The sequence below is a fragment of the Patiria miniata genome, unplaced genomic scaffold, assembly GCF_015706575.1.
Source record: "Patiria miniata isolate m_02_andy unplaced genomic scaffold, ASM1570657v1 HiC_scaffold_2, whole genome shotgun sequence".
Lineage (NCBI taxonomy): Eukaryota > Metazoa > Echinodermata > Asteroidea > Valvatida > Asterinidae > Patiria > Patiria miniata.
In genome coordinates this window covers 12455175-12516122 of record NW_024037058.1, presented here as the reverse complement: position 1 = coordinate 12516122, position 60948 = coordinate 12455175, and the positions used below count along the sequence as shown (strand labels likewise).

The 60948-nt window shown below is 40.6% G+C and overlaps 3 protein-coding genes across 3 annotated transcripts in view; 2 read left to right on the top strand and 1 right to left on the bottom strand.

Moving 5' to 3' along the window:
- Positions 1 to 2536: 2536 nt before the first annotated feature.
- Positions 2537 to 27185, bottom strand: LOC119726534 (transmembrane protein 26-like). Its single transcript, XM_038198261.1, has 3 exons — positions 26333 to 27185; positions 5398 to 5572; positions 2537 to 5032 (listed from the first exon to the last, which is right to left on the bottom strand). Exons 1-3 carry the CDS (start codon positions 26596 to 26598, stop codon positions 4052 to 4054), a joined length of 1422 nt encoding a protein of 473 aa, XP_038054189.1. The 5' UTR covers positions 26599 to 27185; the 3' UTR covers positions 2537 to 4051.
- Positions 27186 to 39993: 12808 nt separating this feature from the next.
- On the top strand, positions 39994 to 41079 carry LOC119726369 (5-hydroxytryptamine receptor 2B-like). The gene has a single exon (XM_038198024.1). The coding sequence runs from the start codon at positions 39994 to 39996 to the stop codon at positions 41077 to 41079; it is 1086 nt and encodes a 361-aa protein (XP_038053952.1).
- A 14255-nt stretch (positions 41080 to 55334) lies between these two features.
- The window catches only part of LOC119726531 (neuronal cell adhesion molecule-like), a 90870-nt gene continuing 85256 nt past the window's right edge, over positions 55335 to 60948 (top strand). Inside the window, exons 1-3 of the mRNA XM_038198260.1 lie at positions 55335 to 55429; positions 56902 to 57007; positions 59951 to 60123. Of these exons, the coding sequence (XP_038054188.1) occupies positions 55360 to 55429; positions 56902 to 57007; positions 59951 to 60123 (349 nt within the window). The 5' untranslated portion in view covers positions 55335 to 55359. The remainder of the gene's footprint in view (positions 55430 to 56901; positions 57008 to 59950; positions 60124 to 60948) is intronic.

The following is a 60948-nucleotide window of genomic DNA, read 5'->3' as shown; positions in this document are numbered from 1 at the left end:
AAGAATAGAAAAAGAGGCGCGAAGTCATATTACTGTTAATTTAATAAGGGCTGGGGTCAAATGTCACTGCCCAGCCTCGAAAAATGATAAATCGAGCATATGCTTGAAAAGTACGGGGATTTCGGGAAAAACAAATGTGCTTTTCCCCACTACAGGAAAAAATCCTGGCGACGCTCATGAAACCCACACACTGTAAAAACAAAGTTGGGTAAAGTAATGCTTGGCATTGTAGTTGGGCCAACATTGGTATGACGTTGCCTCGTTGGTGAATTCAGGTGAAAATTGACCAATTATTGGGAAGAATATGCCCCAGAGTGTCGGCAGTTGGTACGTTGATCAACATTTGGAAAAACACTAATCCACTTTCCCAACCTTTTCGGAAAGTCTTTACAACGGGAAGAAAAATATAGATCAACAACAAAATAACACCCCAAATAACCTCCCCCATTAAATCCATTTATTGCAATATAAGTTGAGTTGAGGTGTTCGTGCCTATATTTTTAATATATTTAAATGATGTCTTAAGTGGGCTGATCAACTTACGGTCTTGTTGCCTGATCCGCAAATCATAGGCGACGTCATGTCACTTGACGTGTGTGATGCAGCCACGTCAGGGAAACACTGCCTTTGTCAGAGAGCTATAATGGGACACTTTCTTAAATAATTATGATACTGGTCATGACCGTTTTTTTCCCAAGATGCAAGCTAACCCAGCTTCAATTTAATTGAATTCAAAAAATTCAGGATCGACATTGTGACAGGCATGGGCCTGTACTGTTCAAGTGTTAATTACAACGAGTTTACATCCGAAAATATCTGAACCATTGCCAACACCAATGGTAATATCCGAATGGTAACGATAGAGGGAGCTAGATCACAACAGTGTTTTGTTGACTATTCGCAATCCAAGTAACATTGGTGTATGCAGTGGGTGTATGCATGGTTTTCATGTCAACATCGTTTATCACTCAGCATTCGGATAGCTCAATACAATTACATACAACAGATTGGGTAAAGCAAGATATATTTCTTTTTTTTAATTAACTGAAGGCCATCTGCCGTTCAATTCATTTGTCAATGTTTTCTGCATCACCAGAAATGCTGAACGGATGGGAAATTATTCAATAACGTTACACTTGGGTTTTAACGCCAGACAATTCATCTTTCCTTTTTTTTGTAAAAGGTGACCGATTGTCAACCTGAAATTTCAAAATGTCTAAGCTTTACTACACAATGTTTTCACACTAACGTTGGCATAAATGATAAAACGAGACTTTATTATGTAAACAATGCTCTTAGTAATTTTAAGAGATAATAATGAAATTCTTTTTTTTTTGTTGAAGTCGAGTACTTTTATCCGATTATCAAGTACTGTCGAATACCAAGGTATCGATTTCCACTCAAATCTGGGTACTTTGACCTTTGGGGATGAGTAAAAGTACCCGATTCTATAAAGTGCTTGGACATAGAAGTACAAGTTTTGTGAAGCAGAGTCCGAGTACTTGGACCTCTGAATACAAGTACGAGTACTTGGAAGTCCGAGTACAATGAGTACGAGTACGTGATCCCTGAGTACGAGAACTGCAAAACTTGCAAAGGGCATTCTCTGTGATCCCTGAACCCATACCGAATCATACATGAAACTGACATTATCGTATTCAGCTGACCTTAAAAGTTAGAAACAGGCCACTTTTCACAAGACATATGCAGGGAACGGCGGCACACACGACTCAGACACCGAAATCACGCGCACACCGAATGCACCGCTGCCGCACAGTGACGTGTACCTAACTGGCCCAAGTTTGCGGATCGACCATTTACGAACAAAAATTTGCTACATGTATAGGAGGTACGTCCAGAATGAGTCACCCTATGAAATTGGCCATTCGCGGGCGATCGTCTGGTTCCGATCTCACGCAGACGCCGGTCACGCATTGTACATGTGGAGTATGTAGTCTGAGCATAAAGTCAAACACAACGAAGATCCATCCTCTACATGTGCACATCCCGGAATCATTCAGTAAGTATTGATACAATTCTAAAACGCACGTGAACACGTGAGTCTTTAGGTAAATTATTTTATTTCGTTCAAAACTAAATTAATCGTATTTCCCGAGACCCTATAATCCAGTACGAGTACTTTGATGAACGAGTACGATATCAAGTAGTCGTGTCCAAGGACTTTCGCTTCTCTAGTACGAGTACCGTGAATTCGAGTCCGAGTATTTTTATACTCAAGTGCGAGTGCGAGTACGAGTACTCTAAATACAAAGAAAGTACTTGAGCATGGGCGTCGCCAGGATTTTTTCTAGGGGGGGGGGCAAAAAAATTTTTGGCCAAAAAATGCTTGTATTTCTCAACACATTCTCGATTTATCAGTTTTAGAGGGGGCAGGGACATTTTGCCCCCCCCCAACTCACATACTCATTAAATTTACACCACTTTGTCTTCGCGCCTCTTTTTTTTTTTTTTTTTCTGGGGGGGGGGGGGGGCAATTGTGCCCCCCCTTGCCCCCCCCCCCCCCTCGCGACGCCCATGTACTTGAGTTGTACTTGACTACGAGAACCGAGGGCAAGTACAACAACACTGGTTGCTACAATATCATAAAATGCTACACAATTACCAAAGTACAGATTCACAAAAAGAGGAACGATTTTCCCCCAAGATCTTTACATGAGGTAAACCTTACTGTCCGAGAGCGGAAGTTATTTAGTTTTAGCACAATCCCACAAAGTTCACAATAAACCAACTTGCTCTCTACATAAAATAACGCATTATTAAATCCTACAATACCAGCCCCATCCACAAAAGCTAGTGTTTATCGCCGAAGTATCACTTAGACAGGATGATTGGGTGTCAACCTTCCATCGAGGCGTTATTGTATTTTATTTATTTATTTATTTATTTCGTTTTATTTTATCAGGGTAGCCCCATCAGTTGTCAATGAACTGTTCTCCCTGGGGGCCCTAAATTACATAAAAACATGATAACATGATATAATAACGGGAAAAAAAGAACCAACACACACAATGAAAATCATAATGAAAACATTACCATAAAATAACCCCAGGAATTAAAACCCCACAAAATTAAAACCATTGATTAAAACAGACGATATAGTTAAAAAGATTTAAAATGGAACATTAATCCTGAATAAAAAAAAAGACATTAGCTTGTTAAATATTAGAGAGTGAACTATCGATTGTCCCTAGTCCATAAGAAGGCAACTGTTCTTAAAATACAAACCATATATACAACCCACACCACTTCCCATGAACCATAAACAAATCCCCATACATCTGTAACTATCATCTATTTATTTGCCCAGCACAGCGTTTTAAAGGACGCGAGATCATTTGCCAGTTTTACATTGGGTGCCAAGTTGTTCCAAGCCTGTGTCCCAAACAAAATAAAAAGATTTTTAGCAGCAGGACATTCAATTTGCATTATAATCATGACGTCTCTTCAACTGTATTTATGGGTGATTAAATCTTTAGGATTGGCTAGGTATCATTTAAAATGCTTAAATTATTGTATGCGAAGATCACATGTGAAAGGCTTTATTGTTGTATCTGCCCTCTCCCAATTTCGTCTCTCGGTGTAATAGCTACAACAAAAATGCACTACTAGGTCTACTTTAAAATCACATGGAGGACTAATTGTTTCTACAATTATTTTCAATGATGATAAAAACCAACGATGATAATCTCTGGAAAATTCGGCAAGGTGTCTAGGAATCAGCAATGACTGATCAGGTATCGAGGTGTAACTAAAAGATTATTGCTAGTGGTACACATTTTATCTTGTGTCAAGACTTGAAAAAGAAGCACTTAACACAAGCACATAAGGCATGACTACGACTGACATAATAATCAGATATCACTACAACCATCAAGAACTGATTTGTAACAAAAAAACGCACACACCCTCGACATAAATAATGCACAATGAGAATGCACTTGGTATTCGTGGTTCACCCGACGCAGTTCCATCTTATGAATAGATATTCATGGTGTTCAAGATTCATTTTCGAAAAATGTTCCCGATATAATTAGATGTCATCAAAAGTCACTATCCGAGCTGGAGATGGCGGGTATTTTCGGACTAAAGGTTCGGTGCTGCTACCGTCTCCAACAGAGTCGTAAAGGTGATTGGTCGGCTCATCTGCGACGCGAGGCACGCTGCGGGGCTCCGTTGTATGTCTTGGCCTTACGTTCTTGGTCTTCTTCATGAGTGGTGGTAGCTGGGGGACGTCCAGGGAGAAATAACCTGCTTCGGCATCTGCTCCGAATGAAGGCGGTGAGGAGGGCGCCTTTTCTGAGATGGTCGGGAGCAGTGGTAGACTCTGCCCTGGAGGTGCGTCGTGGATGTCATGTACCTCCAAGTGCCTGGATCGAGGTTTTCTTGGGCGGTGTGTAGGGGATGTGCTCCCCCGATCCCTCCGGGAGTGATATCGGATTATAGTCTGCACCAGGACCTGCGGATGGTAGCCAGGCTTCTCGATGTAGATGACGAAGAGACGGTAGAACTGGAGCAGCATGACCAGCATGTTCTTGCAGGTGAAGAAGATCATCATCTGGTTGATGGCGTTGAGCTTGATTAGGATGTAGAGCCTCATGGCCAGGAAAGGCCCGTCCTGCATAATGATGGTAGTCATTAGGCCCCAGACTTCGGTCTCGCAGCACATCAGGGTCACCTTGGGCTTGTCATCGTCGATGCCGGCCATGCGGGGCTTCCGGGCCTTTGTAGCCGTGAGCCCCAGGGTGAACTGCAGCAGGCTCCAGGTCCAGATAGCCAAGATCCAGAACACCATCTCGTAGTCGCACCGTACCTCCTCCATTTTCAGGCCCTCGGTGGAGAACTCCAAGATATCGGCGGCAATACCGATGTAGACCAGAAGGAGTTGTGAGAGCTGGTCTCGTGTAAGGGAACCTTTTGGAAGTAGCCATCTCCCTACGATGAGAACAAACAGGAGCGTCTGCTGAAGGGCCAGGGACCACAGGTGTGATGGTAGGTAGAGTGGAATCTCTATCTGTTCGAAAAAAGGGATACAAAGAGACGGTTTTGTTCAAAAACAGTTCTACATGACATGTTTATGGTGTAAATCCAGGACACACACACTTGCAACATCATCGATGAATTGAGAACAGGAACCAAATCATGGACGACCTCGATTAGAAAAAGTGTACAAAACCAATAAGAGCTGTTTCAAAAAGGTTAGGTTAAGAGTAGTATAAACAAAGGAAAGGGGACGAGGAACTGATGCAGCTGTAAAACTGGAGCTGCTGCCTAAAATGGCCATAGAAGTTTCCATTTAAACAAATTATGATGCAAGGGCACTTTAATAGCGCCCTCTTTTGGCACTTGTTTGAACTAAAGGCACAAGGCAATACTCACTCCGGGTATTAAGCCGCCAAGAGCACTTCCGTTGGTGTAGATGGAGTCTGATTCCAGACAGACGTCCAGGCCTGTCGCCAGCGACAGCTCGACACGCTCCTCCATGAGTTGCAGCTCCAATATCCAAATTGCTGGCACAGTAGAAGCCAGGTAGACCATGACACTAGGACAAAACCTAGAGAATAGAGAGCAACGACACAAGTGAAACACCAAAATGAGTGAATGTTTTCCTGACAATAATAATAATAATAATAATAGGGGTTGGTATTTACAAAGCGCACGTATCCACCAGGACTGGTGCTCAAGGCGCAACATCATCATTACCCCTCCTCATAGGGCCCGTAAAACATTTCAAATACCATCTTGGAGAGTATACAACTCGATGCAGCCTGTTAGACACAAGGAAGCTAATTCAATCACAAAAACCATCTCTGCCCTCACAGGTACCCAATACTCCTGGGTGGAGAGAAGCAATGAGTGACAAAGTGCATTGCCCAAGGGCACACGCACCAAGACTTATTGAAGCAATTTCTAAAGAACTTATCACAAGGAGACACTGTTACGACTACACGTTCTCAGTACAGCAACTGAAATTTATTGAAGTAATTGAGGAAATTTATTTCAATCTGAAAATCAAATGTCGTAAATTTTTTTTTTTTGAATTGTAGACACATGTAAATCTAAGCAATATTCAGGGATTCATGTTGCATGGCTGTAATACGGATTGCGTCGTTATATACCCGGCCCCTATTTTCTCAAATATATGGTTGATTAAGTTCAGTTGACAGTGGTGGTGTATGATTTTAACTAAGCTGAAAACCTTTTCTAATGCATAACAAAAGGACATTATAATGTTTTTGTAATATTCACTCAAACATCAATTGCGAGACGGTGATAGGTGAAGCAGCGTTATTAGCACAAACATGGGATTAATTACGATTCAGGCTCAACTCTAGATTGGTGACTTGGAAAGTCCCTCGAAAGAGAACAAAATCTAAGACTATAACCTCCATTAAATTGAACTCAATTTATAATAACCATACGACTTGAAACAAAAAGTAATGTTTCCTATCCTCTTTTGTGAAATGTTTGGAACTGATTTACCACTTAACCTTTTTTTTATTGAAAGATATTCAAAATCATTGAAAGTCATTTTAACTACTACCTTTAAAAACAAAAGGGATTCTTTAACTGAGCCCGCCGCTATGGACGCAGCGCGTGCATATATTTCGGCAGTGTCACGTCTACTTCAGTTCTCATGTAATCCATCTCCCGGTATACCTAAATGGCCCAGAGGCAATGATGTAGGTCTCTAAAGTTAACGATTGTGCAGAATGAAATGACTCAGGCCCCACCACAGAGTGACGGCTAACATTAATGATGCTTTCCGACAGCTTGGAACATTGCACATTCCTTATTATTCGCGCGTATCTGTCACGTTGGCCGTGAATTTCAGGCAATGAATTGCTGTATAGACGCAAGCGCGCCCCACAGGGAACGCCCAACTGCACGAATCACGCCTAATCACTCAATAACGAGAACTTCAAAGTGACTCGAATTGAAACTGTCATATGCCAACGACTTATAGCTGATCATGCAGCGGCTTTATTGGGTTCTTTTCCGTTCGTATTGTGCCCAGAGAGATTTCATTTGAGCTCGGATGCTGCAGACGATTCTGCAAATGAAAACGCATACATCCTTTAATTGATTAAATTTCTCCTTGAATTGACCTCCATCTCACGAGTTTAACCCAAACTATTTTTTTTTTAATGTTTGTGTGTGTTTGACTTCAATAAATGCGTGATGTACTTTTCTTTATTATAAGGAACGTTTACGTGATTAATCCCATTTAAAATGTGCGTGATTAACAACATTCATAAATGTGGTTGAAGGAAAGCCGAAGAGGGTCAAAAGAAGCAAAGTACCGTATTCCAAAATAGATCGTCACTTTTGAATTTGTATACACCTGTCCACTTCAAGCTTTTGTTTCACATGATCCGCTTCGTGTAATTAAATTCCATGGCAGCCATCTGTCGCACCAAGCCTATCAGGAGGTTAAAAATATGAGTCCCTAACGAAACCAAAGAACCAACGAGTGACACGACAAGATTTCCATTCCATGGAATGCGGCCAAAATCGTTACTCACAGCAGTAAAGACCATTTTGCGTGCATATGGGCTACCTTCACTAAGGAAGCGAAATACCAGCTGATCACTAACCCATACGGCTTAAACAGCAGGCTCTGTCGTTCTTACGCTGCGGTTGCAAACACGGAGATCTAGATAACAAGATCTAGAAATCTCGTGTTACTCTTTGTCTACGCGGGCACCCGGGATGATTCAGTATCCAATTGCCTTAGAAAGAGAATCTTCTGGATGACAGTGTCTTCCAACCATGCATGAGGCAGCGGGCCTGGGGTACTTGGCGCCACTCGCGCACCGTAGGAGGATAATTCAGATTCTTGGAGGATGAACCATACATTAAGCGGTGTCTTCACGGAACATCTCTAAGGCGAATTGGACTAATGCGAAATGAAAGCAAATGACATGTGATGCGGGTGGGGGAAAAAAGACGACTTTAGTTTAGCCTCCAAGACATAATTCCGACGTGACTATTGATGTTCAGATTTCGAAATTAGAACCAAATGCTAGTATAATTTGAAAATGATTACATGAGATGGGACAACATACATCTTAAACCAGCGTTTCAAAAGTCATTCCAATACTGGTTTCGGCCTTCGTGCATGAGAACTGTTATAAGCCAATATATTATATTCCCTTTATATTCCCTTTACCAATGGAAATTAAAGAAAATCATTAACTGTTTTACTTTTGTCGTTTCATTTGAGGAAAGTTAATATAAATATTTTTCTTCATAGGCTTGAATAAACAGAAGCCAACCCCTCCCCCTCAAAAAAAGTCAGACTAACTTGCAACTTATATATGATTTTGTTTTTACATCTCATTATAAAGGCATATTTGACCATTTGCAATTATCCCAAAAGTATTAAGAAGCTTACTCCGATTAAAGCACAAACTGGTGTACTAAACATCCGTGGAGCTATTCCGCCTGGCTTGCTGTCATTAAAAGAAAACCAATAAATGATAGGTGATTTTAAAAAGATCGGCCAAATGGCTGATTTTTGGACATAAAGAGTGCTTTAGACGAAATCGCGTTTCGCGATCCAAAGGTTGTGCCTGTTTTTTCACTGTTTTCTCGAAACGTATAATATCCACTTAGCGGGATCTTCTTCAACAGGTTAGGTTATAAACAACCTTCTTTAGATTTCGAGTGATGTTATTGGAAACGAACAAAATGCATGAGACGCAACTGATCTTATAGCATATGCCTTTAACTAAGTACGAATCGATCTCGGAGGAAAGGGTTTACACCTCCAAACTGCTTTTAATTGAAATCGAAGAGCACATTGATCGGCTTTCGGTTGACACACAAAAGGTATCATGCCTGGCAAACAATAAACCGCACTTGTAAGGTTTATTGCCATACCGTGCAATGCGTCTGTAATATTGTACACGTTCCTATACCGATTGGGGTCAGGTGCACTTCTGGACTGAAACACAAGCGCCTTGAGGCACTAATTTTTGCCCCGTGTTGATTACTTTTATAATCAATTTTCAGGCCGAGAACACATCAAAGGTTTTTTACCAGCTTGCATTCAGCCGTTCACTTCTTCATGACACATGAGTTTATATTTATCATTTGTCTTCGTTTGGATTTTGATATGCATGTGCGTTCTAATTACGGAATCAGTATATTGAAGGTATGTTCTCTGTTTCCAAGGAATGAAATTTTACTCTATTACCAACTGGAAGGAGGATTATGAGTGAAAAAAGTACTCTGTCTGAATGAAAATGTTTGGGGCAAAAAAAAAAAAAGTAGGCCTACCGGAGTGAAAAAAAAGCTATTCGACGACTTGCCCTCAGTTGAAATTTGGTAGAGTAAATGAATTAACACACTTTGGAAAACCGTCGGCAGTTGCATAGGATGGATACATTTTGTATTGCAATAAAATGGTGCTTTAGTGCAACACAAAAAAGGGTGATTGACAACCGCCACACTTATTGATACTCCCAGCCATCAAAAGAGCAGCATCCAGACGGGAAAGGGTTGGACTTGGACTGGGCTTTCTTCCATTGCTACATGCCATACAAGACTTGTCTCTACGTTAAGCCAAAAACAACGCTAGCTTGACCGAGTTGCAATGCAAATCTTCACTTGTTGCCTGCGCCTACACAGCCCAAGCGTCTTATATTGAATATAACGTCCATCCAAGCGCGGTGTAGGTTTCTCGGGATCAATATTTGCCTTGAGCGCCCTATATCTCTCTAGCAGCACTATTGTTAATATGGCTACGCCAGTTTAAATAATTATTAGTAGGGTCGAGTAAAAGTATAGCCTTTGGCAAAATATGACGCGTTGTTAAATTGGTGGGACATACAGTTGAGGACGCCTTGTCAGTGAAAAGAAGCATCGTGGTTACAGTGGGAGCATCATATTTTTCACTTGTCAATCAGAATCTTTATCGTAATGTGCTGTCTGTGTGATAATTGAAATAATTACTGATTAGAGAATTGTGAATAGTAAGTGAAAGTTTGCTGTTGCCTGTCGAAGCCTGAATTCTCTTTTTTGAGTTGATGTGGGAAATGAACAGGTCTATATACGCATTTCAGATTTCAACAATAAATGGAGGGGACTAGCGTTTCAATCATAGCAGGGGAACCTCGTCAAGCTGTATCATGTGTCGTGTTTCTTGTACGGCAAGATCATTGCAATTGTGACATCGTTGAACTTCTTCCGGACTGGGATATAGGCGAACGAAGGGAGGTTATGGACAAGGAGAACATTGATTTTCTCCCCGCAGTTTCAAAATAAGTTTTCCCCCTCCCCCAACGTTTGGATCCCTACTACATGTGACATCATTATTTAAGATGCCAATAAAAAAAAAATTCAAAAGGAGTCGATTTAATGAAAAAAGTAATGTCAAATTACTACTTGATATTGCAATACTGACAATTGCGCACATGCAAGCTACAGCAACTTGAACTTGTTTCTGATGTAACAGAGCCATAATGTGATAGAGCACCATCACCGAGGAGATGTTTTGTGACTGTAATTCAGCGACAATCAAAGTACGAATTGCCTACTAATGCGTATCACAAGGAACTGAACTCGGTGAGGGCGCTCTAAGACCTGTCGTCAATGAGGGCGATATTTAAACACCCCACTAGCAATCAGGTATTGTCAATTACCGTAATGAGCCTGCGTCAGTTGGGAACGGAATGGTCCTCGGACTTAAAGCTATAGTCCATCATTTGCACATATCCAAAATGTAACTGACGAAATTTACTGTTGAAAATCATAGGACTAGACTCCGGCCTGTGAAATTATCTTTCTGGCAAGCTGTCGTTTTGAAGAAAACAATGAAAGAAGGCCATTTCGAACGATGCGTCTAAAGACGCATTCTGGGAAATTTCCGTGAGTAGTTTGTTTCCCCTCAAAATTAATATCCTCAAGATAACAAACTACCCATGTAGTTTAGCAACCTAACGACGCGAATGAGTGATTCTTTTGGTAACTTCAGCCTCGCTTTTGTTCCAACGTGTCGATTCATTGTATAGAGCGCATATTATTTGTTTTCTTACAAGAAAGGACGACCATGACATGAGTCTGAAGAGGCTAATGTGGTCTTTAGGCCCACATTTGGATGGGGCAATTTTTCAACTGGAGGTTCCCACAGAGGAAGCCGGCAGGACTCGGTAACACAACACGATTTCAATTAGACGGTGGAATTAGCCACGCTGTCCATGAACGTGAACACTTACTCGAATTGTAATGAGCAGGTAATGGTGGTACTGTTGCCTGGATACGAGCTACGTTTATTTTTGTACCATGATGTCATAAACAAGTAAAGGTAGAGAGTGTGAGAGAGAGTGAGAAAGCAGGTTTCATATTACACCTGGCATGAAGGTATTATGTCCCAAAGCTGATAGATTTAGGCCCGCTAGATTATTGGTTCTGCAGCCGACAGTCTTCCGACTTAATTGGTTATCTTGAATCGTAGGAAAATATGCAACTTCGATTTGCACTAGTTCTGGAATGGAAGAAAAGTTACAGGAAGAAGATTTGTTTTTATTCTGAAAGAAAATCCAGTGGCATGTTGGTCCTTGCTTGCTGTTTCTTAGAAAGTGTTTCAATGTTTAAACCGGGCTACATTGCCAAGTGAGGCAGTTGCGTGAGAAGTACAGCCAATAGGCAAACGAATGTGATGAGTTTACATGTGAACACGAAAGGGTATTAATATAATGGTAATCGAATATACAGGCTTATTTTTTATAGCGAGGAACACGGGCAAACATTATAGATGTGCACACAGTCATGAATTTCCATACCCCGAGGACGATGCTTTGTGTTCCCTTTGTCCCTGTAATACATGTACAACACTTTCTCATAGACTAAGTACATAGCCTTACGATTGAGGGCCGTTTTTAACAAAATACCCAACTCTCGAGGACTGAAAGGATCTTTGGTTCTCCCTTGGTGTGTTTATCCTCGATCGTAAAGCCATGCAACAGCACTACCAGTAGCAAAAATACAGAACATTCCCCGAAACAATCAAATCGAAAACCAGACGCTCGGGACTTCAAAACATCTTGAACAGACAGATTTCCCATCATCTGGCATAATACCTGTATATTCTCACTCAGCTTGGAGTCGTGTTCTCTACTATATTTAATTTATAGACAGTGACTAATGAGCAGTTCCCAAAGAGCACGATATATCAGTCACCGAAGATCAATTTCGCTCTCGGATCCGACAAATGAAACTGATGGCGATAACACTTGCCCTTACTATTCTCCATCACAGTATACGTCTCAAGGACGAAAACAAATCCTGATCACTTCGGTATCTAAAGTTACTTTGCAGCTTTGATTAATCTTTACTTGCTAAAAAGAAAGAAAGACGTTTTCCATTTCTAATATTTTCATGCTTCCTACTCATTTTCCATATCCGGCTTCATAGCTCCAACAAACAGTGTTAGCATTATTGCGGTTTTTTTTAGTGATTGTGAAATGGTCCCTCTTTCTTCTTAATTCCGTAGAGGGGTTTGATCAGTTTAAATTTACTTCAGTAATCGTAGTCAATCTTTGAGTTTTAATGACCCCAGCTTTGCGATTTTCTAAACGGAAATTCGAGTTCATGCCATGGGAATCAAACCGGATTTGTGCATTCATGGTGAGCTGCTCTAATCTTACGTACTCTTTGAACAAAAGAGGTCCTGAAGATGCAGGAAGCATGAACGCTTTGTTTCTAGGTTTCCCCCCTCTCTGGAAAACAGGTTAAGAGTAATTTTTGGGCTAGGTTTAGGCTACACTGTAAAAATGGTGCTTAGGATTTAAACACATTTCTAAACACTTATTCTGTACCCACTTTTTCCACACGTTTAGCATCATGACATGTTTAGATGTCCTTTTTCTGTGACACGCATTATCCGTTTATGTTCAATGAATAATATGTTCAGCATTTAAACACCTTCCTAAGCGCATTTAGATATACAATCCTAAGCACATGTCCAAAACGTAAACACGTTTAGTTTCACAACATTAAAAAGTGGTAACGTTTAGAATTGAAACACATTCCTAAACGTTTTAAACTCTAAACACGTTCTGATGTGTTTAAATGCTAAACAATATGTGTTGCAAAATGAAGAGGAACCTTTAAAGAAATCATATACAAAAAATTGGGTTGAAAGAGGGTTCACAGGGCAAGTAAAATGATTTTTTCTCCGGTGTTTCGTAACTACACGCATACAAAGGAATGTCCACAGTAGGTGGTATAAAGGTAAGGCGGCGTGTGGTTTTGCGTGTTGTCGTCGTTGTTGTTTTACTTAAAATTTCCCCGGAAAAAAATCAAACCCTGCCCTCATTCCAGGCAATTCATGATGCTTTTAACATCGCCAGCTTAACCCTAAAGGGGCCGGGTTATTTTGACCATCTCTCAGCCGGGGGGGGGGGCGGATTCCGCCCCCTCCCCCCCTAAGATCTCGGCCATCGAGTGACGAAAAATTTTGAAACTCGGCACATGCATAGAGCAACTCTTCCTAAACATACCCAAGAAATTTCATGACTATAGGTCAAAGGGTTTTGGAATTATGGCTAATTAATTATTCATATGTACGAATGGCAATTCTGCTCTGTGTACACGACGTATATGCGAAAATTCAGTTTTCACGGCGCTTAGCGCCGGACAATTTTTCGCTACGCGGCTACCCGTGGTCCGATTTTTATGTTTTTGGTATCAAAAGATGCGCGAAGCTCAAGGCTAAAAAGTCATAACAGCTCGGGTCGCGAAAATTTTTTTTTAGAGGCAATCACGGAAAATGTTGAGGGGGGGGGGGCGGATTCCGCCCCCCGCCCCTTTTAGGGTTAAAGGCGAGTCCAGCAATAAAAGTGGATATTTTGTTGTCTTATAGGAACGCAGCCCTTCACTTCAAAACCGCCTATATTTTGGCAATAGGATATGTAAAGTGAGCAGTCGACATTAAACTAAACACCGGAGTTAAAAGGCCGGGCCCATGCAATGTATTTTTTTTAACCCTAAAGGGGCCGGGGGACCCCCCCCCCGCCCCTCAACATTTTCCGCGATAGCCTCTAAAAAAATTTTTTTCGCGACCCGAGCTGTTATGACTTTTTGGCCTCGAGCTTTGCGAATCTTTTGATACCAAAAAACATAAAAATCGGACCATGGGTTGGCGCGTAGCAACGTCGTGTATACAGAGCAGAATTGCCATTCGTACATATGAATAATTAATTAGCCATAATTCTAAAACCCTTTGACCCATAGTCATGAAATTTCTTGGGTATGTTTAGGAAGAGTTGCTCTATGCATGTACTGAGTTTCAAAATTTTCATCACTCAATGGCCGAGATCTTAGGAGAGGGGGCGGAATCCGCTCCCCCCCCCCCCCCCCGGCTGAGAGATGGTAAAAATAACCCGGCCATTTTAGGGTTAATGCAATCCTTGAAAATGCATTTGTGTCCCATTTAACCTTATTTTTAATTTCCGTTTTGCCATTTTCAAGGGTATTTTGGTGCCTTTTTGGTTTTTATGTTAATGCAAATTTCCATGTTCATGAGCAAAACTGTGATGTCATTTCAGGAAAAACCTCCGTGTTACAGCTATCTCCACACAAAAAACTGCCAGAATTTTAGACATTTTGCTGTCGTACATTCTTTTCTTTGGTGGTACGTTGTTATGTCAGTACATGGCAGTAAGCCAATGAGCAAACTTTTTTTGACAAATGTTTTCGATGACATATTTTGGCTTCACAATTTGATCAGAAAACCCCTAAACTGAAGAGTGTCTTCCTGAAATGACATCGCATCAACAGCGCCCTCAGTTGCGCGGAAAAGCATGGACATTTTTTAATGTTTAAAGAAGTGCACTTTTCAATCAAATTAACCAAAAAGGGATGTGGAATAGTTTTCATATACTTAGAAAGTTGTACCAAATGTGTTCCTCAGAAAAATTCATCTCATGGATCCTTCACAAATATAAATTAAAAATAAACTATAAATAAATAAACAAAACTAACCATGTATGGAGTTCTAAAATAACGCCTATATTTTGTTCACTCACAAGCGAACATTAATCATGACTGACAATCCCACCGTAACAAATGACTCAGGCTTACAAGAAATGGCGTGAGGTCTCACTCGAATAAACGTGCAATATTTGGTCCGACATGCGAGATCTCACACTGAACGGGATGGCAAGATTGTAATGATGTGTAAAATCATGATAGCACATTGATGTAACCTGGCAGGCGTGACTGATTTGTGAAATTAGGTTCCAATCATAACGATTGTCATCGAGTGGTAATTTCAAAAGGTGAAGGAAAGTCAGTCAAACACCATACCATAACCTCCCATTCACTAAAACGCGCATGCGCCCTGATGGCCGGTACATGCTGCAAGAGTACATCTTCAATGCCCATAATAGATTACGGTCGAAAATCCCTCAACACGCATTCACATGTTCAAAATCGAAAGCTTTTATTATGAAATTAACTCAAACGACTTCGCATGTATTAGACCTTCAACACTTTCTCTTCCTACCTTTGGAAGGGGGCATCTTGCAATTACAGTAATTGTTTCATCGTGTTCTGAGCGATAGCCAATGAACGGGGTGAGCTCAGCCGTTTCGTCGGGCAAGAGAGTATCTAATAACAGCCCTTCGGTGTAACAATGATGGGACAGGAACTTTTGGACAGTTGTTGCTAGTCACACTCACATTTTAATGAAACAAAAGTGCAAGCTGATGACAAACAGATATGACTAAGCCTAACTGCATGCCGACTGCACCAGCAACCTTTTCACTCAATTCACGCATGCGAATTAGTGGCGTAATTAGGGGTGCGGGGCAATGGGGACAAGGGGTGGGGACGTGTGTACCGCTCGTGGCTTCTACTACCCCCTTGTACTTCCCATTACTCGGAGTTTAGAGAAGGCATAACACTTTCTTGTATTTCTTGAAACTTTGACCACACCCATTTCCCCCCCCCCCCTAGGAAAATGCTAAGCTGATGCGTATAAACAGTTCATAGACTTTACCTACATCATACCGTCATCGTTTTCACGAAGAGCCACATAATGTGGATTTTGAAGAAAACGTGTTTTCGAGATAATCGTAAAAGAAGTTTCTCCTATTTTAAAACTGCAAAAAAACCTACTTTGCAACAACTTTGTACAGTAAGGAAACTTTCACATGATTCTGTGAGAGTTGAATTTTTACGTGAATCAAGTAATTAGAAATAATACAGTAGTTAATTAGTGAAAATTAATTAGTAAAGATATGTGTCCCTTCGTGAAAAGGAAAATTCAACTTTCCTACATTTTGGCCTTTTCTGTTCAACGTATTTTTCCATAGGCACGCGTGTGTACGGATCTTTGTGAAAACGAAAATCTCAGTTGACCTACTTTAACGCCTTTCCATGCAATAGGTTTTGTACACGTTTAAATGTATGTGGTTCTTCGTGAAAACGCAAAATGCAATTATCGAGATTTCTGCCCCTTGCATCATTAATGTAATTTGGAAATTAATGACGTTGTGTAATTTTTGACATGTGTAATTGTTGACATAATGTAATTTTTGACATATGTGGCTCTTCGTGAAAAGTCATGTATCGAAACTCGACTTAATAAGCTGAATCATAATTCAATCACCACTCCACTGTTATAGCAATTAAATTTGTAGAGCTTTTACGAGGAAATAGACCAACTTTTCAAGGATGTCGAATTTTTGAACATGTCATCAAATGGATGTTAAGAAACCGGACACAGATGCCAAATATATGGGCTACGGCTGGTTTAGGTTTGTTCCAAGTCATTGATCGGGGGCAATGGAGGCATGTACATCTACATGTAAAAAATAATGTTACAAAGGTTACCAATATAAAATGGTGGGCAATTATACTGTGTTCTACCCAAAATTTAAGTAGGGAATTTACGTCAGCTGTTGTCTACTTCGACAGAACATTGAATGTTTAAATAGGCAGTTGACATATTGAACCACATTGGACAAGAAGTAGGCAACAGTCGCCCATTTTAATATACATTACTAAGCAATGGTTTTCCACAGTATCTTGTAACTTACTCATACCAAAACGAGTTCAAATACAATCAATTTCCTTATGAGATTCATTCAAAAAAGTATCTCCTTTTGCATTAGAAGATCGATTCCACGAATTTCCACGGAGTAAAGACTTACAGACGTTGTCCGCGTGAGTAAATCCCTGGCTGATCTTGGAAAGAGCCTCTCAGCGGAAGTGATCTAGCCAAATGATTATAAACGCCCTCTGAAGCGTGGCTGCCTGTAAAAACTAGTCCTAACCAGTGCGGAGAAAGAACAACAAACGCCAGGCATGATGTTCTGCATATGTGGTGAACAAAATTAAAACAGTCGTTATGAAAGCTGTTACCAGGCGTTAGACAAAATGCAATCATTTTCAAAAATTAAGTGCCAAAGATTGCGAGTTTCAAAGCTGTAGACAGGAGATTCTTAATTTGAAACTCTTAAACAACTTTAACAGTCAGGGGTCGGTAGCCGAGGCACGTGACTTGTATCTTTGCAAATGCCAGAATGCCGATAAAGACAATGTAAAAAAAAACAGGGCAGGAATGTTATCCATGTGGTAAAACGTGATCGTTGGGAATAATTATCAAGCCCACACAGAAGGAATGTTGAACATTTTTTATCTGCTTGTTTGAGCTGTGACGAACATGAAACATGTGCCGGTGTCATATGAAATTTGAACTCCTGTTTAATCTGGTCTCCTTTGCCTTAACTGGACTCCAACCCTCGTACGTGACCTGTCCCTAGCTATCCTGAGCGTGTTTGATTACTTCCCTGGCGCTTACCCGTGCAAGAGCGAGTGCGTTCGATAATTAAGTCTCACGTGAGTTCTCGCACTTACTTGTGTCTGGTCCAAATAACCGACCACTGATCTCTATTATACTGACAGTATAAAAGAGATCATTGTAACCGACCCGTTAAGCCGGTTACTTTGGTAAGTATCCCACAATACAATGCGAAAACATAGCGGCTAAATCTAACGCTGCGGCGGCGGGGGATTCAAAAGTGTCTCAGCTTCACTTCACACAAGTACGAGACGACGTGATGAAAATGAAGTTAATTTTGAACATATCCGGCACGGTACACAGTGGGCACCATGGCTCGCTTTCGACGGCTCTAATCCATTTGCAAAGGGGATTGAATCGCCACATGACCTCGAGTAACCCAAGATATATAGTTCGTTTATTGATACAGTTTGCGCATGTGCATTTATACCCAAGACAAAAGTTCGAGTAAACGCGAGGGAAGTAATCGAACACGCTGCAAAATTATGTTCACTGAGGCCTTCACCTAACAAGAAGGGAAAAGGCGGTTGAAAGAAGTTAAGGTGCACCGGGTCCTGCTGGTAATGAATGCTAACGGATAGCAGAATTTGTGTTGATTTGATTTTAATGCATTTGTTGTTTCCAATAATAACACCACTTAAAATCCAAAGAAGAAAGTTAAAAACCTAAAAACCGTCGAAGTTTCAGCACATGGATATGACACTTTCGAGAAAACAGTCAAAAACCATGCTCAACATTTTTATCATTAAAACACGATTTCAATATAACTCTGAAATTACCAATATTTTTTTCGATGAGTCTTCTAAATGACAGCAAGTCAGTCGGAATAAATTCAAAGGGTTGTTAGTACCAGTACGATCCTCATCCCAATAAGCATTATCTTTATAATAATTATGTGGGTGAAGTTTTAGATTAATGCAAATGAACCTAGTAGGGCTTTAATAGCATACTGCCGGTTCTGGTGGTAAAACACTGGCATATCTTTAGGGTTAAAAAGGGTTCTTCGCAAGTGCCTTTAATGTCTTTAAGAAGACGAAACGGTCATAATTTTGACCTGTTGCACAATATTACTCAAGTTACGCTGACTGATGACGTCATCACAGTGGAAAGCCCTTGTAGTGACGTTTCTTGCTTATTAACGCTTGTTTGATGTCAGTGAGTATCTCGCCGACCTGTATTTTTCTGAGTTAGACTACTATTCTCCAAATCATCAAACCAAATAGACCCTACGGTGATTTGATTTCTCTTCCGGAGCCACCGGAGCAAACAGGCAGGCGTTGGTTTGAACCGGAACAAACCGGTTCGGACGGATGGGCGGTATTTAGGCATCAACGGTTTGATTCGGAAAGAAATAAGAGAGTTATCCACCGCTCCTAGCAACAGACGTAATAACACAGATAATGTAACGCATATTAAAAGAACATTCCGAGACGAATGTTTCATGTTACACTGCACCGTTATTTCTGGGAGATGCAACCATGGGCGTAGAAAGGCATTGGCTTACATTCTGGGGTGTAGGTAGGCCTATATCCCCTGCCCATATGTATATATACTGAACAGAAATAAAAGAGACGGGGCTATTATGATGTTCTCCTGACCACGTCATACAAAAGTGAAGAAAATACAAAATAAAGGGACACCAAAGTTATTCTTACATTCCACATTAAGTAATGTTCAATGTTTGGGACACAAATTAATTAAACCTCCCAAATCCTTCAAAACCCACCAAGATATTTTCGGAGGAGTAGATCCAAACCAGTTATTTGATATTATAGGCGAAGTTTGTTGCTTCTTGATAAAATGTAAGCGTGACGAAAGAATATCGTCCATGTACACCGTCTCCCATCCCAGTCACAAAAATTCCAGGATTTGTTTTTTGATCAAGATCCCTTAACGTACACTCTTGGTAAAAAATTTACTATAATGAAAAGCTGCAGTGCTGTGGTCCAATTGTTATACGGTGTTCGACTCGTGTGCCGTGGTACATGGGTTCGAATCCTGACGGGGAACATGGTGCTTGTGCTCTTGAACAAGGCACTTTACCATTATTGCTTCGTCCTTCGGATGGGACGTAGGTCCCGTGTGTTGTGTAATGCACGTTAAAGAACCCAGTAACACTTATCGCTAAGAGAAGGGGTTTGCCCCGGTGTTTCTGACAGTGGCTGCAATATGCGCCACCTGCAGCACCTTGTAAACCCTTATAGAGGTGCTACGTAATGGGTCTTACATTTCTAATAAACTTCATTTAGCTGTCTTTGAAAGTATACATAATTACTAGCGCCTTGAGTACATAATTGTTGGTAGATAATGTGCGCTATTATAAGACTCCTGTATTACTATTATGTTATAGCCTTGCACGTGCGTGGAACAATCAGAATAAGATAGACCTCCAATCTCTGGAGAGTCCATGAAAAGCTTGATACAAGAATTATCTACGTCAACGGGGTTCATATATGGGGTTCAACATATACCTTGGAGTCAGGGGCGTAACCGCCCCTGTCACACTTTTGCGTATCCCAATTCCTTATGAGTTCCTTATCAACAATTTTCAATACGCAGCCGTACGATCAAAAACGACGAAATTTGTTGATTACTTTGACATAATGTGCGACGCACATCTAGCGAACAAGTAACGAATTCAGCGCATCCACTGCGTATGAGATGCGTATGAGTTGAGTATGCAGTGCGCAAGTTCGCCATCTGTGCGTTTCTCATAAGTTACGAATAAGTACAATGCGCTGCCCGCTCGCAGGACGAGCGGTACTAATTCGTGCAATACGTCGCTATGTATACGTCCAATAGAGGAGGTCAGCGTATTGCCGCGTGTGAACGGCTTATCCCTCACGAACACATAGCGTACTCGTACCGCGCTCGACCGATGCGGGACCGATGCGCTGCGTATTTATAACTTATGACCTGCGTAACAGCGTACGCAGCGTAGTTTTGTGCATGCCCAAAACTATCCAGCTACTGGGCCGTACCATGCGTATGCCTGCGTACATAAAACTTACATAAAACGATAGAGATGCATATGAGGTGCGTATTGTGCATACGACTGCGTATAAAAGAAATTCAATGCGCAAGTCATAAGGAATTAGGATACGCAGAAGTGTGACAGGGCCCTTACTAAGGGAACATGATGCAGTACAACCCCACCCAACCCCCCTCCCCCACCCCGCTCGAGGCCTGCGCGCACCTCCCCTTCCTTTGACACCCCTTTCACAATTAGAGGGAATGCAATCAATAAGCTTTTCACTAGAAACATTAATTTACCCATTGTCCCCCCCCCCTCAAAAATGGGCCCCACCCCCGTGCCCTCTGCAATTTGGACCTATAGTTCAGGTTAAAGTTGTTGTAGTGTGGTTGACGTCCATTCACGAAATACTATCATAGGGCGATATAATTGTGTGTGCCCCCTCCGGAAACTTATCCCCACCCCTTCTCCCCCTCCCCCTGAAAATGAGCCCCACCCCCGTGCCCCCTACAATTTGGACCTGTTGTTCAGGTTAACGTTGTTAAATAGTGTATATAGTTGACATCCATTCACGATATACTATCTATCGGCGGTATGGCGCTGACGAGCACACGTGAACTGTGAGTGAACTACACATTTCAAGAGCTGCCTCGACTCTGTAGAAATAACATAAGTTGTGAAGCTGCTGGTTGCTTTCCCCTCGTGAAACCCTCTCGGTAGCCCGAGTAAAGGTCAATATTTACCGCTAGGGGACTAGAATCGATTGGCTTGCACGGCTCTCCAATTTACAAGATTAAAAAGGCCGAATATGATATTACTCCGAATGCTTTTCAAATTAAATTGTTTCTGGGTCATAGTGATCGCCTGAATTTCAAACAACTTTGCCATCTCCTTCTTTTTAGCTCTTTCAGCAATTCAGCCGTAAACAGGTCTTGTTTTCGTTAGGGATTTTTCCTTTGTTTTGGTTTTCAAACTCTTTTCCATGGGTTTTGTACACGTTTGTTCTTTCACCCATACACTTTGGCACGTAAGACGTGTCATGTAATTTCAAATCTGCCTTTATCTAGAGAACTAAAGGTCCGATTAAGTGGTAACTTGGTGTTGTAGTATTGTGCGTTATACATGATATTCATTTAGTGACATTTCAACAACAGACAAAACCGCTGCGTTCGTACACGAACACATTTCTAGTTTTTCATTCTTTTCCCCCTCTTTCTTTAATTAAGTCTTTTCTTAAATGGTCTGTAACAACGAAGTATCTCTTCATTGTGGCACATCATAAGAAAAAGAACAAAAGATAACTACTTAGGCCTATAACACCACAACATACGGACAATTATTTTGCCAAGCAATTTGAGAAATGGAGGTCAAATCTGTCATTCATCACCTTCACCTTGGCAACACCTTAATGCACATTTTTGTTTATCAAAGCACTAGTGAATTCTGCCGAACGTTGTACACTTATCAGCTGTTCTATTTTATTCCACAACACTGCTTCTTATGAGCTTTGCAATTAGCCAATGATCTAAGAAGAGATTGAACGGTTACGCCTCCCCTATCAGCACCTGTTATTACCCGTTAATGTACCACAGTCCATATAGTGTGGTACGCGTCAAAATATATTTCGACTAAAATCCTTTTATTTTGTTGTTTTTCAATTACATCAACCCGATTTTGTCATATTTACCACACAAACGCAATCAAGAGTAAATGCACATATCCAGGCTATTACATGACACGAGGCATGAGATTGAGAGATATTACGAAACATTTGAGGAACAAAGAATAAAAGAGTTTCACAGTTGACCATCTGAACGTATTGTACGAGACAGTAACAGCAGACAGTTACTGAAACTTAACGTCATTAGGCATGATATATACATGGCTAATTCATTCAGCGACAAACCTATGTTATATATCTTTTTTTTCTGAAACAAAAGTCCAATCAACGATTGTCCAGCAGAATTCCTCAAGTCTTCTCTCCCTATCGTGTCGCACCCGGTTGCGTTTGCATTTCCCGCAAAATCGCAATCCTGCCCCGTGTCAATCGAAACCGTACGCGTCAAGCGTGTTTAATACGGGCCATCCACCGCATCGCGCAAGACATACTTTCCACGCAAGCGATTCCACGTGTGTTCATCAGAACCGACTGCATGGACGATACAGAGCTCTCCAGGGCTGTATACAGCAGCGTCGGCCGCGCGCAAATAAACTAATATGATCCGCTCCACCGAACCATTCACTGCGTTTCATCATTGCTCTCTTACGGGCACTTTTTTTGGCGGAAGATCTTCTATTGATGAAGTAGGCACGCACTTCAAGCTGATGGTAGATTTTAAGAAGGCCCGATCCCTGAAAACAGGAAGCGGCTATTCTTCTACTGTGTCCCCTGAGCTTCGTGTCTTAAATTTACGCTGTATGGGATAAATTAGTGAAATAAAGGTCAAAGTGATTTTGGTTAAAGAAAGATCTAGACATGAGATGCTTGTTTATTATAGTGGACTTCCATAATTGATGCACTTGTTCTGTTGCCTTCTGACTTTCCTCATGCAATGTTTCAAAATCTCTTTGTAGACCAGATTCAAATTTATTCAGTTAAATATTGATCTTATAAACTTAATACAAATTTGTATGGCAACTTTCTGAGCAATGGTAGTTTGTAAGTTGAAAAGGTCGATGATGAAAAATTGGGCACAAAATTCAGGTGAGACGTCCTTAATGTGGCACACTCAGAAATCCCAGACATTCCCAAGTGATCGGTTATCTGAAGTTTACAAGTTGTGATAAAACATCATAATATGATATAATGTGTGATTTCCAACCACAAAATGGCAGAAGATTATTGTCTTATTTTGGCCGCATTTTTAAGACTCGAGTATTCACTTCCGCCTGTTTATAATTCATCTCGAATTTTGTTACGGATCAGCGAACTGAAGATTGACGGGTGAAAGAGTTTTCCATTATTTTACATCCTTTGAAATTTGGGGAAAATGTTTTATATGCAAGGTGCTCGTAGAGAAATGTATGGTGCGTACAAGTAATGGGCTGTTTCACGTTAGGGGACAAAGTCAACAAATACAAGCTTAAGAAAAATGGTTTGCACGATACAGACGTAGTTTTAACAATCGTGGCAAAAGAACGTTGCCAAACCAAAGTTCCTTTTCTTCCACCTAACTGTTTATTTGTAATAACCAAAATGTTGAAACTAAAACGGGCACTAAATCTTCAAAACCCGATCTTGCTTTTGTAGTGGGGCAGAGAGGGGAAATATTTGTTGGAATTGTGCCTTTGATGATACAAGCATGGCATTTTGGTACACAGTCAGACTATGTCATGAGAAAGATACTTTTATAGATTTTCAAAAGTTTCAAAATGGCTGCCATTGCTTGTTATTCTATCTATATTTCGTCGGTCGCACCACGAACCGGCGTATCTCGATTTTTTTGCCAAATTGAGTTTTTGTCATTAACTTTATTATTTCATCAAAGTGCTCATTCTCAGAAATTTTTATTCCGATCGGAGTTCTAATTAACTAAGAACGCTAATTAGACTGTGTGGAGTATCTCTAAAAAATGAAAAATGCTGCACCACGAAGTGGCGTATCCCGATACGCCACTTTACACGCTAATTCCCATAGTGCTATGACGTCACAACGGCGCGTTAACATGAAAAATTGGAATTTAGCGTTTCACGAACCGACGTATCTCCGTATCTGGCACACGGCCACTATTACGCGCGTTGTATGACATACGATAAACATGATAAAAATCTGTTTCACGAAGTGACGAATAACTTTGGAACTGAATTTCTCAAAAACTAAGCAACTCAGATGCACACGGATTGCATACAATAAAGTTCAATCTATAATTTAATAGCAAAAACGAAACAGTTTGAATTCTTACACAGGGAATATATGGAATGAGCCTACAAATTAATGACCAACTTTAAATCGGTTTTTCTCGAAACACAAAAAAATGCGATACGTCGGTTCGTGGTGCAGCCGACGACTTTTTTAAGGACAAATATGTGATGGCCCCACAGCCAAATATCTTTGTCATGACATCCTCTGACTGTGTGCCAAATGCCATGCCTGTATCATCAAAGGCTCAGTCCCATTACCTATCTGACGTACTTTTGGTGTCATTTTGATTCAGTGAAACCTGGATGGGATGTCCCTACTAATTACGGATTTCCTATAAACTTCCGTCAAATGAGAAAATCATAATTATGGTTTAATTACAATCCTTCCTTCCATCGGTTGTGCAAAGACACATATTTAACCAATTTTCGATTTTCTTATTTGACATTCAAAACCATTCGAAACAAATGACGACAATTTATAATGTATCAATGAATTTATGCACAATAGCGTCAAAACAAATGATGCTTCCGGAACCATTTTACGAATAATGAGAGTAAGAGAATATACTCTCATGTAAGACAATCTCTTCGAAGAAAATAAAATAATTGAAACCAGGACCATCTACGACATCGGTATCCCTAATTGGAGAATCTGTAAAAACCATCTGATTTCGCGGCATGGTTTGTGGATCAACTCCATTGTAAATATCCCAAAAGGGATCTGTAATACATACCAATTACTATGATGACAATAATAACAATGGAGGACATGCAGCACATACCGTATTGGTATATAGGAAGTGATTAACATGGCCAGACTGCGGATGTGAGTATCCCTCTCTGTTTATCGTATCAGTTGAACTTCGTGGTCTCATATGAAGCACTATTATTTTCAAGATGTGATTTTTGCTTCGGGCATGAAAAAAACAAACGTAAACAGGACTTAAAGACCTTTCTTTCTGGTTGGGAAGACAACGGGTAATGCAGAGTGTTTGCCACATACAGTTCAGTGTAGTTTCTGAAATACGACCAGTAGATTATACGTTTTTAATTTACTTTAAGCCTGTTGTATTTTAAGTGATGAGGACAAACCTTAAGAGGGAAAGGCATGATGAAGACATAAGCAGTATCCGATAATGCACTGATACCACTAAAAATGTGCATAGCATTTCAAACAGGGCTATTAAATCGCTCAGTATCGTTCGCTCCGTTTCGAAAGTTTTGATTGGCAACAAGACCCGTGGACTGAAGAAAAATAAATCGGGGACAGGAGTGGGTCTCTATACCCATAGTTAGTGAAGAATAATATGTCTCCATTAACTGCAAAATCTCTTATCTCTTTGCCATTCATACGATTTTAACGCTCTTGCTGTTAGACCTAGTCCATACTTTCGCCAGAAGTTTTGTTTTATCAGATGTGGCGTATCAAGGTTTCCGGTGGAGGATGAGGAATTTGTTTCTTCTGAAGAATGGTGAACATTTGGGAAGGTTACCCCTATACAAACAGCGATTGTGAGATGCTGTACGTTTTCATTTCATATATAAAAAAATTTTTTTGAATGAATAAAAGAATCGGCATATTGATGCCATGGACCCCCCCCCTCCCCACACACCCACACACTTTTCCGCTGGATATACGCAACTGTATTATCATCTGTGCTTACCACTTCCACTCGCCCGATTTCCGGTACCGAAAGGTGATGTAGGCCTCGAAGTACAGGAGTCCGTTCATGGCCACCAGCAGCCACCACGTGGGGTCCTCCTTGACCGTGGCGACCCTCCAGACCGAGATGATAGACGACACGGAGAACAGGACCCGGACGAACACGCCTTGCGCCATGGTGAAGATGCGACCGACAGAGTACCTCTCGTCCGTCTTGCTCTTACCCTGCCCCTTTCCGTTATCCATGGCCTTTTCCTTCTCTTCCATTCTGCTGAGCACGAGTTTTTTTTTCCTCCTCGGTCCTTTTAATATCTTTCAAAGATGTTATTCTTCACACCCTGGCGGGTAAAGGTATTGATGTATGTGACTGCAAATTACTTGTATCACGGAAGCGACACTGAAAGAAAATTAAAGCCAGCGAACTATCGACAAAGTAAGATTTCAAAAGTCTAGAGATTCCTTGTTTTAAAAATTATATTAAAGAGAGGAATACAAAGGCAGAACACAGCCCAGTTATACCGCTTTTTCACAAAGTTTCCGGTGCTTATCGCAACGGTTGCAAAGTATTTGCCGTTCCGAATGTCACTTTTGGCGAAGTCACAGTAGGATGATCCTGTTAAGACCGCTCATCGCCCACGACTGATGGATAAAACATCCAAACTGTTGAATCCCTGTCGTCACCTTCTTGCCCCGGCAGAACGGTGCGCATGCAGCCTCGACCCATGAAAACAAATATTATTCCACGAGGGAACTTGAAAAGGTTGAGTTTGTCTCGCTATCAGCCCGTCACGCGAGATGGTCCGTGTACTTAGTCTCTTCCGCTCTGCAAACGGCGAGTGAGACGTTCGTCCAGCGAGGACGGCAAATTAACTTAGAATGCTTCGTGTGCCTGGGCGTGCGTCGCTGGTATAAACACGCTCTTGCCACTCAGCCGTGGCTACTGTGAAGTGCGCCACACGCAATGTGAAAGCTGCAAGGTAGACTTGATTGATGCTCACCACGTCCCATCAAATCTCGCTTATTGTGAGAGTGCGCACCCCCTAAGCGTTTCTCAACGTAGCGCTAGACGATATTTGATCAAGTTCACTCGTCAGAGGATTTTGAAGGGGGAAGGAAGCACTGACACCAGGTCTAATTCATTTTACTGTTGATAGATGGAATCTCAACAAAATGCTGCTGCTAATCATTCTGTCAAACGCCACACACGTGTTCGCACTTTACAAATATCATCATGCATGATTCAGGGTGAGACTTGCAACGCCATTCACGCAATAAATGTTGAGCAAACTGTGGTAAAAAATATACAAGGTTTTTTCGGAAACTGTTTTAATGTAACTTAATATTAATGATAAACCAGTCATCTTACCTCAATTGCGTTTATCACGATTTCTCGTCACGGCAAAACTATTTCTAGTGAAGCACATTACCGTAGCGGTAAACTCAACTTAACCTTGTTATTGTAACATCTCACCATGTCAATGACCTAAACACACGTCATAGATAATATACCTCATTGGCAATTCATACGCATCCAAGCTTGGTGCGTTGCACCGGAAGGGACATGGCCTCTGAATCATGAATAGTTTATCACCGAAAAGGACATCTCCCCCCCCCCGGCGCCCCAAGAAATTAAAATATAGAACAGTGCTCCTGAAATGTTAAAAAAATATTATGTCCAATGTATTTAAATATATCCTGCGTGAACTTCACATCATACTGATAAATAAAAGTTTCTTTTGAAAGCGTCTCCGTTTAGCATTTTTTTGCAGTTTTCATTCGCTCTTGTTGTTCATCAACAGCTTGAAGACTTACACCATGCTTGCAAAATATTTCTCTTCGTCGTTTCGTTCGTAGTGACGGCAGGAGACGTGCAGCCAGTCTATCTTGGCAAGAGCCCGGTCGAATGAATGAAACCATGCATCAATAACGAACTGCTAATTGCAAGTCCGCAATGCACAATGCTTAAGATCTGGGCTTATTTGAAAAGGCGAAGCTAGTCATCAATGTATTTACTCTTCTCCTCATAACCCTGTCGTCAAAACCTACACCAACGCGTCCCCTGGGAATTAAGACTAGGCAACAACCTGTCATTTGTCGTCCTTAAAACACATTTTGTTCTTGGTATCAAACCGATGTTAAGCCCAATAGTAATCAGTTCGGCTTTGTGGGCATGCCAAAAGCCAGTCACTGGAACGAATGTGCATTTTATTACCCAAGACAAAAAATTACAGTTTAGAGGGATAGTGTAAATGTGGATTTTATCGTCCTCGACCACAATTCATTAAAATTCAATCCACATTCAACCGTGAACATGTCTTCTTGGCTGTTAAAATCGATAGCTTCTTTCAAAATGACCAACAGTACACACATAATATTTAGACGAAAGCGGATATGTTTCTAGGCAACCTCTTTCCAACAAACACTGTAACTACACAGCAAAAAAAAAAAAACTGCGACGGACAAATAACACTTAAGGTGTTGAGTTTAATTTTCTCGGTATCTTTATAGGACAATATCTTACGGTTTTAACTTCCACCAACTTTCGGCGTTAATTTAGTGCAACACAAAGCCAGATATCGGTGTTAGTTTTAAATACAATTGGATTTTGAACGTACATGTATTCGCCTCTGGTGCCAATGTTGCTTAATACCTTTAATTAACATCAGACCTAGGCGTAGGGTTTGACACAAATTCCGATATCTTTTTAATATTTTGTTGAGAATTATATTTTCCCCCGGTACATACAAGAACACCTGGTGTTAATTGACACTAATATTTTGAGTATTATTTTTTAACACCTATGTTAGTGACCAGCTATTTTTTGGACAGCAGTATTAGATTAATTTCCCAGATTCTAGGACTAGTACTTTAGTCCTAGGTGAATCTAATACTGTGGAAATAATTTCAGATCCATTCAATATTGGTCAGGGACCTCATCACTTTTCAGGTAGCTGTGAAAAACTCAAGCAGTGTGCCGCGTGTTTTCAGTTTCCAAGATGCAATTCCAAAGAAATGTATTCCTCATATAGCCTATGACTTGAAGCTTTGCAGGGTGGATGAGATAAAGTAGAAATATTGCGGGTAACACCCATGTGGAAAGTAATATCTTCTTGGTTGATCGTATAACTCGACGTTTCGGACAGTGTGCTCTGTCCGTCCTCAGGAGGGTGAGTGATGAAATGTGGACGATGCTTGAGGTTTAATGGCTGTGCGTGTGCCGTGGGGTGTATTATTCATTATTTAAACACATGCGGCCCAATCACATTGCTGAAACATCGCGCAGCCGCACTATGATACTTTTTTTTCTTTTTAATTGACACTAACTTTACACTGAGTCTATTCAAGTATAAATTAAATGGTCATTTTGAGAAGAAACACTTTCAACAATTTCTCACCGATCAATTTCTTTTCTTCAAAAGATATACAGTCCCGATAAATTGACAAGCCAGATGATCCCCCATAAAAACAAGGTTAAGCTGTATGCATGTTTCACCATCTGTATGAATGTATTATCGGGTGACGTGCACATTTGTTTCGGTTGTTTTTTTTTCTCGGAAATCGCATGTCGAAATGTAACATCTCGAAAACAAATCAAAGTCTAGTTTCGTGGAGTATGATAACTTTTCGTCTATACCGCCGCCAACGTAAACAAGGCCTGCCACCTGGTCTGAATAAACAAGAAAGCCTTCATTGGAGGACTCTTCATTTGCTCAATTTCACCCAATCTCGAGTCTCCACACAAGCCCCTCAATCGCCGTTCCTCGGCCGTCTTTCAAGATGATGAGTGTGTATCAAAGGCGGGTGAGGACGGGCCAATGGGGGCCGTGATTGAGTAGGGACATGATTGCCAGCGTTGGCTTCATAATGCTTGGACCCATAGACAAGGAATTAATCAAGATCATAATTCTGCTGGAACCGCGATATTAATCTGGCGTAGGCGCGATGCATCATTCATCGGTCTTTCATACGCGGGCGACAACAGAAGAGTAACTATATGGAGAGGCATGATGCGAACGCGGCAGTGACAGCCTTTATTCCTTTACACTTCAATTCCAGCACGGACAGCAGCGACCATGCCGTCTGCAGCCGCTGGGCATCGGCTAACCGTTTTGACGGTTTTTGTGTCCGGACCACGCTTTCCATTCTTCGCCATCGCTCGGGGGTGATGAATCTTGCTTCCATTGATGGTGACGGGCGAAATTGATGGGACAATTGCTCACATTGGTAGTCAGGACTTAATACCCCAAAGAGACCATCTTCATATTGATGCCATAATAACTGCCATATTACAAGCCTTACAAAAGGCTGGCTCGCCCGCTATTCATTATACGCTAGCTCTGCAATGGCAAATATTACGACCGATAGCTTTTAAGTTGTTAGACCTTTCCCCCGATCATCCTCATAGAGCCCTAATGCATTTTAATAATGTGGACCGTCAATACAACATTCAAGTACAATATTAAATGAGCACATTAGTGTAATAAGAACGTTATAAAGTAATACAGCCACATGTTACATTTAACTTTCGACAACACTTTCATAAAATACCTAACTAATATGTGAGGTTGGGTTGGCTTGGGTTGGATTTGTTTGGTTGAGTTGGGTTGGGTTGAGTTGGGTTGGGTTGGGTTGGGTTGGGTTTGGGTTGGGTTGGGTTGGGTTGTGATGGGTTGGGTTGGGTTGGATTGAGTTGGGTTGGGTTGAGTTTGTTTCTGCATTCAATAGGGGACGTTGAACAATAGAGGACAATAGGGTCCCCAATTCCCGAATGGTCCCCGATTTGGCTTCATGTACAAACCATATGGGAGGTCACCCTATAAAGTACAAACAAAAGAGGAACAATAGGGGCTCCCCGATTGCAGGCAAATTACACACTTGTATGGATTTGGTTGGGTTCAGTGTCCGTATTTTCTCCACTATGGCCTGTGTCCAGTTCTGTCCCATTTCACAGAACGTATCACATATGACACCAATTAAATTTCAAAGAAGACTTTTCGAAACCTAACTGTTGAAGTTTTAGCCCAGTGGATGTTACACTCTTCGACCAAAAAAATTAAAAAACGAACACCAAGTTTTGATCACGATTTCACAGCACTCTAGATGTATTTCCCAAAATTGGCCAATTGACTGTTGTAAATTACTGTAATTTTTAAATTTCTTTTTAATGAGTAATTTCACTGCAGGATGTTTGGTATCAGTATGATCTTTAATGCAATACATTGAAAGTAAGCATTTTAATTAAAATCGGGAAAGGTTACTTTTGGAATAAACGCCAATGATCAATGCGCCTTGAATTAAGGTAGCTTAAACACCAGTTGGGACTTCCCACGAAGTCCAGCTTAGCGTCTTCGGAAAAGTAAGGCCTACAGGCACTTTTTCTATTCTCGGCAGCAAGGCTTGGGGTGCCGCTTCGTTTCCACCCTTTTATGGTGCATGACCCTTCGGGTTAATATGGATGGACAGGCAAGGAGGTGTAGCAGAGTTCTTGTGGGAGTCGGTAATGGGTTCATTGAGTTAAATTATATAAGCCCGTACCCCTGAACAGTGGCGTCGCCGCCAAGGGGGGGGGGGGGGCACGTGCCCCCCCCCCCTGGAAAACCTAGTGCCCCCCGAGTGCCCCCCCCCCATCAAATGCTGGTGCCCCCCTATCCTCTGCAAAATTCTGCGCGTTGTTAAAATCATTACCTCAAAAATAGCAATTTCTTGAGATATCTTCAGATCGAATTTAGCATCAAATGTGGCACCATTTTGCATCTAGCCCATCCTCCGTATAATTTTCCAAAGGGGAGGGGGGCACCCCCTCCCCTTAGACCCCTCCCCCATGACGGCGATCCGTATCCACCTAAGTGCCCCCCCCCCATCAAATGCTAGTGCCCCCCCTGTGCCCCCCCAGACTGAAAAGTCTGGTGACGCCACTGCCCCTGAATGATTGGTGAACACCATATAACTTTGTGAATTTATTCATCACTTATTTTTCTCTTTTGCAGACTATGGTGTTTTAAAAATGAAAGGTCTTCGTCAATCGATTAAGATCATTTTGAATACTTGACTAATTTGGCAACTGAAACAGAATCAGGGTTACGTTCAGCCAAGCAATTGACGATTATGAAGACATTTGCTCATTTGAGCTCAGAGCTTATTAAAAAAAACCAAGTGCCTTAAAGAAAACCATTTCTACAAAAGGGCTTCATGTAATCCGGGAAAGATCAACGCAAGATGCATGTTTACCCTTTCTTCTTGTTAAAAAAAAGTGCCGATTACTTGTATTTCATAAACGTTACCCCTTAAAAAAATGATTTCTTCACTGCAAGCGCATTCCAGGCGACACAGATAAATATCTACATGTACATGTTGTTTTGGGGGTTTTTTTTGCCACTCATTTCCCAATCCAGTGCCACCTGTATATTTCTGAACTGATGGCCGGGAGGCCCGGATTACCTTATAGGCACAGTAGGCAATGTGCCTAGGGCCTACGAAAAATGTGGGGCCTACGAAAAATGTGGGGGCCTTCGAAAACTTGGGGGCCTACGAAAATACCGCAGTGTGCCATGAAACACGTAGGCCTACCCACCCACACACCCAAGAGAAGAGTTGAGTCCACCAACTGACGCTGTACAGCATGTAGGCCCTCCGTATAAATTGTACGTGTAAAGTCTGTCGTTCTAAAGTACGGTGTCAAATATGGGCGCCGATCGGTGGAGAACGGGGGGACATGTATGTACCACCCCCACTTTTGAGAGGCATTTCAAATGTTCACGGCCGGGCTTTGGTCACCCCCCTCCCTTAACCGGCACAGATTTACGCCACTGGCCGTCATTGCACTCGCGTGTTCACGATTCTAATCATGCCACCGGCTGACGTTTATGTGACGTTGTATCATAATGACATCATTCCCTAGACTTAGCGTAATTGTACAAGAAAAGATGAATTTTCCCAAGCTGGTTAAATAAGGGAGCTGAATTAGAATCAGACAAACAAAACTCCCTTGTAAATATTTGTAAACTGGTCAGTAGTTTGATATAAATAAAATGAAGTAGGGAAAACTTGCAAGAATTTTACTCAATCAGCGCAATATGTCAGTGCCGGCCGAAAGACGCGCGACGCGAAACAATTGATGATACAGAAATAGGACGAGCATGGTAAGGTTAATTGCTCGTAGTGACTCTGAATAGTCAACTTCTTGGTATATAAGAATGATAAGAAAAGAGTTACGTAACAGCATTAGTGTGTATAGCGCGATGCTGATGCATCTTCAAAAACAAAGTAACTCTCCCACTGCGGAAATAACGATTATGTTTTAAACGCAAAGAGAAAAGCACCTACTGAAACAGCCTAGTAAAACTGTCTTACAGCGGACCCAGGGTAAGGGGTTCGAATCCGCTTGGTGACATTTTTTGGTTTTCGATGCCCGTGGTTCTGTCATTTAAGAGTATTAATTTCCCGTCGTCATTTACCAACAGCAGTTGGCCCGGTCGGTCGGTAAGCTGACTCACAAGTTGGGACTGTCTGCGAAGTCCAGGTTGACATCTGCGTATAGGTACGGGGTTCTTTTGCTGACTCGGCAGCAAGGCTTAGGGTGCCACCTTGTTTCCTCCCTTTATGGTGCCTGACTTTCGAGTTACATGGATGGATAGGGAAGGAAGGTGTGGTGGGCCGGGTACCGAGTCCCGGAAGAGTTCTATATTGGAATTCGGTAAGGGGTTCAAGTTATGGTCATAAATCCGACTCCTGAAGACTTGGCCATCGCCACATAACTTTTTGTTTTATTTTCTTTTGTTTTATTTTCCGGCGCTACGCACCGTGAAAAAATGAATGTTCCCATATTCGTCGTGTACACGGAGCAGAATTACCATTTGTACGTATGAATAATTTTTTAGCCATAATTCCAAAACCCTTTGACCTACAGTCTTGTAATTTCTTGGGTATGTTCATGATGTGTTGCTCTATGACTGTACCGAGTTTCAAAATTCGGAGTCCCCCCCCCCCCGCCCGGCTGAGAGATGGTCAAAATAACCCCGCCCTTTTTAGGGTTAAGAGCCCTGGGAAATGTTTGGATTGCAGATGCTCTGTGGCGCAAATATCAAAATTGTAGCTTGACTCTCTATGGAAATTTTTCATCGTTATTTTGAGTCGTCACTAATAAGAATCAGCTCAATTCGTAACTGCCTGCGAGCGAGCATGTGCTTGTGTTTTGCACAGCTGTGGCTGTCAACGCCCGTATATGAAGCGACTTCGCGCGGCAGCTGTTGCCGACATGACAGAATGTAGGTACAATCTTTTGCCATGGGTTGCAGAACCTGATTTTTGCTATGTGGAGTTTTGAGCAGCGGTGTTTATTATTTACATTCTCCACTTTGTTCTTATTGCATCTTCCTTTCCCCTTCCTTCTCCATTCTTGGGAACACTTAGGCTAATCGGGCCTACGAAACACTTAATCCGGGCCTGGCCCGCATAAAAGGGTAGGCGTGATTTTTTTTTCAAAATGGCGATGGGCTTCAAGACTACTTTTGGGAGTGATATTCGTTGGATAGAAATTTGTACCAAAGGGCATTACCCCCACAAAAGTATTAAAATCAAAGATGATGAAATATGCTTTAATTTGATGTGTCTCAAGTGCCTTGGAGAATTGTGAGTTTTTTTTCCTGATTATTTTTTTTATCAAGTGCAGGTAATTTTTCCTGGGTTCTATGGCAGTTTATTTACCAGTCTGCAACTTAACCTCAAGCGCCCAAATTCATTCACTCGCTCAACCTCATCACCCACGACACACAAATTCCCCCAAATAATTTAAAGCACAAGCTTAAATTCTCTAATCCCAAAGGAAACCATTAAAAATCCTCTGCTGTTGGATTGACCAACTTAAGGATCATGTTCAGTGCCATATTAATGATTAAATTTAAAGTGGTCACATCATGCAATTAAAAAGCCACAGCGACAACAAAACCAAGGACAGAAAACACGATAGTCCCATTAGAAGTTAATTAGCTCCGATATATGGCAGCATCCCCAGGGAATTGGCGCCCATACACCAGACATTATGATTGGAGGTATGGGCAAAATACAATTTTTTGTTTATCCCTGTTAAACATACATTTGCCTCCAGACCCCCAGGCGACTTGATACCCCACTTAGTGTTTTGCTTAAGGCTCAGTCATGGATCAGATTGAAATGGGAAATGAGGTGGATTTTTTTTCTTTTGTGGGACTCCTTGCAGTACTATGACAGTCATTTTGAAGCCAAATTATAGCTTTAAATTTATGTGATTTTCGCAGTAAGTCATCTTGTCACAGCAAATCACATGGTCCCTTTTTATTTCGGAGAAATATAGCCTGGCCGACCCCTTGTCTTAATTTTCGATGCTGCAATTAAATGACGATCAAATACTTTTAGATGATTTACATGTTGGTGGAGCGTGTTTTTCTTTATTTTGCATGTAGGATAATAATTATGTCATTGCTCTGGAATTCGTAATCCGTTTGTATAATTACGATAATAAGGAAAGTTGGTTGCTGTCAGTCGCCCTCCTATGTATATCTAAGACATGACGGAAACAATTGGAGGGCGCTATTTACTTTGGGTGTACTCTTTTGCATGCGACACGCACCATTGGACGCTTCTGTACTAAAATAAAATCCAAATAGCGCCCTCATGAGTCCTTTGTATCTAAAGTGCATGTTCTTCGGCTCCACAGAAGTAATGCAATTTGTAACATAAACAAAAAACGTCATTTGCCCTCGTGAATGCAGCTCCCCCTTCTAACCAAAAAACAACAAAACAATAACAACATCAAACAAATAAATTTATCATAACCAATTTAAATGGGTCCTGCTCTGACAAAATTGCCGTAACTTCTTTAAAAAAGCCCAAAAAGTATGATTTTCTCGGATTTTAGGAATTAAACCCGATGTAGAACAAAAGGAAATTCCAATTGATTTTTTTTTCCACGTGTTAGATGTCTTTGCCATTCCTTGACTGGTGTTGTTTCCCTCCAATCTATCTAACCTAACCGTTTCGAGATAAATGTTAATTCCTACCTTCAGTTTTCCTGAGTAGGCCTAATTAATCTTCGCTGAATTTCTCTCGTATGATTACGCAAAACACTGTATAGCCTGTACACGGAGTGGCTTTTGGCCCAATTGTTCAGGACGAATATGCATTACAAAAAAAGTCATAATCTTTCATACAAAATGGCGTCGGCGGTGTGATTCGGGAATTCTATTAGGGGGATCGCTCCAACAATCATCGTATACTCCTTCCTTTAACCCACACAAAATAAAATAGAAAGAGTGGTGAGGGAGAGCTGAGCAACATTTGACACTTTAAGGTGATGCTTAATATATTAGTATGCAATGTACAGAGGGCACCTTTCTCTTCAACTTTATATCGTCATGTTTGCAGAACGAAGCAGCGATGATTGGCACTTTTGGGGAGTTCGGCACAAAGATCTCTGGGGTTGCAATCCCATACGGCTCAGCCCCTGGTCAATCGAGGGAGGGTATATCCCTTCCTACCCCTTACCCGTCCCCTTCCTCCAGTGGCGTAATGTTTGACGGCGAGTGGGGGGGGGGGGGGGGGGAGGGAGGGGGATGATCAAAAACCAAAAGTTGCCCGGCCGTGGAAATTCGAAAAAGTGTGTGTGGTGGGAGGGGGCGGGGGGGGGGGGGGCCTGGACACCACATTATACTATAGGGGCGCTCTTCAGGATATAAATGTATAACAATATGTGTATTCGCGCTTACATCAAAACGGCGCACTTTCGACAAATACCTCGAAATCCGCAATTTTTTTCTCATCACGGAAAGTGGGGGGGGGGGGGGTTTATTCAATAGCCCATCCCCCCGGTCAAAACGTGTGGGGATATATACCCCACCCCCTCCCTCTGGATTTACGCCCCTGCTCTTCTCTGATCTAAGTCAATGACTTCTGAGTAGTGCACTTTTTCCATAGTTTTTCTCATATCGATGGTTCGGCAGTATTCCTGTTTTAAGAGGATTGTCATGTGCTATCTTCAGTTTGGCCTGAGTATCTACTCTTCTTTTAATTTCTCTTGTAGCCATGTTTCTGGAGTGGCTTTTAAGCCTTGCAAGGGCCGGGCGAAAATGCATTAAAAAGGCAGATTCATCTGCTATTGGTCAAAATATCTATGCATTGTGCGAGTAGCGCCCTCAATATTGCCGTATGATCTCGATATATGTTTTTCTCCTTCCACGTTCAGTTTGGTCTTGCCAGTCTCATGAGTTTGTTTAAACAAAATATTCAAAATAGTCTTTTTGATATAGCGAATCTGAAAATACCCACAGAAAAAAATGTAGACCTTCCTCGCTATAATAATGCTTATTGCAGTAGCTCACAGGTGCTGCTTGACTTGAATGTTGTGCGGACATAATGCGATACAAACTGTACATGACTAATATTTAAAGTGTGACAAATTGTTGAACTCATGCTCCAGTTGACTCAGCCCAGAGAATTGTTTTAAGCAAACATACATTACTCATGGAACAGCAACCACTGAACATCAACGAATTAGTATTTATAACTTGAATGAAATGTTATATGTTGTACCATCACGCATTCACCACCAGTGTACAAAGCCTAACCGAAGACCCCGAATGTCATAACCTGAATAATAAATAGCGCATATTCGAACCAGCCAACCGATCCCGTTGGCTCGGTGGTCGAGTGGTAAAACATCTGCACTAGAAAGCAGGAGGTCGTGGGTTCGAGTCCCACCCGAGTGATTTTTTCCAACTTTCACTCGGGAGGTAACACACTGAGTATACAGTGTTTAAACGTCGGTGCAGGGCAAAACCTAATTTGATTTATATAACCCCGACGCAAATTCAATCTTATAATAGCATATGCCCTTTGCTGTGAACATTTTGGTGATTTACGCGCTATTGCATGAGGGCATATGCACATAGGCCCCTCTGCCAGGCACAGGACGAGTTAATGACATTCAAGCCAACAATCTGGGGGCGCTGTTCCATTGTAATTACCGAACTATCGCCGTTTGCGAGTTAGCCACGCTCCTTAGACAACCCTATGGAATTGTTTACGTTAAGTTTTGATTGCCTCAGATTTTTCGCGATTCTACCGCCATAGGTTAATACATTGTCAAGGCAGGATGCCCTAATCTACTCTTCTCATAACAACTCACAAATAAACGTTATCGATATTTTCAATTCATCTCGGGTATGGATATCGGATGTGGACAAACCTACGGGGCTGTGAACAAAGGTAGCACTTTCATATTGGATCCTAACCTCCGGAATACTGTATATTTCAATAATTTAAGGAACAACTTTTCACTCGTTGCATTGGTAATTTGAAATATAATTTCGAAACAAATCGTATTACAGCTTATCATAATGAAAAAAAAAAAAAATACCAGTTTTTTTTCTCCGGTGCCGGTACCCTATGTATAAGATGAATGGTACGAAACCGTCTTTTATATTATTTAAGAATGAGTCAAACGGTACTATAAATTAGAAACTTTATTGTTATTGCAAACCGCAAATTTACTAATGTTAAAGTGAAAATGGATCCTTCTCTCTTTTATGTCTACTCTTATTGTAAAACGAAAGAGAAAAGTTTGTTTTACATAAATGCAACTTCCCCAGGGGAAAAATACCAGTTTCATTATTCGTGAATATGATTATCATGACTGTCCCAATTAACCAATCAGAATCAAAGTTTCAATCTCATTCCTTTAACAATGTCCAATCACAATCGTTCCTCTTGGCCTTATGACTGGTACCCAGAAACACATATTTATAGATTATACATTTCATAATATAATTTATATCAAGGTCAACAATTGAGATTTACATAAAAAGTATATTAATAGTCTATTCATAAGTGAGTTACTGATCAATATTGGAAAAAAAATACTGAAGATAATTCTTTGCTTGACTGGTTCACTGCCGACATAAATTTGTGTATTATGTACAACATTTTTTTTGGTCATCCATACCGGTGGTGCAGTGCACATGTTATTATTAGACAATACTGTCAACGTTTATAGCGCCAGAAACGAATTCAGGAAATTGTATTTCTCTAAGTCATTATGCATAATTGCCTCAACTGGGGAATCAATACTTGTCTAGTGTAATTGCCGCATTGGGAATGGATGGTGTCCCATGATGCGCAATTCTCTCTGCCGCTACTGACGTTCGGCGCCTGAAAGCACACCGTCATGACGAAGACACATGACATCGGTGTTTTGGGATCTACGGTTATATTTTCTTCAAAAGCGTCATAAAGGTCTGCGGCGTGGTGCGAACTCCCTATCTGAGCTGAAGTCTGTCTGATACGCAAAACCTTCAATTCATTTGTTTCTCTGACCAAGGGAAATCTGTTGGGGTCGATATTTGAGCAACTTGACTACCACCACTTTTTAAACGACCTTTTGAGCCGGAATGATGAGTACATCTTTGTGGGTCTCTGAATGCAAAGCTCCTTCAGTAGCCTAATCAGGCGATTTGAAGACCCATACTAGCTAAAGAATACAGTCGAGTGAAGGGCATCGGCGTTCATTTAGCTCAACTTGAAACAATGAATTCGTCACAGATTACAAACTGCACTCACTGCTCTGACGACGACGGCGCCGTGAGTGCAGGGGATACGGGGCATATTTTCCGTGTCATTTTCCCATTATTGGTGATGATAATAGGCGTGCCAGGTAACTGCCTCATCCTCCGTGTGTACTGGAGCAAGCCGCGGAAGACCACAACCAACCTGCTGATCATGGGACTGGCGGGAGCCGACCTCGCCACCTGCTTATTTACCGTTTACTTCATAGGCCCGAGCCTGACTGTTCTTCTCGGAGAACAGCCGTCGGAGGTGTTCCGATATGTAAGATATATCCTTTTCTCAGCGGTTTCATCTTCAGTGTTGATTACCACTGTCATTGCCCTTGATAGGTACGATTGTGTCTGCCGACCGCACAGGAGACTACTGAACCAAAAAAAGACGCTGACGGTTGTTCTGTGTCTAATTAGTTTTGCCCTGGCAATGAACGTACCGTACATTGGTATTGCAGCTGATTACACCAACGCAGTACAATACACTTTCGTTGTTCGGTCTATTCACACTTTGTCGTACATCGTGACCTTAACAGTGATAACGGTGTGCTATTGGAAAGTCTATAAAACAATCAGAAAACACGTGAAAGTAGACATTGTGCATACGCCACAAAACATTGAACTTAACTTGATGGGGGCGCTAACGATCTCTTCAGGGAAGCAAAATCAGAACAACATAACTTTACTGGAATCGATCACCGGTACAGATGCTGCGACGTCGAGCGCACCATTTCAAAGTAAGCCAGAGTCGCAGCATTACCATACCAGCGAATCAGACCAAAACAGGACCGTCTCTACTGAGCAAGCCGGTACCGATAACACGGAATCGAGAGGGAGACGGGCTGGCGTCCATCGTAAGCTGTCCAACACCACAGCCTTACAGCGCAAGACAACCAGGATGCTTCTGCTGGCCAGTCTGGTGCTTCTGATCTCGTGGCTGCCGTACTGGTTCTATCTTGTGTTGGTGTTTGCCAAGTACCTCGGGGAAGACATACCCGATCATGTCATTAATGGTTTTTACCACAGCTCCGTAGTGCTGTACCTGAACCACGCAGTCAATCCGCTCATTTACGGCCTGGCCAACAGGCGATTCAGACAGGACTGTCAGCGGGCTTTGTCGAATCTGAGCTGTTGGCGGAACAACTGGTTCCAAAGGCAACAATGAATTGATGATTTATATTGATACGTTAACTGAACGCTGACCGAAATCCGGCAAACCCAAACATTACAGTCCGGAGTGAGCTACACATTATAATAGTGAGCAATGATTGTGTAATGACAGTGGAAGTCAGATAAAAGTGAAAACAACACCCAGACTGCACGTGCACTGACATAAAGTCCTGACACGTCGACCAGGGCCATTAAGCCAGGGGATGGTGGGTTTGGTAGATATTATAACCCCCTCCCCAGTTTGGGCTGAGATATACATATTAAACGAATTATTTTGAATTAACATCAAATCATACAAGTTTCTTTCAAGAACAGCGCCACCTTGGTCAAACATAGTGTGCCCCCCCCCCTCAATTTTTGGTGTGTAAAGTTTCGGGGTAGATTCAAGGTTTTGCCATCCTCCAAAAGTTGTCGACACAAATTAATGGCCTTACCATGAGCACTTTATAAGTGTCAAGCGAATGTGATATAACTTAATAATTATATCTCCCAGAAAATTAGGGAGAGCTAGCCAATTATGAGAACTCTTGCGATGAGGGTTGCAACTGTACTTCGTTTTTAATAGTTCATGTAACTCTTTACAGGCATTAAGTGGCGCAAAGATACTAAGACGTTATCGATCATTACTTTTATTCAAAGGTGTTAAACAAATAAAATCGACACGGTAGAGTATAAGCTATGTTTTAATACAGGCCTACCGTAGTCTAATCGACTTGTCGGTTATTCCAATGTACACCAAGGAAAACATGGGAAAAGACAAATCAAAAGGTTATGTGGATCAATCATTCAGGACTCGGACTAGGAATCCTACTCAATGAACTAATTACCTACATGTACTTTCATGTTCGACCCCTTTGGGCTCTCAAGTTTCCCGGCCGACCCACCACATCTCCTTCCCTGCCCATCCATAATTACCTAGGCCAATCACCAAAAAAGAAGGCAACGAGGCGGCGCCCTAAGCCTTAGCTGCCGAGATCAGCAAAACGAGCCTCCTATATACCTTTACGAAGATGCTAACCTGGACTTTGCGGTCAGTCCCAAAAAGTAAAGCTTACCGATCATGCCAATTACTGCTGGTAATTTATGACGGTGACTATTGTAGTAAGTGACTAAACACGTACGTCGAAAACAAAACAAGAAACATGGAAATTATACCCGGGTCCCAAGATCTGTTGTTAACTAACCTTACCTCTTAGCCATTTGAATACTATTAAAGGTCTCTTCAAACTAAAAAGCTAATATACATGTACAGGGACATGTGGTGGATTGTTTGCTCCATCTGCTTCATCTCCATGTATGGACAAAATAGGGGTTGCCCGTCTACTAATAGTTGAACAGACTTGCTGCAGCGGGAGGTATGTGTCAGTCGGACTGAGGTACCCGGCCAGCCGATAGATCCCCAAAGATCACAGGCAATAATTGCTGCTAAGCATGTTTGTCAGAAAAATATAGTCATGAAGATGGACTAGGTAAAAAGAAAAAGAAATGCATATCTTGCTCGTTTGTGTTCGAAGTTGCGTTCCCCGTGCTATTTCGAGTTTTATCCCGAAACTTAATATGATATTTCTTTTCTAAATTGCTATTCCTCTTATAGTACTACAAAAGTTGTTTAATTTTGAATGAGACATCGACCGAACCTAAATCGCCTCATGATTAGATACGATATTACTACTGTACAATTTCGAATCAATGGTTGCCATTCCGTTCTCACAGGGTAGGTTGATTCTCGCTCCACAATAAGTATAAGATAATGTAGGGCCTGGAGCCAGTGTGTTTACAAAGTTTATCTGTTTGTGCCCAAAACAAAACGAATTCTATTTTTTGTAGAGGGTTGCAGACATCTTAATAGGGAAAAGGGACGTTCTTTTGGTCAGAATAAAACCGAACAAGTTGAGAAATTATTAAAAGGAAATTAAATCGAACTGCAACTTCTGATCGAAAAGTGTATTTTTTTTTTACAAAATGGCAGGTTCAAGAGTTTTGTCACAAAACAAGAACAAGAACAAAACAAAACAGCAGTCAATCGCTCATTAACCCTAAAAGGGCCGGGCGGAAACCGCCCCCCCCCCTCAACTTTTTCCGCGATAACCTTTAAAAAAAAAAATCGCGACCCGAGCTGTTATAAATGACTGTTTAGCCTCGAACCTTGCACATCTTTTGATACCAAAAACATAAAATTCGGACGAAAATTTTTACGGCGCTGCTCGCCGTGATCACTGAATTTTCCCTTATACGTCGTGTACACAGAGCAGAATTACCATTCGTACATATGAACAATGAATAAGCCATAATTCCAAAACCCTTTGAACTATAGTCATGACATTTCTTGGGTATGTCAATGATGAGTTGCTCTATGCATGTACTGAGTTTCAAAATTTTTCGTTACTCGATGGTCAAAATAACTTGGCCCTTTTAGGGTTAAGCCTACTGGGGTTTTATTTATTCAAATATTCCATAATGGCCAATAATGATAACACTACGAGCAACATCAAATTACTTATAACGAGCATCTTTGTGTGGTTACTATGGTTACTTTAGGCCTAAGCATATTGATCTGTGGGGTGCGAACCACCTTTTCATTTATTGAAATACTGACATTCAAATGAAGCTAAACTGTTTTTTCATCCCATAAGAAATTTCAGAATATTCAAATTTTGCATCGATCATTTATCATCATTATTAACCTTTACTACTATTTTAAAGGTGAATGAAAATAACTAAGGGCGGTTAAAAATAACAAATATATTGGCTATAATTTAATCATTACAAGCATAATTGTCAAAATTGAAATCGAAAATGGAAAGATTACAACAACAAAAAATCGGATTTTTTCAAAGGTAATTGCATTTGCAAACATTCACATTATGAAATAGCCTGTAATGTATTGTAAGTAAATGATAGTATCACCATATAGGGAAAAAATCATAGGCTGTAATTTTCAAGAAAACAACGAACTTGAATCAATACTAACAATGGTTTAGTCCAAACAATCACTGTGAAAATGGCTTTGTTTCGAGTACATCTGGCTTTGTTTCAAATAGCTGACGCAATCAACCCAGTGCGTCCACTGGGTAATGTAGGTAAAACTGTATTTTTTCCTGCAGGAGGACACAATTGCATGGCTTGTGAGCCATGACTTGTGTGCAAAACAAATTCAACGAACTGCACTTTGATGGTCGAACAAGAAGAGCATTTTTTGTCCTCGATGTTAATAGGTCAGAAACAGTTATACGATGTTATGTCACAAAACACACACCCAGACAAGTGTGTATTTGCCTGCAATCGGGGACCCCTTATTGTCCCACTTTTGTTTGTGCTTTAACTTTTTTGGAAGGTCTCCCATATAAGATCACCAATTGGGGACTTTCGGGAATTGGGGACCCTGTATTGTTCTCTATTGGTGAATGCAGAAACAAACTCACATACACAGGACACGCAACTAAACACAGGCTAGAAAACACGAGCTGGTGTGAGACAATACCATAAAACTCAGTTCATTGTATGAATATGAATCGAGAGGAAATGAGCTTTGGGATTTTTAAAACAAATATGGTGATAAATATTCAGGAGTTGGTGATAATATTCAGGAGTCATCTAGGCTGTTGCAGTACAAAGTGCCACTTTGAATAACACTTTTTTTGGACAACGTCGTTCTGTTAAATTGGCCACACTGACATTTTTTGCGTAGTGCTTCGGGTATTATACAAAGAGGTTAATGTAAAGAAGAAGTTGTGAGTACTTTGTTGCATTTGGATGGGGAAGCACCCCCAGTCAGAATTGAATAATCTAAATATGGCAGAACAAAACAAGATTGTATTGGGGAGGTAATATTGTAAACGGTTCATTAACAAATAGTTTATTAGTTAAAGCCATGTACTAATTGTTTTAAGTTCAACATTAAGATTGAACTAATAAAGCAACATAAACGTTCGTGTGAGTAGGCCTATAAATAAACGTGTGTCATCGGCAAGTAAAGCGTATGTCAATGTTTCATTTTGAAAAAGAACGCACCATTGCCCAAACGTACTGGTCTTTCCACAATTTTACACAAAATGGACAATGCTCACTCTTTCAGCATACACATGCACATTGAGATCGTCCTATTAGTGGATGTGCATGTTTCCCTGGCAACACTTTGCCTAATAAATTACTGGTATTCCAATATGTGTCTAGCACTGAATTTCGTTGGGCTGATACCCGAGTTTTGTTGTCGCCAAAATTCAGGCGTGTGTGAGTTATTCTGCTGAAGAAGGGGCTCGTAATATGATTGTGTTTTCATGAAATATCCAAATCAAGCTTGCAGTCAATTCCAACATAAAGAAAATTCAAATGGATTGTCTTCCACTTTTAAGTGTTGCAGTGCACAAATCAGTGGCAAACGCTGCCGATTTGTTTAAGCCGGAGCGTGACAGGATGGCAAAATACTTAATTAAAAGACAGCATCCAAAACTGTTTTATATCTCTTTATCTTTCACACAGTCGAATATAAGACAGCAGGCGCAGCTAACCAGGCGTAAATATTGCTGGTGAGTTCACGGCCACCGTGTTATGGCGTTTTGTCTCTAGTGCATTGTTGCTTTTAAAGGCACCTCAATAATTGTTAATGGACCTCGAAAGCTTTTGCCGGCGAGAATATCGATTAGGAGGAAACAATGTGTCTAATGCTTTGATGGCTGCGCGCTTTCGTTGAGGACGAGGCGACAATCTAGTTCTTTTATCTCAATTTAGCTGTTGATACAAGCCAGCGAGGTTGACTGCACGACCATGGCAAAATGTAACAAAAACAATGAACCATCTCTTAATCCCACTGAACTAACGGAACTGCATGACCAAATAAAGCTATACTGGGAGCCGAAGTTCGGAATTGTATGAAAATAAAATAAACTGATCAAGAACAAAACAAGCCAAATTAACGGACGAATCTCTCTTATCATTAAGTAAATTTAGTTAATGAAAAAAAAACGAACTCAAATTACGCTCAGTCAGCCTTTGTGGATATCCTTAAATTTATCTCAACTGAACAAAAAAAAAAGAACAATTCCAATTATGTCTATTTTTGGTAGAAGAATTATTACTTTACACGAGAGACAAATTCAACATTACATTTTTACTTCAAAGGTGCACTTTTAGTAAAATCTCGACAGCACTGACCGAGCCGCTTGTGTTCTCCCTTCGACGTACTGCCATGCAGGTTAAATGCTATCCTTGTTGGTGCACTCACCATCATCACTCATCTTTGTAGGCAAAATTGTCGACAATCACACAAGGTCGAAAGAATTGCCTTGATTGATGGAGCTAATGAGCTGCACGCGTTCCAGACCTTGGGAATTTTAACAAATCTGTCTGTCTTGTGTCTTGTCAATAGAAAAATGAAGCCTACTATATTAAAGATAGGCCCAACGTTTTTGACATGCGATTAATACAATTTGTTCAGGACTTACCTGATAATACCACAAAAAAATGAGGTGTTTGATGTTGTCTTCAATTTCGTAACTTGTTATGTTATGTATTTATTTTTTATTTATCCTGTGGAAATCTTTCAGTGGAACACTGTTTTGTCAAAGGTGCTTAGCAATTACAAACATTCGGTAGTATATAAAAAAAAGAAAAAAAGCAATAAAAACATTATTAGCACATCATTATTTAGGCAATTAATTAACAGCAAAATGAGACAAGGTTTATCCACTAAGTCATTACATTGACAGTAAAATTACAGAAACAAGACCACAAAGTATTAAAATATGTGATTCCTCTAGTGGCGTTTAAAATTGGTTAGAGTGGGAGGCAAAAGATGTTTGAGTGTCGCAAGGAAGTCATTAAATAAAACCAACTCCACGAGACGCAAATTTTCGTTTCCTTGAATTAGATTTGGACAAAGGATGAAAAAGATCACCTCGTGAAACAGATCCAGTATTGTATGAGTGGGTATAAGAAACAAAATGAAAACAAAACATACGGTCAAAGTGGCAATTTGGATGTTAAACCTATAGGCTAAAGTAGTTTCTTGAAAAAAACCTCGTTTTTCATTTCGAGATTACCATCCAAGAGTACATAAAAGAATGTTTGTGGGGGAGGCCCAGGGTACTTTTACTAACACTGTTTTGGATTTTAAAATGTTTTTGTCAGTTTTGCAGAGTTGCCACCTACAGCATCGCAATATTCATAATGTGGAAGAGTCAGGGTTTTGGAAGAACACTTCTGACCCTCCGGAAGAACCCCCCATACGTTCATTAACTACTTCAAAAGTTTATCTATACAGAAATTTTCATGGGAGTCCCTTAAAGAGTTACACAACAATTGTTCTGAAGCCATTTAAAGGTGTTAAAACTCTCGGTCATATTACTGTTAGGCGCCAATATCATCAACAGATTTGGCACCAGTAAAAACAGCTGTATCATCAGTATACAGAAGCATCAACTTTGAGGCATGTGGTAAATTATGAGAGAGGTCATGCATGTTCAATGTAAAAAGAAGTGACCGAATAATAGCTCCCTATGGCACTTCAAAACTCACCCGAGAAAAGAAAAGGTAGTTGTCACTAAATGCTTTCTTGAGATCCAGAAAGACTGTCCGGGTGAAATATCCTGAGTTCATGTTTTCCAGTAAATAATCAGTAATACTAAGAAGACATGTTTGGGTGGAGTGCATAGGTCTAAAGCCAGACTGGTTATCTGTTGAAACATTTGTTCTCTCCATCAGAAAGTCGTTTGATGGTAAACCCTATCCATGTGCGTTACGGGGTTCCCCCCCCCCGGAAAAAATAAAAAAGAAGAACAAAACAAAACGAAGAAGAAACCAAAAAACATGTAAAAAGAAAGAAAAAGAGGTTCGACGTCACATTGTTGTTAATTTAATGGGTGGGGAGAGCAAATGTCCCCCAGCCCATTCTCGAAAAAATATAAATTGAGAATATGCTGGAAAAGTACAGGGATTTGTTTGGGGAAAATGTGCTTTGCCTCATCCATAACAATTCTGGCGACGCCCATGACCCTAAGGTAATTAGTGCCAGCAACAAACTCTTGAGAAAGAACACATAGGCCTAATACATAAGATAGGCCATATTAGTGCTGAGTTTTTTCCCTACGAGATTACATCGTTTAAAAGGATGTGTCAATATATTGAAAACATTTACATAAATGATCAACAATCGTCTTATTTCCAGCGTTTAAAAGAACACATTAAAAGAACACACAGTTCTTCTTAGTTGAAGTCTTTATTTCAAGTCTCATGATAATCGGCCATGCTTGTTTTTGGCGAATTAGGACATTGCAATAGAAGCCGCAATTAGTTCAATCTTATATCAACGATTGTTTAGCTATTTTTTTTTAATTATAACAAAAGTGAATATGCCTCTTTGGCCTGGGCTCACGCTATTATGTCCTCGAAATAGATTTTTTTCAGCGATTTAAATGTACCTAGAAATGTATCCCCCCCCCCGCTCCATTTTCATGAGTGCCTCCATTTTTAACGTCACGCGAACTTCATAAGCGTCCGCTTGGCAAAATCGCGCTACTGTTGGCAAAATCGTTGGCACAGTGCAATAAAGGTGGTTCATGAGAAATTTTGAATGACCAATGTATTTGTTTGAATCAAAATGCCTCACCCGTGCCTATATTTATATGCTTTCAATCGTCATTCTTCTTGTTCTGGGTGCTAATATGAATTGTCAAAATTTGATATGGGCAAAACAGTGCTGTCGTCAGTGTCGTTATCAGTGTTCAATTTGCGAGTGGGGGACACTCATTTCTTTTTACTCAAATCCTTTTTAACAAAAGGCTTATTGTTGCCTTCCCTAAATTCCCCTCACTATATGAAAATGGGCGTCATCACAGGTAAAAGCTTCAGTGTTTCACGTCAAATTTTTCTCTTTTTTCGTCGTTCTTTTTTAATATATCGATTAACAAACTTAATAAATATTTTCAATAAGATACATCATGAGGTCATGTAAGTATTGTATAGATCCCTGACATTTTGTTGAGCGTGTGCCTACATTGACGTTATCACAACAGCGCCTTAATTGGCAAAAGATGCACTTTTATGTTGTGTCGGTACATGGCAGGAAGCCACAGAGCAAAGCTTTCTCATAAATGATTTTAATTAGCAAATTATTGGCTCACAATTTGCACAGAGATCCCCACATTGAACAGGGTCTTCATGAAATGACATCACAGTAACAAGTGGCGTAGCCACGAGGGGGCGTGGGGGCGACAACCCCCTCATGAAACCTTGTCGTCCCCCCCCCCCCGTCGCCCTTCACTGAGATTTTGAGTTTCTAAAAAAATTATCTTTGATCTACATGACGCTCCCCATGAACTGTTTTGTCAAAAAACGCCCTCATTTGTCAAGAAACGCATGGAAAAATAAAAATGTTTAAAAAAGGTACACTTTTTAATAAATTGAACAAAAGAAGTTGAAAATTGTTTTCCCTCCTTTTTCTTTAGAAAAAAATGTTTCACACGCTATTATTAATTTCACCTGGACATGCTAAATCTTGACGGACAAAGCCTGTATTTCTGACGCATGTGTCATCAAAATGCCATTTACGACATCGAAGCCATGCAGCGCAGTGCCAGCGTCATTCACTGGTTCCCACCGCGTCCTGACAGAATCAAAGCTATGATATAGGACCGGAACCAGTGACTACGGACTACATACGTTGCGTTAAGTGCGTTGAATTTGGATCATAGAAAATACCAAACAAACATCGATGGAGAAAGAGAATGTCTTCAAATTAATTCCCAGAACGTGATATCTCTTTTCTGTGTTTGTATTTTCCATTAAAACAAATATTTATAACGAGATTGTTCCGCTCCTACGTGATACACCGTAGCGTGTTTTTGCCAACTTTTCGGCCACAGAACATGGGTTCATTTCCGGGTCCGCTACACTATAAACAGTGCTGTTATGAATGCGCAGTACTGAAAGTACACAAAATAACATGGTTTGAGGGTGGATAGTCGATATTAGCTCCCTGAGGTATGGGAAGTTCACCAAAGGAACTATGGTTTGTCAACTTCCACTCCCGAGGAAAACTATATTATACAAATATAACATGGTTTTGAGGGTGCACAGTCGACATTTCTGTACCTTATCCATAGTCATGTTCGAGAACCGAATTCTCGCTGGCCTATTTGTTATCACGTGCCAGCCGCTATTTTTGCTGTTTCGAGCGCCCGCACGCGAGCATTCAAGCACAGGGTAAATACACATGCATATAGCAGTCTATCGCTCAGTGGTTGCCCGTGAGACAGTCCACTGCGAATGCGCTTTACGTATCAATCATCGAATTAGTCTGGTTCCCAGACCAAAAGATTCTGACTACTCCCGATAAATCTTAGGTCCGGTAGCCTCCAGTAATACATTGTATTACAATTTACGTCACGTGACTAAAACGGGAGGAATTCCTCCTTTTTCCGAACATTTCCGAAGTTTGCCGAATTCGTTTCGTCGACAATCGGATAGCTCCCGAGTATTTATGAATATAATATAGGTTTAATTAACTGCTATAAATTGCTTATTACATTGTTTTAAAAATGAGTTGATAATTAATATTCATTGCTTTCATTTAGAAAACTTGAAATTCAACGACGATTTTATGCATCAAATATACTCGGATCGTATGGGCGAACTTTTTGCTGCTTCATGTACAATTTTGAATTTGACGACCGTTACTGAGATTTTCCAAAACTCGGTCTTCATTCGGCTCCGCCTGCTAACAGTGCTATTTGGGTGCCTAATTTTGAAGATTCCAGATCAACAGTAGTCAATGTTATCTTACAGAAACATCAAACTGTATTATCATAACTCTATGATATTACGAAGCAAGTGATTTATTTAAAAATTTGATCAGATCGAACATTAAAAGCTAAAAGTGATAAAGCGAAATCGGAAACGAAGCCGAGCTTTAAAAAAGGGCCATCAATGTCGTCATGTTTATTTTTAGCCACGGAGGTTGCCTGACCTAAGATTCATCAGGAATAGTCAGAATCTTTTGGTCTGGGAACCAGACTATCGTCGAACCATCGCACTGGTGTAGTACGCACGCGCGAATATCGCCATAGTTGTCAAAGTTGTTCAAAATGCCGTAGATTGTAAAAGAACTTAATGATAAGTAATGTTGAGCAATATTCTTCTGGTGAGCTGGACAAACTTCTCCGCAGATTTTATGCCAATGGGCGTACTGCAATTCAACAACTGGAAATGTACGAGGTATAGTAAAAGAAATATAAAATTTCGGGTGGATAGTCTATAGCTCCCCTCGCCATAGTTGTCAAAGTTGTTCAAAATGCCGTAGATTGTAAAAGAACTTAATGATAAGTAATGTTGAGCAATATTCTTCTGGTGAGCTGGACAAACTTCTCCGCAGATTTTATGCCAATGGGCGTACTGCAATTCAACAACTGGAAATGTACGAGGTATAGTAAAAGAAATATAAAATTTCGGGTGGATAGTCTATAGCTCCCCTCGGTATTGGAAGTTGATGTAGCATGTGTTATAGCGCCCTCAATTGACCGTAGTGCATACTTTCATTCTATATTACGCATTAGTTCAATATGTCATTACAGAAGCATCCCACGTTTAACTTTCTCGAGTGGTCTCATTCCTTATTCCAATCCCCACAACTATTAAGTTGACAAACTAGTTCCCACGGCTCCGCCTCGGGAATAAGTCTGATTACTTCAAAACCTCGGGTAGCTTATCTTCACTATCCATTTTCATGTCGTGTTATATTTGAATATACAAGCTCCCCCAGGTATTGGAAGTGGACAAACTAGTTCCTGAGACGAAACCGAGGGAAGTAAGATTTGAGGCTTTGTATGGTGGAGATACTAAATAATGAAAGGTTTGTGGAAACACCATGTGCGAATAATCTATCAACTAAGAGAATGGTTCTGAAAAGAACCAGAGGTAAACTCGACGTTCCGGTCAGTATGCTCTGACCGTCTTCAGGAGAAAAACTGAGGGAACTTATTTGTCAAATTCCCATACCGAGGGGAGTTGATATGGACTATCCACCCGGAATAGACCATGTTATATTTGTTTTACTATACCTCATAGTTCCTGGATATTCGTCTGACAATATAATTATAGGAGTCCATGTCTCCAGAGAGACTCCGTAGTGTTTACGAAATAGCATGATTTCATCATTTCTATTTTTAGAGTGAAACAATCAAACAATCATATCACTGATATTCATCCACACGTACTGAAAGTATAGTTCCTTGCGGACAAGTTATTATTTAAACCAGATTTTACTCATCAACCCATGATTTATTAATTAAAGTAATCATAATTACATATGAGAATATTATTATCCTGTTATTGTAGGCAACACTTTTATTGAATGATGGTTCAGCAGGGTCCGGGGTTTATACAGCGCATGGTTTCTGTATCCAGCGCCATTTTGGATCCAAAGATCGATCTTAGTACCCTGTGTTTGGGAATGCATGTGTGTGCAAGACCGTCCTTTTCGGATCAGCCACCTTTGTGTGAGACTGTGTGAGTACAGTTGTGTTCCTAGTTTTGGATTTTTCACTGAGTTCTGGATCACGTGAAATGAAAGCCTGCCTTTTATCTTTGCGATAAGATTTCTAGGAATAAAAAAAAATTGCCAGATTTCTGACTTGCACTTTGACATGTTTGAACGGCTTGTAAACAAATCATGGGAGCCGCAAATCACGGTAAATTTTCCTCGCTACATGTCACAAAGTTCGATTCCGATTATTTTTTTCGTACTCTATATAGCAATTATGAACTCTTGCATCGAATGCTTCTCGAATCCAAATAACTGTGAGTGTCCAGTATTTGAAAATTCGCCAAAGACTGAACGTATGTTTGTGCCTAGTTCCGCATCGCGCTTGTAAGTACATACCCAACTACATGCACGCAATCGATTTTATGTGACGTTTCTGTGATGAGTCAAAGGTTTATCGATCCGTCCGTGTTTTAAAGGTCGAGTAAATTTTGTCATTAATTTGTAACTTTTTTCTCGTTTGAAGCAACAAAAGTGCTCATAATATAAAGACGGGTGATTAACAACTAACCAAATGAGGTTTTACTCGACGAATAATAGCAAGGCCTTGCGTGACGTCGTAGATGATTATAATTACTCGGGAAATAAACGCCAAATGTGACACATTTTCCGAGGAGAACACCGTTTAACCCAACCTCGTTTTTAATCGGGCTTTCATTAAAAGGTTTTAGAGAGACGTGGTCCCGAACCGATTAAACAAATACGATATTTCATAGTTCATTTTAAAGCTAATTGATATTGTGCTCGGCGTTAGGCCAAAAAAAACCCTCCGGTTTCTGGTATGCGCGCGCGTCGCCGTAGCCATGCGCGTCGGCAAAATTCAAAAGTTTTTTTTTCAATGAAAGATGATGTCTCAAAACCGCCAAACTCACTGGTTTGACTGGAATCCTGCTGCTGCACAATTTTAACGTGTTTTTAGATTGGGTTATGGTCGAGAATAAGCTTTATGTGGCCTCTCTGGACTCCCATATATTTGCACTAAGTTTAGTCGGGCACCATTTGCAGTCATCAGCCAACATTTGAAGCAAAAAAATCAGGTAAAAAAAAAATCAGGTAAAAAAGAAAGAAAAGCCGCGTCGCCGCACCACTTTTTGGGCAAGCTCCATACCAGAAACCGGAGACTTTTTTTGGGCCTTAACATGGTTATGTAGTTATCACTTATCAAAATTCAATAATAATGGCCAACAACGTAGAATCATGAATATTCAAAAATATAATTAGCTGGCTTGACAGGACTTCAACACCAGATCGGGTGCAGAGCCCTGCAAATTTGAAAGCCACCGCACCCAGGGGTCTTTGTTGACCAGTATTCGTGATGTCCTGTACGGGCCGTTATCTAACCAGGAGTTAGGCTGAGTCGTTAATCCTTGTGTGTAGGATCCGTGATTCACACCCTGAATATATTTTGACATTTGGCATTAATGACATTACTGCATTTTGCTTTCCATGTACTGAAAGCGATGTGCGCAGTAACATGTTCGTTCTCACACTAAGCAGAAATGGTGGTGTTGGTGGTCCCTATAATTATAAAGAACAAGAACTACCGCTTGTATTCTATGAACGGTTATACGTCTTACATCTACATATAAAAGGCAAACTTTGTGTACAGTTGCACCAGAGCTCTGCCTGTTATCGTTAAGCTTGAACTTTGGCGGTGTCTGCACACTTTATATGCTAGCCAGTAATTTTTGGTACAAGAAGCGAAATTGCTATAACATTGTAACATTTGAAGTTTCTATTAGTAAAGACGGAACAATATTAGTAATCACTTTCTTGGTAAACAGTTGTTAATGGAATTTTAGGGAAAGATTCCACTTTGTGTATGTCTCTAAGGCATACAGTTTTATTGACAACTATCCCCATCTAAAAGTATATCGATTGAGTTGTCTTTTGTACCTTATAACACGGCATCCCCTGAGGCACTTGGGAAAATTCTTGCCCATTGTCATAAGCAGTGGCATATCCAGGGGGAGGGGAAAGGGGGCACTCTGCCCCCGCCTCAATTATTTCAATAAATAGTTAGAGAGATCTGACATCAATCACAGAAAAGAACACCCGCTCAAAAGCCACTACAATGCGCCGTGAAAATGGTTGTATAATTTGCAGTATGCATAATAATGGTCAGTTTTGAAGAGCGCCCAATTTGGAAGGTTGGTACCAGCCCCCCCCCCCCCCCCCCCCCCCCCGCTTTTTGATTTTACGGAGGCCAAGTGTCCGACGAAAAAAAATACAAAACATGTCCACATTTCGGCGCGGATGTGCGGTTCCCCCCTCCCCCCGACATTCAAAGCTGGATACGCTACTGGTCATAAGGGCGAAACGCTCTTCCAAAACCTTAAGTATCAGAGAGCTCCAGAGAGAGTTTGACTTAATTCTGTGGTCGACCTAGGCAGGCTGGGACCCACCCTCGGTGAATACTTGGATGAGTTAGATATTGCGAACAATTAGGCCTTGAGGGTCGTGGTAAGGTTTCTGCATTATAATGGCCCGTCCTTTGATGTTTCACTTTCAACGGATATAAAAACACCGTGTGCATATTTATGAAAAGCAAACGTTGCTGTGCTCAACCTTCGTAAATCCTGCTAAATCAACCGAAATACCCTGGTGTTTTTGTTTTAATTGGATACAGTCAAATTTGTTGGATTCACAGTGATCCACAATTAAATCCAAACATTTATTTCAACTTTTCTGGATTTTTGTGTGTATGTATGCAGGTTTTGATGTGGAAAGAGAGCCAACACAATGGACAGGACACGCCTACTGAGTGTTGCTGTCTGCCTTCTTGTCCTGGCAACTCTTTCATTTGCACAAGGTAACACCTCCTAACGATATTTGGCTGATCAGGTACGACCGGGTCGTCTTTTAAGATCGTTAAGTGTTTTTGTTTGAAGGTATATCTTTTCTTTTCTGAAGGATAAGTTTTCCCGGCTTTTATGCATCGGCTTTAAGTTATTATTCTTCGCAGGTCTGGTGTGATGACTAAACATGCTTTATTTCACGGCACTTGCTAGCTGACTTCTTCTTTTAATTAGGCTACTCTTAAATTCCTCAGAGCTCTTCTTTGTCGACTGTAATGTTGCTTTCCTCACGGCACGTCATTGCCGACTATATAACACGCACAACACCAGCTTCGCGCCTTACCCGTGGCACTTGTTATAATTATAGCCGCGTCCTGTACAAGACTCGTTCGAACGAGCCACGTCCCCGATGAATGCTGGCGGTGTTAACTTTTAGAATTATGGCAGTGCAAATCTTGTCCACGAACTGCACGCGCATTTCAAGTGGCTAAACGTACATGCAAATGAATCACTGCGTACTAATTGCCATTGGAATATGCACATAATATATTTCATGTACAAAGCCTGTTACATATAATTAATACACAATATGCAATGCATGCTGCCGTTAAAGGGGTACTGCGTCCTGAAATCCTCGCAAATGTCATGCTTTGGATTGTTTACTCATTCTTTTTCAAACATTCTGGTTGATAGAAACCAACCTAATGTCTTACCGTTCCCGAGAAAAGACAAAAAAAGAAACCAGTTGTTTACAATTACATAATCGGACACGACGGCGCACGCACACGTGTTTAGCGTCATTTTCATTTAATGTACGATACACGTTGTGTGTGTCTTATAAATTTACACACAGCACCAATGCACAAATACACATCCGTTTTTGGGGTCACAAAAATTGACGAAATAACACAAAACGCCAGTTTTCAAAGGATGGTTGTCAGGATGTCTATATCTTGCTTTTGAATGTTCTTTCCAATTAACATCATTTTGTTCAAACGCGTTTTGTAGCCCAATTGGGCACTATTCAGGACGAAAGACCCTTTTACCAGTACAGTTGCATTATGTTAACCACATAACATCCAAGCCAACCCTTGAAGAAACGTGAAGTTGTTTTTCAGCATGTAGCAAAGCTTGACCTTTACAGTGCATGTACTATACATGGATGCTGTCGCTGAATGTCTCGCTAATGTGCCTAGCACAGAAGAGAGACAGCAAGAAAACACCACTTTGTACATGCCATTTGTAGTGGTTATACCAAACTCACTACATTAAATTTAGTGCTTCAATTATTTACGAATTAACTTCATGTAATACAAATGTGTACACAGATGACAGACAATTAATTAAAAATTAAATTCCATGCATTTGCATTTGTGACAAGAATGATGAAGGGTTGTTCTAACCAAATTCGTGTGTTCTTCTAACCAAATTCGTGTATCCGTGCAGTACTAACTTTACCTCTTGCTTCAAAATCGGAACTTTGCAGGGACATCGCCACCAAAGATAACGGGACAGTCACCTTCCTATTATGTGGTATTACCAAAAGAGCCGACAGAAATCGAATGTGTGGCAGAAGGGAGTCCAGAGCCAACGTAAGTACCGCTAAATAAGCAGTGATACATGTGGGCAGTTCCAACCTTACGAACATTACATCACGGATCCTACACACAAGGATGAACGACTGTTCTGAGCTCCAGTACAAAATGCACTGAAAGGATTTATATGAAGCCCGGGAAGGGACAGGATGCAATCTTTTTTTTTTGTAATTTGCTTATTCGTTCCCACGAATTCCTAACTCGTTTCCCACGAATTACTAATTCGTTCGAACGAATTGCTAACTCGTTCGCACGAATTGCTATTTCGTTCGCACGAATTGCTATTTCGTTCGCACGAATTGCTATTTCGTTCGCTAAAATTCCTAATTCGTGGGAACGAATTGCTATTTCGTTCGCACGATTTCCTAATTCGTGGGAACGAATTGCTAACTTGTGCATCCGGGAACGCGTTAGTAATTCGTAGGAACGAGTTGGTAATTCGTGGGAACGAATTAGCAATTCGTGCGAACGAGTTAGCAATTCGTGCGAACGAAGTAGTAATTCGTGCGAACGAATTAGCAATTCGTGGGAAAGAATTAGTAATTCGTGCGAACGAATTAGTAATTCGTTCCAACGAATTACTAATTCGTGCGAACGAATTACTAATTCGTGCGAACGAATTAGCAAACTCCCCCCAAAAAAATTCCACCCTGTCCCTTCCCGGGCTTCATAGTATGACCTTAGTTTCTTTGGATGCGTAATAACGGGCCTTAATTCATGTTAACATGTAAATCGTCAACACATGGCCCCTTCATAAAATCTCGTTTAAGCCCGTAAGATCTCAAGACGCTCCTTGAGCTCCGATTGCGATAGAAAGATCGTTAGAGAAGTACAGCATATACTTTCTTAAAGGCTGTAAGAAGGTGAATATGCGTGATTTCCAAGGTATGAACATATATTTCACCCATTTGGAAGACTTTTATTTCATCATTTGGACATCGCAAATGTTCCACGCGTGGCATTTTGTTTGTTTTTCGGGTGACATCTGAAACGGAACTATACATAAAACTGTAAGCAAAACCACTCCTTGGGAACAGATACACTTGTCACACAATTATTAATAAACAAATACACAATTACTAATAAACAAATACTCCAGGATATAACCGATGGTATTGTACAGTTTTTGTCTTCATAAATGAAATATTTATCCGGTGAAAAGCGTCAAATGTGACATCTTTTTCGATCAGTTTTTTGCACATTTCATTTTATTTCTTTTTTCATACAAAATGCCGCCTTTTTTCCAGCGGGTGAAATTGTTTTGTTTTTATTTTTTAAATGTGTGTGTATATGAAAACAGGTGATACAAAATGCCGCCTTCCAGTTGGTGGGATTGCTTTAATTTTTTAAGATTTTGTGTGAGTACGAAAACAAGTGTTTGTTTTTATTAATATTTTCCCTCATTTGATATTAATAAGATTCACACTGAGAACACCATTTACCCAAATCTCGTTTTTAATTAGGCTTTCATCAACAAGTTATCAGAAAATGTGGTCCCGAACCGAAAAAGAAAATGCGACATTTCATAGTTCATTTCAAAGATGTAGTTATCACTTGTTAGAGTTCAGTAATAAAGGGCAAAAATGAAAGATCATGAATATTCAAACAAATAATTAGCTTATCAGAAGTTAGACACCAGATCGAGCGTAAAAGCCCTGCAAATTTGAAAGCCTCCGTGAGCAGTGTAGTGAAGCGATTATTGTCTGGGTCTTTGTAGACACCAGCATTCATGGTATTCCCTCATGTATACGGTCATTCTTGTGTGTGGGATCCGTTATTACATTCAGAGTCCACAGAACAATATCAAATAGAAAGATATAGTTATAGTTAATAAAGAAAATTTGACTTAGTTGGCACAGCTCTAGCTCACACCTTAGTGTATAAGCTCTGTAAACAACCGTTTCGGTGGTTCCGTATTTGGCCTTAGGTTTTGAATTTCAGTAAGCATTGATAAAACTCCGTAAAGCTCCTTGCGAGAATTAAATGAAATATTGTATGTAGGTGTTGTGGTAGATATAGCTTCAATATATAAATTAAAAAAAACATCCATGACGTTATACACAAAGCTGCTTTAATGTAAAGGAAACATCGAGTTTTTCTTGCAACGTTGGTACAGTTATACCTGTGTGTGTCTGAATTCTAAAATCTGCTTCACTCACGTGGTCAAATACTGAATCATGGCATTCTTATTTTTCTGTATTATTAATATAAGGTTTAAAAATTGTCTTTGCCTAAAAAAAATTAAAAAACAGCATACTTGCATTTCGCATGCTAAAAAGAAAACGCCGAAATGACAATCAACAATTCATAAGTTTAGACCAAACAAGTTTGACCAAACAACTACAGTCCACTTTACAACCATGTCAACTTTGCACAGAATTGCCCATGTTCACGAGTAAACATTGTACCATGTGTAATGGCCGATTCATACTCGTCGCGAAATCGAAAGCGAACTCGGTTTTGTGACGTCATGGCAAGTATTCGCACTGCCAATGCGTAAACATTGAACATGATTGCAACTCGGGCTAATTTTGCAGCGAACGTTTCATGACGTCAAAATTCGCTTCGCATTCGGATGCGCATGAAGTGTGAACTGAGCTCAACGGCAAAAAAAAGTACACGAAAGAGTTTTTTGGCCGCAAAGAAATATGTACAAAGTTTGAGTATTTTATCGCAAGTTTATGAGCTGAAAACTTTGCAATGAGTGTAATTAAGGGCAGTGACATAAATGCACAGGGGTACAACTTCAAGAAGACATTTTCGTGACAGAAGATGCAGATCACATTAATTCCTCGATCATCCCCAGCATGTCATGAGAATGGATGCATCATGTGCAAGTAAAAATACGAGAGAGTCATTTTTCTTTAAAGTGTAAGTCAACTAGTGTCATTCACATTAATGTGTGAGCACTGTAAAATGTTTTGTTGTGCGCCTACACAGGTACCACTGGCAGAAAGACGGTGCAGATTTGGAAATCACAGGCGTGTATGCCCTTAATGGAGGCAACTTACAAGTACGACGGCCGACTGAAGCGACCAATGGGATATACAGATGTTACGCCATCAATGCGTATGGGGTGGCCATGTCGAACAAGATCGACTTCCAGATCGCCTGTAAGTATAGGTCTCGTTATCTGTTCTGGTGGTACCCGTAGTTAAAACAGATCTGGCTGGACAACACTCCTCTTTTCGGATAAATCAGTAAAGTTCCTTAGCATTCCGACATGTGAAGGACGTAAGTAACTAGATCAGCATCTGACGGTTTTATGAATTAGTCCCCACCCAGAAAACACATAATGCTGTGATAACATTTTTGTAAAGTTGTACCGATGTTATATCTATAACATTCAAAAATTACGTTTTAATGACTATATAGAAACATCATAACATACATGTATACACAAACATTTGAAAAAAAAAGTGATTTACTATGCCTCAAATTTGACCTTTTATCAGGTATATTACAACGATACTATCAAAACGTTATTACCAAATGTTTTTAAAAAGCTTTATGGAGGACATTTCATGACATATACAAAAATGATTTAAAAACGTAATTAAAATGACTCAAATTTAACGTTTTATCAGGTATGTTAAAGCGATAGTATCAAAACGTTTTTACCAAATGTTTTAAAAAGATTGATCGATGAAATATCATGATACTATACAAAAACATTTTAATTACGTGATTTAAATGCCTCGTGTAAGACGTTTTATCTAGTATGTTAAAGCGATATTATAAAAACGTTGTTACCAAATCTTTTTATAAAGATTTATGGAGGTATTACACTCAGACACGAATACATGTACAATCAAAACATCATTAACCAAAATATTGGATTTGCCGCAGCCTGAATGTGTTTATTAAATCTTTATGCCAAATCAAAGCATGTTTTGTTTTCCGTTTTACCATACGCACCACCAACATAAATAGACGGC

Bases quoted from the DNA above. Each gene is read 5' to 3' on its own strand.
- LOC119726534 (XM_038198261.1), bottom strand. From the start codon at position 26,598: ATGGAAGAGAAGGAAAAGGCCATGGATAACGGAAAGGGGCAGGGTAAG. The intron at 5,573-26,332 runs GTAAGCACAGAT...TCTATTCTCTAG, and splicing joins AAATCGGGCGAGTGGAAGTG to GTTTTGTCCTAGTGTCATGG. The intron at 5,033-5,397 runs GTGAGTATTGCC...TTTTTCGAACAG, and splicing joins TTGGCGGCTTAATACCCGGA to ATAGAGATTCCACTCTACCT.
- LOC119726369 (XM_038198024.1), top strand. From the start codon at position 39,994: ATGATAATAGGCGTGCCAGGTAACTGCCTCATCCTCCGTGTGTACTGG.